The 60,948-nt window shown below is 40.4% G+C and overlaps 2 protein-coding genes and 1 pseudogene across 2 annotated transcripts; 2 read left to right on the plus strand and 1 right to left on the minus strand.

Moving 5' to 3' along the window:
- Positions 1 to 1,806, plus strand: part of LOC148920826 (putative purine permease 10) — a 2,114-nt pseudogene extending 308 nt beyond the window's left edge.
- Positions 1,807 to 30,706: 28,900 nt separating this feature from the next.
- LOC148920827 (crossover junction endonuclease EME1B-like) lies at positions 30,707 to 45,617 on the plus strand. Its single transcript, XM_008246411.3, is given in 14 exon segments — positions 30,707 to 31,118; positions 32,938 to 33,093; positions 33,246 to 33,269; positions 33,272 to 33,315; positions 35,212 to 35,382; positions 35,457 to 35,610; positions 35,714 to 35,823; positions 36,369 to 36,544; positions 40,516 to 40,579; positions 40,700 to 40,818; positions 41,099 to 41,188; positions 42,199 to 42,313; positions 43,527 to 43,722; positions 45,141 to 45,617. Coding segments are annotated over 13 exon segments (1,677 nt in total). The 5' UTR covers positions 30,707 to 30,835; the 3' UTR covers positions 43,698 to 43,722; positions 45,141 to 45,617.
- A 1,721-nt stretch (positions 45,618 to 47,338) lies between these two features.
- Positions 47,339 to 52,346, minus strand: LOC103342786 (putative serine/threonine-protein kinase At1g54610). Its single transcript, XM_089053413.1, has 7 exons — positions 51,898 to 52,346; positions 51,037 to 51,321; positions 50,249 to 50,563; positions 49,625 to 49,846; positions 48,870 to 48,964; positions 48,235 to 48,331; positions 47,339 to 48,109 (listed from the first exon to the last, which is right to left on the minus strand). Exons 1-7 carry the CDS (start codon positions 52,309 to 52,311, stop codon positions 47,690 to 47,692), a joined length of 1,848 nt encoding a protein of 615 aa, XP_088909539.1. The 5' UTR covers positions 52,312 to 52,346; the 3' UTR covers positions 47,339 to 47,689.
- Positions 52,347 to 60,948: the final 8,602 nt, after the last annotated feature.

The raw sequence follows: 60,948 nt of genomic DNA on the forward strand, positions 1-60,948 counted from the left end.
GGAATAAATGCTCTTAACCACTTGAGCTACAAGCCCCTTGCTTAGATATGTTTCTTATTCTTTGTTTACTAGGGGGACATAAAATCGTTCGGTCAAATCAAATTGATCTAAAGGATTTTTAAAACAAAACGTTCATGATCGAGGTTTACAAAACCATAAAGTTGCGTACATTTTGTTTTGTTTGTGTCAATCGTGGTCCTCAAGATTAATATGTATGTGTTTGCAAATAGTCCATCTCATGAGTTTCGATAAAAAAATCTTTTAATTTTATTTTTATTCCACATGGCACTACATTATTAGATATGTTGGCTCCACATCAGCAAATTAACAAGTTTTTTGACGGAAACTCACATACCAAGTTTCAGTACTTACTACCTAAAATTTATTTCATGACGTTCTCAGACACAAATTCTCATTGTATCATTTTCGTACATTCGCCAATCTGTCTATTAAGTAATGATATGGCGGTAGATGGATCCATCATTTTCGTATGATGTGGCTTAATGAGAAACAAAAATTGGGCGAGAAGGTGAATACAAAGGTGCTAAATTAGATGGAACACCTTTAAACAGTGATGTGGCAATTCACAATTGATTATGAATTTAATTGAAACTTTTTTGTTTTCTGTTCCTCAGACCACCCAAGAAGGATTTGAAGAAAGAGATTGAGATGCACAAATTAGGGAGGGTACGTATCCTATGCTATAAATTTGGTATGGACAGCTATGACATGGTAGTTCTTTTCTATTGGCGCAATAGGCTTGATTTTGGAGGTCTCTTCCCTCTTCTCCAGTGCCATAAGTGCTATGGGTTTGCCTGTTGTTCCCGTTCTAGCTGCATAAAAGCTCTCTCTCCTGGGAAAGGCAGATTTCTATATTTGCACAAAGATTTTCTGGTTCTCATTTTCTTTTATAGCTTCTCTACATAAATTCGGAAAAGCATTTTCATGGATTGTTTTCCTTTTAATTTATTAACTCTCTAAAACTATAGAACTCTGTAGCCCATACTCTTCTTACTGTGTGTTTGAGTGCATGCAATAGAAACCTGTAGACGACACTAACTCATATGCTGAAAAGAAATGAAGAAAAAACCTTGACATTTCATATGCTGCTAAAGGAAATGGTGAATTTATATAGTAATTCAAATATGTGTTTCATAGACCAGTTAAAGAAGCTGAAGAAGATAATACACTCGGGTTTAAGCAAATCACCCACCAAGCAACAATTTCTCATTTCAGAGATTTTACACTCTTTGTCCTCTCTGGGCAATCAGCAGCTATATTCTTGGGACGACTGAACTGTAACAGAGGTGGAAAAGGCATATGGATGGCAACTCTAGTGCAATTCATAGGGTTCCCAATCTTAATTCCTTACCACTGTATCTTATCATCCAAAAATATTGATACAGATAGCAATGTGAACCAGCCAGATGCCTCAGCACTTGCACTGAGGTATCGCTCTTTTGGTGTGTCACTAGCAGCAGACAGCTTGTTGTATTCTATTGGTCTCTTGTACCTTCCATTTTCTACCTTCTCACTCGTTTGTGCATCCCAGTTGGCGCCTTCAAAGCTTTCTTCTCCATATGCTTTAATTCACTAAAGTTCACTCCTTCCATAGACTCTTTAGTCCTTCTCACCATCTCCTTCAACCTGCTACTGTTCCACCCCAACTCGGTAAACCTCGCTGGAATCTTCCAGCATAAGTATACAGTCAGAGTCACTTGCACGGTTGCCGCATCTGCTGGGTACAGTTCGGTGTTTTCCCTCACACAGTTCTTGTTATGTTTCCTATTAAGATCGGTGCACTAGATACTAAGTTATATAAGGTTTTGATAAGAGTTTAAATTAAATTATACCTTGAGGCCCAAAACCTTGTGGAATAAGGAAAGGTTTTGAAGCCTATTAAGGGGTCCTATTTATTCCTTTTTGGCGTGAACCGTGCTTTGGTGGGCTTTGGAAGATTAGTCAAGTCAGCCATCAGTGATGAGTAGAGACGACTTGACCTAGCCTTATATAAGCTTGAGGCCCTACTCTCATCATACATGTTCTCTAACCCTAATCTCATCATAAAGAGAGATGAAACAAATTCTGAGAGAGTGCAGAAGTCTTGAGCCATTCCTGTTCTTGCTGGGATATTGCTGTTGCGGTTGAATGAGTTCAGAGGTCGTGTACTCAAGGAAGATGGCTCCAGGTATGTCTTTACGTATTTCAGATTGTGTGAAAGATCTTGAACACGCATATTAAAGAAATCTAACAGTTGGTATCAGAGCACATGGTTATTCGCACACACTAAAATCGTTGTTCAAGCATGCCTATTATGTTTTCTTGCCATTATGAGTTTTTTTATTATGTTTAAAGTTTGAAGATGGATTAAACATATTTTTCTAAATATCAAGAATATTAAAGAATCTAGAAAAGCATGTTTTAATTTGATTTTTCATATCTTCAAAACTTTAAACACGTTTTTTACCTACTAGATGACCTTAAAACCCTAAAAATGCCCATATGTCACAGTAAATTTGTGGGTTGTGTCAATTAGGTCATTCCCTATTCGGAAAGGTATTTTGCGTCAAAAACAGACACCAAGAACTCCTAAAACACTGTTCATGGTAGAAACACTATTCACTGCAATTTTATGGTTTTTCTCTTGAACTGTGTTTTGGTTGGTTATATTTTGTGCTAGATAGGTGCTTGTTTTTGTTATGAGAATCAACAAATTTTTCATAACAAAACCAAACCTATATACTCAAACTCTAAAGAAATAACCAAAATTGCATCATACCTAAATTACTTGAAAAGTTTCTTCAACAAATAGAATCTATCATCTAATTTGTTTATGATGGCACAAGATAACACATAATTTATGTAAGCTATAAGTAGTCTCTTGCCATAAAGGTGTAATACTTAATTAAAGAAGCTTGTATTAGTTTTGTGAATAAAGTTAAATGGAAAAACTGTTTTCTCTTAACAAATTGAGAATCGGTTTCGTGGAAAGTATTTATACTTTCTTTTGCAAATCCTTACAGCTTTCCCTCAATCAATTTCTCGCAAATTGAAAGATCGCTGGATCAAACATCAAAATATGGACGTTTAATTTTGAAGTTATTCTCAGAATGAATGAGATCGTTTATGATCGCACTCATGATTATATTGAATTCAAGCTAGCCATTTCGCTTATGTATCTTGTAGTACAACTCCTAGAGCTTAGGGAAAAGAAAAAGCATCTGGCGGTTAATAGGAGCTACTCATGTCAACTAATCACGAATGGAATTCTAGTAAGAATATAGTGGAGCTAATTAAAAAGCGGAACGAAGATGAGTTGGAGCCAAAAAAAAAAAGGGTTATGCGCAGCGACGCTGTCGAAGTCTCAGACTTCTCAGGATCGCTGTAAAGCTCAGTGGATGCGCTTATGGGAGAGGACTAAACATCAATAAGCTACTTCGGTACAAGAATCTCCTAGTGCAGTCTGTGAAACCTACACCCCAACCTGAATCACCTGTTGAGATTTTCGACACCACCACTAATAGGGAGATAGTGGTACTTGACCCGTTCCCTACTAGGGAGAACAACACTTTCATTGCAACATGTTATAACAATGAGGATTAGATAGCTACCTATTGTTTTCATTGAATATTATTGAAGTAGTTGATTTTAAGTTGGATTCATGATTTATTTTAGAGTTGGATGATGTAGTTTCAGTACCCTAAATAAAGAGAAATTTAATTTATATTTCAAGATTATTAAGACTTGGTTTTATTTTGGATTCAATAAAGATGTTTTTGTATCTCAGAATTCAAAGACAATAAAGATGGATTATATTGTCTCAATTACAATAAAGATGGTGAAGTTTTAATAGTTGAATCGAGTGAGAAAAAGATTAGAAGTGAAGGAACATCCACTAGGTTATGCTATAGACGTTTAGGGCACATTTCAAAAGAAAAAATGAAAATTCTTATTAAGGAACAAATCTTGCCATTACTAAATTTGTATTGAATGTGTTAAAGGAAACCTCACTAAGACTAAAAGGAAAGGTGCAATTCACAATAGTGATCTTTTAGAAATCATCCACACAGATATTTGTGGACCATTCCCTTATCAAACAATTGATGGAAATCGCTATTTCATCACCTGTATAGATGACCATTCTCATTTTGGTTATCTATATCTCATAGCAGAAAAGTCTCAAGCTTTTGAAATGTTCAAAAAATTTCAAACTGAAGTAGAAAGACAACTTGAGAAAAAGATCAAAATTGTGAGGTCAGACATAGGAGGTGAATATTATGGATGTTTGATAAAGGAGGAAGACGTGCTAGACCTTTTTACTAGGTATCTACAAGAAAATGGAATAGCTGCTTAGTACAGAATGCCAGGAATTCAGCAACAAAATGATGTGTCTAAGAGAAGAAATTGAACTTTGAAAGACATGGTTCTTAGCAAGATTTTCAAAACTGATTTGCCTACACTTTTGAGAGAGACGATCAAAACAACAAATTATAGAGTGCCTAGTAACTTCGTACCTAAGACATTGTTCAAAATTTGGACTTCTAGAAAGCCTAGCTTGCGACAACTTCATGTATGGGGTTGCAAAGCTAAAGTTAGAATCTATAACCCTTGAGAGAAGAATATAATCCTTAAGAGAAGAAGCTTGATCCTAAGATGATTTACTGTCATTTTATTGGTTATCCTGCAAGGTCAAAGGATTGTAGATTTTACTATCCAAATTATAGTACTCAAATTGTTGAGATTGGTTGTTCAATATGAAGAACTAGTTGATCAACAACAACAAGAAGAATAAACTACAGAAAACCCACAACAAGAAAATTCTCCCGAACCAATACTGTTAAGGAGATCTGACAGACCAAGAAGGTCCACAACAATTTCAGATTATGTGTACTTACAAAAAGCAGATTTTGACATCATAGATGAGTCTGATCCAACAAGTTTTAAAGAAGCTATGGAGAGTTAGAATGCAGACAAATGGAGGGAAGCAATGTTGAATGAACTTGAAAGCATGAAAAACAATAAAGTATGGGAATTAGTTGAACCTCACAAGAGCTAGAAATTGGTAGGCTCGAAATGGGTATTTAAAACAAAGAAGGATAAGGATGGAAGAATCGAAAGATTTAAGGCTAGATTGGTAGGAAAAGGATTCACTCAAAGGGAGGGAATTGACTACATGGAGACGTTTTCTCCAGTTCCCACCAAGGATTCTTTTCGCATCATTATGATTTTGGTAGCGCATTATGACCTACTTTTACATCAAATGGATGTAAAAACTGCCTTCCTGAATGGAGAACTTGAAAATAAAATTTTATGAGGCAACCTGATAGTTTGCAAATGAGGGAAAAAAGCATATGGTTTGCAAACTTGGCAAGGCAATTTATGGACTAAAGCAAGCAAGCAGGATGTGGTATTTCAAATTCCATCAAACTATTTCATCTTATGGTTTTGAAGAGAACATAGCCGATCAATGCATTTATCTAAAGAAGTGTGGGAGCCGATTTATTTTTTCTGGTACTGTATGTCAACGATATACTTTTGGCTACAAATGAGAATCGAAATTGTGCGCCTCTGTTAAGCGAAGATGCGTTGAAAAGCCAACTCCACTACAAAAGCATATGGTTTGCAAACTTGGTAAGGCAATTTATGGACTGAAGCAAGCAAGCAAGCAGGATGTGGTATTTCAAATTCCATCAAACTATATCATCTTATGTTTTTGAAGAGAACATAGCCGATCAATGCATTTATCTGAAGAAGTGTGGGAGCTGATTTATTTTTTCTGGTACTGTATGTCGATTATATACTTTTGGCTACAAATGACCACAATTTACTAAAGGACACCAAGGAGCTACTTTCAAATAATTTTGAGAGAAAGGATTTGGGAGAAGCTGCTTTTGTGTTAGGCATTGAAATTCAGAGAGACCAAGCTCGAGGCCTCCTAGGCCTATCATAGAAAACATACATTGAGAGGATACTGAAGAGTTTTGACATGAGTATATGTTCTGGACAGAAAGATCTATTAGCCAAAGGAGATTTAAAGAAGGAACATTGCCCCAAAAATAAAGAAGAAGATGAAGAAGATGAGATGAGGAACAAGCCGTTGTTTGTCTGTCGCGAATCTCACGGCCTGGTGCTCCGGGCTGAGGGGATGTGCATCAACACGTGACGCCCTTCTTTTGGATGCGTGCGGTTGTGCGTGGCATACCAGCACGGTCACCGTGCATCGAGATGATGATGAGGTTCGGGTACAAGATGGTTTAAATGTTGCGCCTGTTTTGCGTTCGACTCCTAATCAAACGATCGTGGTAGAGAAAGGAACCTGATCTCGGCCGTTAGGTTCACGGCCCGAGCTACAAGGCCGTTTAGTGGTAGTGTTGGTGGCGGGTTTTAGGCGGTGCTCCGGCACGTTACTCAGAGAGCGACGGTCATATGACATATGAGGTGAGTGAGGCGATAACAGAGATGGTGCTCCGGCGCCTTAAAAATCAAGAGTCGTATGATATATTGATGAATGGATTTTCCTTACAATCTACCACTACTCCTAAGAAAACAAATAAAGGTATTGAAAGTGTATTACAGGAAAATATAATTTGCTCCGTGGGAGGCTTTTAGTTTGGTGTTTGAACCCTTTGAATGTAGTCCTAAGCTTAGTATTTATAAGAGTCCTGGAGGGACATTCGAGGCTGACAAAACCTGCGCGGTGGAGCTGACCGGGGCAAGTAGGTAGTCAAATCGGTATTTGGGATCGTGAAGCATGGCGGTTTGGGGTTGAGAAGCATGGTGGTGTGAACCCTATAAATCTCGGTAAATCTCGGCCACCGCCTTGATTGTGGGTTCGCCGGCCGTGGGAACGATTTAATGCCCCGTCCGTGGTTGGTGATCCGACCTTAAGTCGTAAGATTACTTGTGAGAATGTCTGCGCCTAACCACCCCGCGCTGATTTTCATCACCAAATCCCGACTTCACCACTTCTTGTGCATTAAATGCTTCTTGTGACTAGTGGGTTTGCTGCGCGAGTCGAGGCATTACTTCATTAAATGGAGTGTGGGGTCCCGAGGCCACGCGGGTGATTCAACCACAGCCTTTTTAAGCCGTGTCTTTACGGCCGCCTTGGCCTTCAATAACGTGGTCGGGAGGCCGAGAGGATTCTGCCTTTGCGCTTTTTCTTTTGTTCTTAGGAAGGCGAAATGCTTGACAAAACAAGAGGCGCCAGGGTCGAAGGGAAGTCCCTTCAATCGTTCATGACCGTGATTTATTAGGCACAAACATTGCCCCCACATCCTCGGATTCTTCGATCTCGCCCCGGGCAGAGGTCGAATGATTCCAAGGATAGACCCTTGGCCTTCCCTAAGTGATTGACACTGGTGCTTTAAATGCGAGGTCAATCGGCGCCTTAAATGCGCAAGCAAATCTAGACCATTATTGCGCAAAACGCCATTTTGTCTTGTTAAATGAAACGACGGCTTCTCGAGCTTCCACGCTATCGCAAGCATTAACGCATATCGACCGCTCGTCTCTCTCGAGAGCCACACCCTTTCATTTCAAACTCTAGCCAATATAAAAGCCTGGCCTTCTTCATTTTTCTCCACTCCTTCCCCTCCATTCCAACCTGCTCCAGGTGGCCTCCCCTTGTAGCTTCTCCAAAACCAAGGTTGAGCCATATCCACGGATCCCCGCCGTGGCTCGATCCAGATGGTTTTCTCCTCCTGCTGTCCATCAACTATCCTTCGTCCTGGAACGTCGACGGGGCCAAGGCCATGGTGTGGCCGAGATTCCTTCCCAACCCTGGGAGAATGACTTCCTTCAGTATGAGGCCGCGGAGAAACCGCAATGCAATTGATGAAGATGGAAGGGCCTGGTATGACGATTCCAACTTAGCCATGTCCGTTTGGCCTAGCACCTTGGTTGCACCCATGGCCTGGAGTGATGGCCCTGGCTTTACCCAGCCACGTTGTGCCCGAATGATGGCCCTGGCCATGGCCGAGCGACGGCCTTGATTGCGACTGCTTTCGCCCATGACCAGAGTGACGTCCCACACCCATGGTTTGTAATGAAGGCCCGAATTTAGCCGGCCGCACCGGTGTCAGAGTGACGGCCCGCCATGTTCCGAGTGACGGCCTTAATTGCACCCGGTTTCACCCATGTCAGAGTGACGCCCACACCATGGTTGGAATGACGGCCCGATTTTAGTCGGTGCACTCATGTCCGAGGACGGCCCCGCCATGTCCCGAGTGACGGCCTTTGATTGCGACTCGCCGCCATGTCCAGAGTGACGGGCTTCCCTATGGCCGTGGGCTGGAACCGTGGGTAGTGGAGGGACCGCTAGGGAAGAATCATCTACATGTTCAAGCAAGGGGATCAAGAAGCGGTCGTTCATAGATTTAGGATGTATTCTATTTTTCACACATGTATGCTTATATGTTTCATTCGGCCATTACCGGCTGTTCTTTTGTAACCATGACTCCTTTCTTTTAATCTAAATGAAGTATAACCCCCTTTTCTTCTGACCGAATGTATGCTTTTTCTTTTATCTTTGCCGATTGCAAACCTCATAACCCATTCTTGGCCATCTCCCATAATGACGGGGTATATTTCTTCAAATATTGGCCGTTTATTGGCAAGTTGTGTCATTCCCCATCCCTATCTCTTAACCGAAATGCACCTCGGCCAAGGATTCGTTCGATAATAAACGGCCCGTCCCCAATTGGGTGAGAATTTACCAACCGAGGGTCTTTAGTCTCGATAGGAAGCACGCACGCTATACCAAGCGCCGCGAAAGTCCTTTGCTTCACCTTTTGTTGTAGGACCTCGCTGCGATCTGCTTGTGTGCTTGCATTAGGTTATAGGCGTCGAGCCTGGATTGCTCCAAATCTTCTAACTCCTGAGCCATGGCTCGCATAGTCCTTTTCTTCCTCGCTTGTGTTGTTCGGTCACACAGAGACCGAACCTTTAGCTCCATCGTAACGATGGCATCATGACCGTAGGTTAAGGCATAAGGATGTGCCAGGTGCCGATCGTTCAAGACTCGGTGAAGCCCGCAGGGCCTTAGGGAGGTTGTGCCACGCCCCAAGTTTTTCCTCAATCATTTTCGAGGATACCCTTGATTACCTTGTTGCTCGCCTTGGCCTTCCGCTTGACTGTGGGTAGTAGGGTGTCGAGTGGACCAATTTGATCCCCATCCTTTCTGGCCAGATTCTCAAGTCTCGCCGATGCGAATACTGGCCGCTATTGGCCGTGATGGTTACTGTATACCAACTGTGGGACGATGTGATTTTTGAAGAATCGACCACTGTGGTGCTAGAAATGGACCGATAGGGACTCGCGACCCATTTAGTAAAATAGTCCGGGCCCACCAAAATCCAGCTTGCCGCTTGGACGCGCCAATAGATTTTGCCTATGATATTCACGCCCATCCCGAATGGCCATGGTTTAGTAATCGGGTGGAGGGCGCCACCGGTACCCTTTGTATGGGGCCGAGATTTGACACTTGATGCACCCTTCGCATATTCTATATGCTTTAAAATGGTCGGCCAAATAGTCATGCCTCCTGACCAACCATCTCATCTTAACGCTGATTGGTAAGCTCCGCAAATCTTTGTGGGATTCGCCATGATAACCTTGATATCTTCGGCGCTGCATAGGAGCAATAAACCGTCTGTCCTTTCGGTACAGCTTGTTTTGATAAATCAAATAACACCGAGCTCGGAAGATAGTAGTCCTTTCATGGTTACGAAAGGATCGCGCAGATACATTACTATATGGTAGCGCCACGGCTTCGCCGCTTCGACCTCTGGTAATCTCTACGATGATACTTGCACCGCTATTCCTCGCCGCCAAAGCCAGCAGGTGCGCCTCCGATCCTTATTACGCAGCCGTGGTTGCTATCCGAATGTTCACACTGACGCTACCGGCCATCTCATTGGCCTCATGGTTTTTGGCGCGCGGTACATAAACGGCGAGATCCTAGAAAATTCGTCGGCCGTATTGAGGGCCGCATAATACAAGGTTAAATTCTCGCTAATGCACGATATTCCCTGGCCAATTGGTTAATTACCTGCCTAAGAATCACCGTGAGACCAGACACGGGTCGCTTCATTTCTTTTAGAATTTCAAGACCGGCGATGAGTGCTTCATATTCGCTCTGATTATTGGTGCATTTGAAATCAAGCCGAACGCAAATTGTCACTTTGTCCTTGGGGATTCGATCAAGACCCCGCCCCGACTGGTTTAGATCGAGCCATCGAAGCATATGGTCCGTAGTTTTTTCTCCATATGGGCCATGCCAATCTCAACCTCCAACTCCCCCTCTTGACCCCGAGCCGTGGTGGGCTAAGAAATCGCCAATGCCCGACCTTTGACTGACTTCTGAGCCACATATTGAAGGTGAATTCGGACAATGCCATCGTCCCACTTCCTGATCCGGCCGCATATGATCGGCCGAGTAAGCATGTATTTGATGAGATCGGTCTTGGAGATGATCTGAACGACTAAAGAAAGCATATAATGGCGCAACTTGGTGGCCGCAAAATAAAGTGCCAAGCATAATTTCTCGATCGGTGAATAGTTTAGTTCGCCATGTTAAGGGTGTGGCTCAGATAATGCACCGCTTGCTCTCGCCGCACTCGTGTTCGGGCTAGCAGCACAATCGATAAAGCCTTCTCGCCGAAATGTAAAGCCTCAAGGGCTTTCTTTCGGTGGCATAAGGACCGGCGGTTGAGATAAATATTGCTTGATGTCGCTGAGGGCCGCTTGATGTTCTCGCTTCTCCACATGAACTGCCTGTGTCTTTCAGCTTGAGTAGAAGAGTCAATGGCCGGATTTTTCCCGCCAATTTGGATATGAACCGCCTTAAAAAGTTAACCTACCGAGGAAAGACCGAGTTCCTTTTGGTCCTCGGCGGGGGTGCCATAATGGCTGTGGCTTTATTCTTATCTACCTCAATCCGCCGTTGGTGGACTAAGAAACCGAGAAAGTTCCAGCGGTGACGCATGCGATTGAAAGCCCCCGTTGGTGTGCCCGCATGCGATTGAAAGCCTATCGGAGATGCCCCACATGGTCGGCTTTGGATGGGGACTTTACAACAACGTCGTGCAATGTGGACTTCGACGGTTCGGCCAATTAGGTCGTGAAAAATAAGGTTCATAGCTCGTTGGTACGTTGCGCCGGCGTTCTTTAGGTCGAATGGCATGACTACCCATTCATAAGTCCTAATTGCGCCCGGACATCTGAACGCCGTCTTGTGGATATCTTCCTCGGCTAAGAAGATCTGGTTGTAACCAGCGTGGCCGTCCATGAAAGACAAGAGCTCGTGCTTCAAGGCGGCCGTCCACCAGGAGGTCGGATATAGACATGGGATACTGGCGTCCTTAAGGGTCGCGAGGTTTAGATTCCTGTAGTCGGTGCAAATCTCAAAGCCCCGGTCTTTTTCAACACCGGTACAATGTTAGCCAACCACTCAACGTACCGAGCCGTGTGGATGAAGCTGGCTTTAAGGAGCCGTTCAATTTCCTCTTTGACCTTAAGTCAGACTTCGGTCGAGAATCGCCTCGCGATCGTTGGAAAGGCCTAAACCCCTCCCTAATTTTTGGCTCGTGCTCGACCAAACTTCTTGGCAATCCAAGCATCTCATGATAATCCCAAGCAAAAAAATCCTTATATTCATGAAGCAGGCCAACAATCTCGGCTGCTAATTCAGGGCTCAAAAGTGGCTTACAAAAAGAGGTTGTGGTTCGGGGTCGATCCCTACATTTATCTCTAGTAACGGGTCCTGGACCTCGGGGTAGTCATCCTCCATCTCGGTAGGCGCCGTTCCCAAGTTGTTAAAGGCCAAAGTGTCCACCTCATCCGACTCGTGGAGGAATTCGATTAGGTTGATCGCGAGTTTGGTCAGTAAGGATTCTTCCGCCCAATGTTCCAGCAGCCTTTCCAGAAGTCGGTCACCACCGCCTCCTCTCTAGTGGCTTTGTCATCATCTATGGTCAAAGAGGTCGATCAATACTCGCGCATCAATCTCGCCGAACATTCTCGCGCCTAACTCCAGCACTTCTCGGGCTATTGTCCTCGGTTGGCTGGCCGCTTGCATCGTGGCCATTGAGGACAACTCATCCAACGTTGTCGTTGTAAATTCGCGGCTTGCACCAAGTGTTGAATTTCAAAGGGTTTTTGCTCGCCAGGTGTATGGACACCTCCGCCGCCCCGTCGAAGAACAACATTGGAAGAGGGACGACGGTATGCATCCGGATCGATGGATCCACCACGATCGAGCAATATATTGTAGTCCATGCTGAATTCGACCACGTAGAAGGCGCGACTCGTGCTCGTCTCGCCACGGTGATTTTTAACGACAACACCCCGATAGTCTTAGATTTATCGTCGACAAAGCTGCTCATGACCACATCGGGGGATGAGGTCTTCCTTTGACTTATCCAAACTTCTCATCGTGGAATAGGAAGGATGTTGACCGTCGCCCCATAGTCAACGAAGACCTTGGACACGGGCACACCCTCCACATGAGCCGAGATGTATAACGGCATGAGGCGCCGGTATTTGTTTGGCCTGCCTCGGTATTACTCGTTAAAGCCACGCCAACAATTCTTCCTTTGTCTTTGGCCTCTGATCGTCGCTCTTCGGGCCACGCCATTATCCAGCCGCTGGTCCGCCTCTCGGGTCGAAACTCGACGGTAGCACCAAAACCATGTTCATGTCGACCTCCTTTAGCTTCGCTGGTTTCCCTACTAGCCTCTTTGTTGACCTTGCGGTCACATCGGGCGAGGGTTTTTCCTCGATCATCCCGAGATCCCATCGCAGCCTCATCGAGAGTCCCAACGCTAAGTCATCCTCTCGCCTCGTGACCAAAGAGAAGGTCGTCCGGGCTCACGGCCATAGGCCTTGCGTCCTGTGGTATCGCCTGTGGTCGCTTGGTCTTAGGGGGTCCAAGGTCTCGACTTCCTCCTCGAGGGCTTGCCTAGCCTTAGCTAATGCATCCCGGCCGCTGGCCCGTCGTCAACCGGCCATCTGCCTTTCTCGGCCGCCGACCAAGATGGTGTCGGCCGGTCATAGTAAAATATCGCGAGGTATTCCAAAACGCTCACGCCGGGGGGCCTTGGCTTCTAATTTTCCTTACTTGTCCAGGTAACCGGCATCCCTCTTGCCCCGCCTCTCGATTCGCTATACGGCCTTAATGGCCGAGATTCGCTTAGTAATGAGGAGCCTTTCGCTTTGGCGCTTTGAGAGCCAATTCCACGATTTCACCGCTGTGGGTCATGCCGATAGGTCGATGGCCGAGTGGTCCTTGTGGAATTCCATGAGAAAGGACAAACCATTGGCCGAAAAGGGGGTCCTTCCGCGGTAGACATCGATGATGCCTTTATCCGTTCCCTCTAGGGCCGCAGCCTTTACCTCGGCAAACGGGCCGTCATTTCAAGGGGATAACCGCTTGCCTAGGGCGCCACGCCTTAGAGGCTTGACATCGAGACCTACGCCGCAGGGCAACGATTGCGTGGATGGTGGTTCGTCCGCACCGCCATCTTCTTTGGCGCTTTAACCCCTCGACCGGGCCGCTCAGATCCTCGCTCGCGAACTTGCCTCGTGATCCTTCTCACCGGTCTTTGTCACGGGTTCGGTGCTGCCCCTCAAGTCGAGCATGATACCAACGGTCATCCCGTCACGATCGGGTGGTTTGAAAGTCTTCACCGCCTAAGAGCGGCTCCGTCTTTGTGGCTGCCGAGGTATTGGGCCCTCCGCCCTAGTCGATCGAAAACAACTCTTCGCTGGCCGAAGGTCGACCGCCGCCGAATTTCCTCATAGTCGATCGAGATGGCTCGATGGCCTTCCTTTGTTTTCTCGCACCGAGCCGACTAACCTCATGCTTGCACCGCACGCAGACGGCCTGGTTTGGCTAACTTTTTTCCTTTGCAGGCGACAAACTTCCCTATATTCGCCCGAGCTGAGCGCTGACCATGTTGATGACAAAGTGAGGGAATGGCTTAGAGTCGACTTGCATGGCCGCTTTTCGGAAATTAAAGCTTCTTTTCGTCTATCAACCGGATGACGCTCGCAGAACAACGCAGCTTGTTGGTGCTGTGAGACCAAGAACCGTGGTATTTGCGTAACATCTTTCCTTGAGCTCTTCGGTTTTAGAATTTTATGGCGAAGGACAATTTGATCTTTTCTCGGTGATAGGTCAAAGATAGCTTCACTCGTCAAATCAAAAGTGTAGGCCTTCGTTTCTCGAGTTACTGAACTTGGCATCGGAATCTTTGTGCAGCTATTGTCACCTTGACAAGTCCTTTGCATTGAATGGCTTGTCTATGCTAACCTCGGCCGAGCTCATCTCAACTTCGCTCGCCTCACGTGGGGTTGTCCGCCGCATAGCCGACTATGGGATTCGATAGTAAGTCCCTTTTGAAGCCGCCTCTTCTACACCTCTTCTTTCAACAAAGATGCGTATCGTCCACCTTGTTGATCAAGTCATGCATGTCCCGGAATTCAATCCCCTCGAATTTCTTCCGGTATTCGAATTCCAACCCTTCTTCGCCATCTTGACAAATTCCCTCTCCTGTAGGTTCGTGCGACTAGCTCGTGACGCTTTTGAACCGCATTGCAGTAAGTCGCGTGGTGATTCGTCCGACGCCCGCTCATCCTTACTAGCTCAGCGACCGCTATTTCGGTGCTGGTTTGATAGAAATGTTCGTGGAATATCCTCTCCATGTCGACCAATCCTCACCAATTCAAGGTTTATGAACCAAGAGAACGCCATACCGGCCGAGAGTGAATGAATAAACGGAGCTTCGGTATCCGAATTGGCCTTCGCGACCGGGCCGTAAACGGCCTATGTGTTCGGCAGGAGGTCCGCCCATCCCCGCAGAATAGAATGAATTCCGCAACGATAGTTCCGGGAAGAGGGGTTCGGCCACTTCTCGGGTATGGTTTGGTATACCTTGGCGCCCCGGCACCTCTCGAGCCAGGTGTCTCGATCATTCGCCAACATCTTCGAATCGATCCCCGAGGGGGCGCTTTCCGGGCCGCGACCGCCGTGGAACTTGTTGCCCTCATTCGCGCCTTACTCGCCAGGCCACTTGAATGGGGGTTCGGCCGCGCACCGAGCCGGGTGGTACCGATATGCGCCGAGGTTTGACCGGTTCATATGGGTTGTAGTTGGAACGATCGAACTGCATCGAAGATGGGAGCCTAACGCAATGACGACGTATGTAATGGTGAACGGTCCGATTGCTCCAACCGTATTGCCGTGACGGCGGGTCGAGTTGCTTGGGCCGGATGGTCCGACGGCCACAAAGGTGGATCGCCAAGTTGCTGGACCGTGGATCGTGTGGGCTGCTTTGCCTCGTTGATACGGCCAAAGCATGGAGTGGGCCGACGCCGTCTTTGCCGGTAGGTCGGTCCGGATTTACCCATGTTCACCGGGATTGCCCTCAGCCTATTTGTCGTGCGGCCGAGAATGCCGGCCGTAGCTCGACGCTTGGCCGACACGCCGAGGCCACCGCCGCCGTAGGGCTCGAACCTCTCGTGCTCTTGGCTTATCTGTCCCGGTCCGGGAGGCGCGGACAATGTCACCGCATCTTCTCCGAAAAAGCGTCTTTAGCTCGAGGAGAATCGCCCATCACGGTCATAAAGGATGTTTCTATCCTCGTAGGCCTCGCTTTGCCATCAGATCTTCCACGATCGCTTGTTTCCCATGGACTCGGCCGCAATCCGCGTCATTGGACCGCGATCGAGATTTTGACCGCGTGTTCGGTCTCTGGTGTGATGATTGATGAGGTGGACTCAGGGAGCCTCGAAAGTCATTTTGACTGCTTTGTTTTTGAGTTTTGCCTGTGTCATAGTTTCCACCATAAGTTTTTGACAAGTCCCACCGGGCGTGCCAAAAGTGTTTGTCTGTCGCGAATCTCACGGCCTGGTGCTCCGGCCGAGGGGATGTGCATCAACACGTGACGCCTTTCTTTGGATGCGTGTGATTGTGCGCTGGCGTGCAAAGACGGTCTACCGTAGCGCCGAGATGATGATGAGGTTCGAGTAGAAGATGGTTTAAATGTTGCGCCTGTTTTGCGTTCGACTCCTAATCAAACGATCATGGTGAGAGAGGAACCGATATCGGCCGTCGGTTTACGGCCTGAGCTACAAGGCCGTTTAGTGGTGGTGTTGGTGGCGGGTTTTAGGCGGTACTCCGCCGCTTACTCGAGAGCGACGGTCGTATAATATATGGGATGAGTGAGGCGATAACAGAGATGGTGCTCCGGCGCCTTAAAAATCAAGAGTCGTATGATATATTGATGAATGGATTTTCCTTACAATCTACCACTACTCCTAAGAAAACAAATAAAGGTATTGAAAGTGCATTACAGGAAAATATAATTTACTCCTTGGGAGGCTTTTGGTTTGGTGTTTGAACCCTTTGAATGTAGTCCTGAGCTTAGTATTTATAGGAGTCCTGGAGGGACATTCGAGGCTGACAAAACCTGCACGGTGGAGCCTGACCGGAGCAAGTGGGTAGTCAAATTGGCATTTGGGATCGTGAAGCATGGCGGTTTGTGGTTGAGAAGCATGGTGGTGTGACCCCTATAAATCTCGGTAAATCTCGGCCACTGCCTGATCGTGGGTTCTGCCCCCTTGGCAGTGGAAACGCATTTAATGCCCTGGTCTGGTGGTTGGTGATCTGACCTTAAGTCGTAAGATTACTTGTGAGAATGTCTGCGCTACTAACCACCCCGATTTCCATCACCAAATCCTGAGTTCAGCCACTTCCCTTGTGCATTAAATGCTTATTGTGACTAGTGGGTTTGCTGCGAAGTCAGAGGCATTACTTCATTAAATGGAGCGTGGGGCCCCGAGGCCACGTGGTGATTCAACCACAGCCTTTTTAAGCCGTGTCTTTACGGCCTTCACCTCGCCTTCAATACTGCGGTCGGGAGGCCGAGAGGATTCTCGCCTTTGCAGCCTTTCTTTTGTTCTTAGGAAGGCGAAATGCTTGACGAAACGGTAGGCGCCAGGGCCGAAGGGAAGTCCTTCAATCAGTTCATGACCGTGATTTATTAGGCACAAACAGCCGTACGCTTCTCTAGTTGGAAGCATTACGTATGCACAAGTGTGTACAAGGCCAGACCTAGCCTTGTGCATCAGCAAGATGGGGAGATTTAGTCAAATCCGGGAATGCAACATTGGACAGCTGGAAATAAGATTCTAAGGTACCTACAGAGAAGAAAGGCTTATATGCTGATTTACAAACGCACAAAGAATTTAGAGCTCATTGATTATGCTGATGCAAATCTTGGAAAAGTAGAGGATGATTACATCTCTACTTCAGGTTTTCTTTTCAAGATGGCAGGAGTAGCTGTTGATTGGAAGAGTGCTAAACAATCTGGTGTTTCGAGTTCAACCATGTTTTCAGAATACATAGCCTGCTATGAAGCCACTTCTCATGCAGTATGGCTCAGGAATTTTATTAAAGACATTAAGGTGAACTTGATTTCTAGACCAATATAGATATATAATGACAACACTGCGGCTGTTTTTCACTGCATGACCAACAAGATGTCGTCTGGACTTCAACATATTGACAGAAAATATTTAATAGTGAGGGAGAAGGTAGCAGACAAACTAGTCAGATTTGATCATATCATAACTCAAGATATGATTGCAGATCCGTTCACAAAGTTTTTGCCTTCAGAAGCTTTTTTGAGACATGTTGAGAGCATGAGATTATTTCCTAGCTTTGATGGTGCAATCTAGTGGGAGTCTTGTTCCCACTATGATATTTTACTAGTTTGTTTATTTTCTGGATTGAGGGATTTGCATTTAAGGATGTTAATTTGGTTGACAATTTTATTCATTATTGAATACATTCTACCATTTTGACTATTTAGCTGTTTAAACTTGTTATGCAATTTTGTTTATGCATGAGAGTTTATGGTCTCTTTTGAGATACTATTGTTTTAATAACATTGCGCATTGACTCTTGCTAAGTCATAAATGGGCACTTGTACTGAAAAGCATAAAGATTCACATTAAGGATCAGTAAATATTAAGATTCGCGTTGTAGGTGCTTCATGTGTTTTGAGATTGCATTATGTGATTATAGATGGCTTGTTTTTAACAAAGAGAGCAGTGCTTGCCTATAGTTCGTTTTGTCTAAGCCCTTTTCACTATAGCTTGAGAGGAAGGACTTTACTGTTTAAACTCATGGCCAATAAAGATTATCAAACCATTCGAAATACAGAAGATTACCAAAAAGTTTCTTGATTCGCCATTACCACTCATCCAAATTCCTGAAGGTGCAAGTACGCATTAGTCCCAACAGTATAAAAAACTCCAGTCGAATGAGATTCATGTGGATCCTTATTGTTATAGTTATTTTGATACTTTGTAGGATCAATTAAACTACTTCTGCCTGCGATGCGATGTTCGTTTCTCAAGGACTCAAGTCGTACTTTAAGAGTGGAAAGATGACTGCTCAAAGGAGGAATCAAAGATCCGCTTCCTTGCCTCGCCTAGCAACATCGTTCCCTGCTCCTATCCCTATAGCATCGATTATGAAGAAATCATCCTCGCCGATCAAGCCTCAAGCAAAAGAAAGAATCATGTTACCGAGCATGACAACCAAATGCCGAACTAACCCACATCGTTCCCACTCAAAAGCTCGACCTTAGGGAGACAATGAAGGCTATGATCAAAAGAGAAATAGAGAGTGTGTGGGATAGGCTCGGCAAGGTCGAAAAGACCCATAACCCACTTGTCCGAGCACGAAATCCATCTTTCTTCTACCAAAGAACTCCTCGAGGCTACTGTCGTCGGCGACACGAAGGCTTCAAAAATTTCCCTCTACGAAGGACTCATCGCTCCATATGACCATCTTGACAGTTTTTGCTATGCCATAGAGGGCCGAGGGGAGAATTAGGTGACCAAGTGTAACTAGTTCAAACGGCTAAATCTCGAATCCATTGGCTCATTCACTGAGTTACGTTGGGGATTCCTGGACAGGTATATGATCATATCCAGCCGGCTATACACCGCTAATGACCTCTCAACAGTACGATAGAGAATAGACGAATCCCTACGAGACTATGTCACCCACTTCAACAACGAATATGCTCGCTACGAGCTGTGATGAGGCGACAGCCCACAATGCTCTCATGGGAGGCTTTTAGGGCGAGGACTATTTCTTCCACCTCACTAGAAACCCCCCCAGAAACGTATAAAGACCTCTTCTGAGGCCACATGCTATAGTAGAGCCGAGCAACTAAACACGGCCAACACAAGCACCTCGAGCACTCAGATTGCAAGCACGGAACCCTCTCGGCATATCCCAGAGCCTTGCCGAGGGAATCCCAAAGGAAGTAGTACCGTTCGCAGAAAAACACCGATAGATGAAATAATGCCCAGGAAGGCTATTCAAATTACACGCCCTTGAATACCAATAAAGGGGGCCATTCCAGCGACCACAAGGAAGGAATTGCCCGCTCTGCGCCCTGGTCAAAGTGAATACTAGGGAAAGCGAGATGAAGAAATCGTATGGACACTCGACAAAGGACTTCTACCAATTAGAGGAAGAAATCGAGGCATTGGTGGAAACTCCGAGAGTACGTGGCCCGTCCTGATGCAACCACCAACCCATCCGGAGGATCAACCCAAGCTTCGGTCTCTAGGAAACTAATAGCCACTATCAGAGAAGGCCCTTCATTAAGCGACTACACCAACAGATCTAGGAAGTAGTACACCTGATCGCTAGGCCAGTCGGCCGGCCACACCCTCTCTATTGGAATACTACCCAGCCCTGCAAACGAGCCAAGATGTGTGACGAAGAGCCCATCATTTTTAGCCCAAATGACGGACATACCTCACAGTCTCATAACGATCCTCTGGTTATCTCTGTCAACATCTCAAATTGTGACATAAACCAAGTTCTCATGGAAGACGGAAGTTCCTATAATATTATCTTCGTGCCTATGTTCGACCAGCTCAGAATAAATTGAGCACTCCTAGACAAAAGAATTCCCCCGCTTTATGCCTTCGAAGGAACTCAAGTGCAACCCCCAAGCAATATCTATCTCACCCTAACCATAGGAGAATGTCCACACTAGGTGACCACAGTCACCAACTTTGTCATAGTGGATTGTCGGACGGCTTACAACATAATCTTGGGTCGACTAGCGCTCACGGAGATCGATGTTACCATCAGTTACCGCATCCTCAAGCTAAAGTTCAGGAGCCCCCACGGAATAGGAACCATTCAAGGAGACCAGATCTCAGCATGAAATTGTTACGTCACAACCATAAGGCTGAGAACCTCCCCGAGTGATACCCCCGTTACTAGCACTAGTCACCCAAGAATAGAGTTTTGCCCTTACCCGAGTGGCTACCAGCCACATATTCACGAGCATCCAAATCAATCGATCCTGATCGGGACGAACTTGAAGCTAGCCAAAAGGGAGGGCCTCATCACCTTCCTAGGCAACAACACAACGTCATCGACCCCTAGATCGTCACTTGCCGCTTAGGGATCAAGCCCGAGTGCCGATGATAGGCTAGAAGCGTCCACCCTACTACAATGCCCGGTATTCAACCATGAAAGAGGAGGTCCAAAATCTCAGCAAGGTCGGCTTCATCTGTGAAGTGGACTACCCAAAATGGGTGTAGAATGTAGTCATTTTCAAGAAGACACCTGAGAAATGGAGGATGTGCGTAGACTTCACGGATCTCAACAAATCCTGTCCCAAAGATGCTTTCCCTTCCCAGAATCGATTAGCTGGTCTATGCCACCACGAGCTTCACCCCCCTCTATTTTATGGACCCTTATTCAGGGTACAATCAAATTCGCATGAACCCCACCGACAAGGAAGACACCTCGTTCATCACCTACCGAGGGCTAAATTGTTACAAACGTAGGCCCTTCTGACTTAAAAATACAGGCACCACATACCAGCGATTGGTAAATCAGATGTTCACCAAATACATCGGTTAGTCCATTGAAATGTATGTAGATGACATGCTCATTAAGAGCCTCACCACTGACCAACATGTTAATCGTCTCTTCAAGATGTTCGTGATCCTCCGACAATACAAAATGCAGTTGAACCCCATGAAATGTGTGTTTGGTGTCGAGTTAGGAAAGTTCTTGGGATTCATGGTTAGCCAGCAAGGGATCGAAGGTAACCCCAAAAAGATCCGGGCATTAGTAGAGATGACCCCCCTCCCAAAAAACAAAAAACAAATACAAAGTCTAACCGATTGAATGGTTGCCCTCAACCGCTTTATCTCGCAATCCACCAATCAATGCTTACTGCTCTTTAGAGCTATATGAGGCGCACAGTGACACATCCATTGGACAGAACAATGCGATGATTCCTTTCAAAGCCTAAAACGAACATGGAAGCTGCACCCATCGCACTCACAGAGGTTGAGACGCGCTATCCCATTATCGAGAAATTGACTCTAACCTTGGTGGTATTGGGTCGGCGTCTACGTCAGTATTTCCAGGCCCACCCCATCTCGATTCTCACCAACCAACCCTTCCAACATCCAGGACCATGGCCATCAAGGCTATTCACCGAGGCTACTTTTGGCCTTCCTTAAAGATCAACGCCCAACACCTCGGCTGAACTCTTGCCTAAGGTCATGTTGGCCTACAGAACTACACAACGCACCTCAATGGCCGAAACTCCTTTTCCCCTGACATGTTGGATATAAGAGGTCATAGTATTCCTATGTTTTTACATCATTGCCACTAAACTTCATATTTTATTTATAATTTATTTCAAGCATTTTATTAACTATCATAATTGCAATTAATACTCCCTATTCATTTGGTGAGGTAAGTTGAATTTGAAGAGTGTAAGCCAAATTTACTATATTTTTTATTACTGTTTTGATTGTTTTATGTCTAATTCTATTGTAATAATATTTCTTTTCTAGTATTGTCTATTTTGCTAATGAATAGAAATGGTGGCTATAGCAAGAAAGGGAAGGAGTCGCAATACATCATCAACCAATGAACATAGAGAGTTACTTAGATCCTCTGCACTCCAAGTCCAATATGCCTCAGTTGAACCATCTCATGATAATGAAGTACAAGAAACTCAAGAGACATGCTCTGAGACTCAACCTTCAAATACCCAAGGTATAGCTTATATTATTTCAAAACTATAAATAATATTATGTTATTAATTGTTGTTCTTAATTAGGATTAAGTGCTGGAAAAAAAAAAGGCAAAGGGAAGGCCAAGGGAGGAAAAGGAAAGGGTATGCTAATTGAAATATATAACAAACGGTAAATATATACACTACTTATTGTTACCAATAGTTATTCTAGTTATTTCTTAGACTTCGACAAGTGTAGCTTAATTAATTATCACTTATTAGTTTATTTGATGGCATATAAAGTACTTTAATGATTTCAATTTCCTCCAGCATTGTAACCAAAGAAGCTGCTCGGAATATAGGTGTACTTTTCAAGCAAGAGATTAAAGGAGCTTGGGTAAAATTTTCAGATTATCCGAAGAAGTAAGGAAATCTATTATTTAAGCGTTTCATCGAAGCTGGATATACTTACACATGTTCTGAGGAAGAATTGAAGGTTGCATTCAGTGGACATATTAAAAAAAAATTTGCTGACTAGATATGGAAGTGAGAAGGCCAATTTTCCAAAAGTACAAAAGTGTAACATCCCACATCGACCAACGGAGAGGGGGTGATGTGCCTTATATATACATGCCCGTCTCCATCTAGCACGAGGCATTTTGGGAGCTCACCGGCTTCAAGTCATGTGAACTCCGGTTAAGCGAGTTGGGGCTAGAGCAATCCTGTGATGAGTGACCCACTGGGAAGTTGCTCGTGAACTCCCAGAAATAAAACCGTGAGGGTAGAGAGGAGGGCCCAAAGCGGACAATATCATTCTACGGCGAAGTTGATCCCGGGATGTGACAATTTAGTATCGAGCCACTCGCCGCAGTGGTGCGAGTGTGCTGACGAGGACGTCGGGCCTCTAAGGGGGGTGGATTGTAACATCCCACATCAACCAACGGAGAGGGAATGATGTGCCTTATATGTACATGTAACAACCCGGTCCTTAATTAATATTTAATTCTTAATTTATTCCAATAAAAAATCACTATATCCCTAGAATATTTTAATGGTATAAAAGTTGACTTTTTGACTGGGAAGGAATTTTGGGATTTCAGTTATACCGTTGCATAGAGCGCAGCGAGATGAATCCGTAGACACGTAGTAGACTCAAATCGGAGTTGTAACGAAGGAGTTATGATTAAAAAAAGTTCAGTGGCATAACCGTAAATATTTCGAAGTTCAGATTTTATAAACCCAAAAATTTCTGGATTCGGGGGGGCTGGAGCAGCTGACTTTGGGAGCCATTTTCTCTCAATTCCGACCCCCGATTCAGGCAAGACCAGTGCCAAACGAACCACCAAACTTCCCTCTTCCAGCCACAACCTTTCACCGCCTCGATCCGCCGTTATAGTCGCCGGAATCCGCCACGAAACAGCGGTGCTAGACAATTTTGATGAACTTCCAACCTTTCGTTCTCTATTGTCCGGCCACCAAATCGGACGAGTGAGGTATGGTTTTCTAGCTATTTTTCATGCTCTAGTTGCTGGTTAGGTAGGATTTCAGAAATTCTGAGCGTAGATAGCTCGATTTACGAGTTATGTTTCAGGCGGTTTTGAGAGCACAGTTTCGGCCAGTTTAAGCCACTTTTTAGGGTATGTCCAAGAACAAAAGTTGTTCCAAATGGGGTGTTTTACCAAAGTTAGGAGTTTGTGCCGGCGTTTCGGAGTTTTTCCGGTCGCCAAAAATTGATCAAGCCACCCACACGGAACGTGGGCGATTGGTGGAGACCACATTCAGTTTTAGAATGATCCTTGTGTCATCACGAGCACGTAAGATTTCGCGGATCTCAATTTGGTTAACTTTTGAACCCCTAACGGATCTCGCATCTTGTGTGATTTCCGGGTTCAATAGTTTTGCACCGTTGGATCGTAACCATTTTCAGATAGGTTAATCTAAACGTTCCCAGGATCGTATAGTATTTGACGGATCGTAAAACGGAGTCCCGAATACTCGGAATGCCAACCCTAGAACCAAATTTACAGAAACGAACTAGTTGCAGATCAGAACAAAAGAAAAAGCTACGTGTGGCTTGATCCTCAAGAAGGGTACGGAGGTAGCCTATTATCGGCGCAACCACGAGTTAGGCTCGGGTTTATGTTATCGCTTTGTGGCATTTTATCATTTACGACCCACTTACCATGTGTCGCTTTTAAACAAGTTTCGACCCGGATTCCAAAGTGGAAATTGGGTCAGGTCGTTTCAATTGGTATCAGAGCATTAGGTTAACTCCATGTAGACATTGCATTACTTGTGCATCCTTATTTCAGAATTGCTGGACATTTCTTATGGTTGAAAAACTTGTTGAGGTTTTCATTTGAAAAACCTGTTATGCATGTTTAAGATTAGTTGAGAACCAATTTATTGAAAGTTTATATAAATGATGGGTTATGGTTTTCAAACCCACCGCGAGGGTACCCCCCCAGTTGCCTTGAGACAGTTTGTTATTCATGATAATGCCCCACGAGTATCGGGGACGCCTGAACTGTGTGGTGCGAGGATTGCGGCTCAAAGTTGACTAATGGTCCCGAGACTGCGAGGAATGCGGCTCGGATGGACTTGGTGTCTCCGGACCTGCTAGGATTGCGGCCTATATTGAAATTTTACCTTTGAGACCTGCGAGGAATGCGGCTCGGTTAACTTTGTGTTTCCGAGACCTACGAGGATGGAATTGACGGATATATGGAATTGACGGTATTAAAGGAATTGATAGATATCAGGAATTGACGAAATATCAGGAATTGACGGATCATATATGGGGGTACACCTAGGTGGAGAGGATTTAAGTTTTGAGATGCTTTTAAACTAAATTAAGGATTTTATACAGTTACCATTATTTATTTAAACATCACAGTTTTTTTACAAGTAATAGATGGAGTATATATATGCATATATATATATACATATTTACTTATGGACTTTATTTATTTTAGTTTAGTTTGCTTTAATTTATCTTAGTTTATTTTATTTAAGTTGTTTTATTTTATTTCATGTAAGTTGTTGGCTTTCATATTTTACTATTGGATATGGTATTAAACAGTTCCAGTAATACTAACATATTTTGCCCCACGAGTCTTACAGCTTATCCAGATCATGGAGCTTGCACTGGGATCAGGTTGACTAGATGTCTCCGAGTCCAAAGAAGGATTACAGAGCAGGATGAACTATATATTCAATATTTTTCAGCAGGATTACTGCTTAGTAAGTTGTGTATAGCAGGAATGCATGAGTTCAGTACCTTACTATATGCTTTTAAACATTTTAAATTTCATGCTGCTAAGCTAGATTACCAGAGTATTATTGCTGAGCTGAAAGTTGAGATTGATTAGCAGATTGATTTATTTGGTTTGTTACGACCTAAGATCTGAATATTATGATGTTTGATTGCTTGGATATGATTTAATGCATGCTGGCAGATGAGTTATATAAATATACATGCTTGTTTTACAGGTAGAATGTTTTGGGAATGTTCAGTTTACGGGAGATTCTATCGAATTTTGTAGAAGTCGACTTGAATTTCGATTAATTTCTTTAAAAGGACAAATTAGTCTTTGTGCCCAGATTAGCCGTGTCGACACTCAGAGGGAAAAGGATTTTAGCTAAATATTAGATTCATGGCAGCAGAGTTTTAAATTTATCAGAAATTCAGTTACTTATAAGATCTTTTCAGAGTTTTATATTTTCTTAAGCCACCTCAGGTATCCAAATATAAATAGGTTGCTTTCAGATTTTATTGATTGTCTTATAGATACAGTTATTGAGATGCAAGTGGTGAGTGCAGTACTAGAAGATTGTACTTCAACACCCGAGTAGCGGTCGTAGGCCCAGCACCTTTACCCCATCCAGTGAAGGATAAGTAAATTTCAAAGGAGTCCGTAGACACGTAGTGGACTCAAATCAAAGTTGTAACGAAGGAGTTACGATTAAAAGAAGTTCAGTGGCATAAACGTAAATATTTCAAAATTCAGATTTTATGAACCCAGAAATTTCTGGTTTCGAGGGGGATGGAGCAGCTGACTTTGGGAGCTGTTTTCTCGATTCGACCCGATTCAGTGCAAGACCAATGCCATAGTCGCCAAATCGCCACGAAACAGCGGTCTTTGGGCTTTTGTGAACTTCCAACCTGTTCTCTATCGTCCGCCATCAAATCGGACGAGTGAGGTATTGTTTTCTAGCTATTTTTCATGCTCTAACTGCTGGTTGGGTAGGATTTCAGAAATTTCGAGCGTAGATAGCTCGATTTACGAGTTAGGTTCCAGCTTTTTGAGAGTTACGCGCCGCCCGCCACTTTTTGGCGTATGTCCAAGAACAAAAGTTGTTCCAAATGGGTGTTTTACCTAAGTTAGGAGTTTGGGCCGGTCGTCGAAAATTGATCAAGTCACCCACGCGCTTTCGCACGTGGGCAGATTGGTGGAGACCACATTCGCTTTTAGAATGATCCTTGTGTCGTCACGAGCGCGTAGGATTTCGCGGATCTCAATTTGGTTAACGTTTGAACCCCTAATGGATCTCGCATCTTGTGTGATTTATGGGTTCAATAGTTTTGGACCGTTGGATCGTAAGCATTTTCAGATATGTTAATCTAAATGTTCCCAGGATAGTGTAGTATCCGACGGATCGTAAACGGAGTCCGGATACTTCGGAATGCCAACCCTAGAACCAGATTTACTGATAAGCGAACCATTGCAGATCAGAATGTAAGAAAGAACTACGTGTGGCTTGATCCTCAAGAAGGGTACGGAGGCAGCCTACGCTTATCAAACGCAGCCACAAGTTAGGGCCTGTGGTTTATGTTATCGCTGTGGCATTTTGGTTATTTATGACCCACGGTTACAGTGTCGATTTAAATGTGTTTCACCCGATTCCAAAGTGGAAATTGGGTCAGTCGTTTCAAGACATGCCCGCCTCCATCTAGCACGAGGCCTTTTGGGAGCTCACCGCTTCGGAATCATGGAAACTCTGAAGTTAAGCGAGTTGGGGCTAAAGTAATCTCGGGATGGATGACCTCTGGGAAGTTGCTCGTGAGCTCCTAGAAACAAAACCGTGAGGGCAGAAAGGAGGGCTCAAATCAGACAATATTGTGCTACGGTGGAGCCGATCCCGGGATGTGACAAAAAACACTAGTCAGAGATATGAAAATCGCCCAGAGAATGTACCTGATCCTGCAATATGATGGTTTTGTGAAAACAAACTGAAACCTTAGGGGGTGTTGGTATAATTTTTGAGACTTGAAAAAACCTTAGTGGGTGTTAGTGTAAATAACTCTTCAAATTTTTCATTGTCTTCATCATCTCGATGTTATTGATATTATAGCAATATTTTGGTCAAATGTTGCTGAAGTGTGAGAGAAATTATCGACATCGATATTTTCCGATATTATCGTTGAAATTATCGATACTTATACGATATGTGTATGGAGATGGTCACAGTCGGCAAAAAAAACTTACCTATAACAGAATAACACTGTTTTGTTATCCCCCTCCAATAACACAATGACACGTGGAAAAGTTATCTTATGTATCATTGCGTTATTGGTCAGGGATGGCAAAAAGTGCTATCCCCTGTTACATATGAGTTTATCTCCACCGTTGGAGATGCTCCTACCTTGGAGAATTATAGAATGATAGCGTACCACCACGTCAGCCGGCGATACTCTCACTCAAAATTTGACATGTATACAACTTTTTAAAGAAAAATTTAAAATCTATGCAGCTAGATTTAAAATCCCTTTTTAAATTTAAATTTAAATGAACAAAAATGGAAATATATAAAATAAATAAATAAAATTTCCTTCTTTGAACTTGCCCCCACCCCACCTTTCTCGCCATGGCTGCAGCTAGTCTTTCTTTTTTTAGAAATTTAGTTATATACCCAATCTTATACATAGTTTTATAAAAAAACTCTATACCATTTAAAAACTATAAACACACCCAGCTGTCAATTTTTTTAATTTAATAGTTGTTTTTTAGTTTATTTGTGTGTGTTAAATACCTATATTGTCCTTATAATATGGATTTAAGAGAGGAAAATTAGATCTGCCAAAAACCCAGATCTGCCATAAAACCAAATATTTCCAGATCTACCAAAAACCAAATCTGCCAAAAAAATCAAATCTGCCAAAAAACCAAATCATATTTATTTTCTCCTTTCTCACTGGTGTTTTCTCCGTGTTGAGCAAGAGGAGCTTCCATTGAAGCTCAGTCTCAGGTCCAACTATATTCTTCATCTTTAATCTACATTTTTCAATATTTCACCTTTGATTTCTTGTTCTAAAATCGTGCTTCTATTGATTTTTTCTTTTTTCGGATTGTTCAAGACCTGGAACAAACCTCGATCAGATGCTCTTAGCTATACTCCTCATATTCAAGCTCTGCTCATCTTTCACCACATCGTCGTTGTTGTTATCGTCGTCGTCGTCGTCGTTTGGTTTGGACTTGACAGTTTTGATCTTTTGCTTCAATTATGTGTTTATCTTCATATTTTAGTTGATTTTCAAAATGTATTTTAAGCTTTGATGATCGATTCAACTTTTGTTACTATTTCAATTATGAATGTAATTTTTGTTTAACAATGTACTTCTGTGATAGAGTATTAACAATGTACTTCTATGACAGAGTATTAACAATATACTTTTATGACATAATAGTATTAACAATCTTGACTCAGCTTGTTTTGAATTGGTCTGGTTTGTTCTTTCTTCATCTTTTCTTTGGTGGACATGTATTAGAAATAGCAACATGACAAACATTAATCAACATGACAGTAAACTAGCAGTGTTATTACCCTAAACTAAAACATTACAGGGGTAAACATGCATTAGAAATAGGATGTCATAGGAAATAACAATGTTATTACCCTATACTAGAACATTACATGGGTAGGTATGCATTAAAAATAGAATATCATAGGAAACTAGCAGTGTTATTACCTTATACTGGAACATTACATGGGTAGACATGCATTAAAAATAGGATATCATAGGAAACTAGCAATGTTTTACCCTACACTGGAACATTACATGGATAGACATGCATTAGAAATATGATATCATAGGAAACTAGCAGTATTATTACCATACACTGGAACATTATAACCATTAATCAACATGACAATAAACTAGCAGTATTATTATCCTAGATTGGTACATTACAACCATTAATCAACATGACAGTAAACTAGTAATGTTATTACCCTATATTGGAACATTACATAGGTAGACATGCATTAGAAATAGGATATCATAGGAAACTCGCAGTGTTATTATCCTACACTGGAATATTACAGGGGTAAACATGCATTAGAAATAGGATGTTATAGGAAACTCGCAGTGTTATTACCTTACACTGGAACATTACAGCCATTAATCAACATGAGAGAGCAGTGTTATTACCCTAAACTGGAATATTACAACAATTAATCAACATGACAATAAAGGTGTAGAACATTACAATCATTAATTAACATGACACGTTAATGAAACTACAGTTTTCAAGACTTTTTGTTTGTAATAAATTGTTTGGGTTTTTTTATAAAATTGGGTTGGGCTTGTTTTGGGTGCTATTTGAGTTTTTTTTTGTTGGTCTTTTTTTTTAAATTGATCAATGACAGTCATGTAATTTATAAGAACTTAAACACTAATTTCTTATGTAGTAAATGAGTTTTGGGTGTGTTTTTAAAGTGCATTTCATGTGGGGTTTTTTTTATAATTTCAACCCCTATTTTGGGTATATTAGTGAAACTCCCTTCTTTTTTTATGTTTTTGTGCTTTTCTCCCTTCCCCTCCCTCTTCCTCACTCCTCTCTATTACGGGTAGGGTTCAAGGAATTTAGATTGAAACTTTCTTGGGGGTGAGTTTATGGTCTTTGAGGAATCCAAGCTTTCAACATATATCAAGAGCAAAATCAAAGTTTTTCTCTTGATTGTGAAACTCGAAGGATTCATTTGCCATGGGCTATCATCATATTCACATATAGAGAGTCAGATAGTCATGACAGGGGCTTCGTTGTCGTCAATGAGGCAAATGATATTTGGGTTTTTATTTTTCTTTCTTTTTTATTTGTAAGTTTTTAAAACTCTTTTAAATTTATTTTTAAGGGTAAAAATGAGTACTAAATCCAGTTGTCAAAAAGTTACACATGTCAAATTTTGAATGAGAGTATCACCAGCTAAGGCCTCGTTCAGTAACGTTTTCAGAGAATGGTTTTTTAGAATATTTTCAGAGAATGAAAGCAAGAAAACGAATTTTCATTTCCTAAAAATGCGTCTGGTAGATTAATTAGAAAACATCTTCAGAAAATAAAAACAATGAAAACGTGTCTGGTAGTAAAATTTGAAATAATAATATGTGAGTTATTTTTATGAAAACGTTTCCATGAGAATGAAAATAACTTTTTTCTGTTTTCTACAAGTATACATGAATTTGTTTTCATTTTATGAAAACATTCACAGTATTTTCTGTTTATGGGCCACCGAACGTGTTTTTGCCTTAGTTTTGTTATCTGAAAATGAAAACAACCCCTTAAAACGTTACCGAATGGCCTAATAATAAATAATAAAACAAAAGTAGACAAAAGCCTTCTTGCTAGATCCATCAACACCATCCCGCGCTTATTCAAAGCGGAAGCAACATAACCAAACGGACTTCACTATCCGAGTGGAGTGGGTGGGTTCCCATACTCTGTTCGTTTCCAGTTCCTCCCATTTCCCAAATGTCGGAGCCAATCATTCTCTCCGATGAAGAAGACCAGAATGGCCTCTCAACCCCATTCCAACCATTCCACTGTAAGAAACGCCGAACCCAACTGGACCCAAACCCAATCCCTACGGTTCTGGTCCTCGACGACGACCCGACCCCACAGAAGCAGCCCGGCCCCACCTCCACTCCTGACTTCGTCCCGGAGACCCCCATGTCTGATCTCGCAATTGTGAAATGCACCAAAGCCCCTTCCCACTTCCAAGCTAGGGTTTCAGACTCCGAGCACAAGTTCCCTGGTTGGTTGATTTGTGTTATTTCACCGATTTGAGTGCTTTTGGAAATTCTTATTTGCTATATTTTGTTTTTGTTTCAATTAATTATTTATGCATTGCTTGTTATATTATGATAATTTTTACCTCTTTTTGGTTAAACTTGATTCAATTCAAAGTTTTGTTTGTTTGTCTTTATCATCAATACTGTTCTTCTGTATATTGAATCAGTTGTTTAGTGTTTTGCGTCAAGTTATTTGTGTGTGCGTATTAAGTGTTTTGGCATTACAGTTCTGTTACGGTCAATTGGAATATAGGTTCGACGATCACTTGGCATTATAGTTTTGGGTTCCATTTATCTGTTCTTCAAAATTTTAGTATTAAGCCCTAATGCTCAACTGTGAAATCCCTAAATTTGAGTAGACGGGAATTGGGAGATTGGTCAGTCACTGAAGATGGGAAAAATTGAGGAAGAAGTAATCAGCTTTTATAAAGAAGAAAACACAACTTGGTTAGAGAGACCTTTTCAGGACGATGAGATGATGAAGGCAATTTTGGACTGCTGCGAGGATAGTCACTCGGTCCCGATGGTATTTCTACAGCAGTTTATCCAGTGTTGCGCTGTGTTGATGGTGGACTTGATGAAGTTTTTGAGAATTTAATAGAAGTGGGGTTGTCAATGAGATCACTAATGAAACGTACATTTGCCTTATTCCAAAGAAAACGGATGCATGCAAGTTTGGAAAGGTTTTGCATCAAGCTTGTACAAGATTATCTTGAAGGTTTTGGCTCTGAGATTGAACCAAGTATTAGGGGATACAATTTCGTTCTGGTCAAGAAGCTTTTGTTAATGGAAATTTTGTTAAGGGAAGGCAGATATCAGAGGTGGTCCTGCTGAATATGTAATGGTGGAGGAAGTGAGAAAGTAGAAAGAAGGGCTAGTCTTTAAATTAATTTCCAAAAGGGGGATGTACGCAAGTTTTGAAAGGTTTGGCATCAAGCTTGTACAAGATCATCTCGAAGGTTTGGCTCTGAGATTGAAGGAAGTCTTAAAGGATGCAATTTCCTTATGTTCAAGGAACTTTGGTTAAAGAAAGGCAGATATCAGAGGTGGTCCTAATGAATATGTAGTGGTGGAGGAAGTGAGAAAGTAGAAAGAAGGGCAAGTCTTTAGGTTGATTTCAAAAAAGCTTACGACCAAGTGGATTTGAATTTTTTTGGATTTTGTGTTGGGGAAGAAGGGTTTTGGGAGTTTGGAGGAAGTGAATGAGGACTGTATGAAATTTGTTAATTTTTCTGTAATTATTTTCCTTTAGTTGCTGACATTTTGAGCGTTAATGTTGAAATCTTTGTTTAGAAAAGATACGGCAGTCAGAACAGCCTCAGCCCAAAATAAACTAGGGTCAGAAGCTGAGTTTGCTTTTTTATTTTTTTTCCGACTGGAAGAGCTGCCGGAGCTTCCCTCCCAAGGCGACTCTTTGTAGGATCCTTTTATAAAGGGATCCAAAGGCGGGTGAGCCTAGACGAAAAATAACCCGATGGAATTAGCAGTATTTGGGATCTCCTACTCGTCCCACCTCATCTGGTCTCTTAAGTTCGGGAAACTCGATCAACCCTTGCTAATCCAATCCAGTAAGAAACGAAGTGGCTCGATCAAAGGTTTTGAGATTTCTCTTCTCTTGTTTGTCTCTTAGGTATACCTTTAGCGAAGCGTTCAACAATACCATCGCCATCGGCTGACCCCAATGAAACCATTTCTACAGCAACTTATATATATATAATTTTTTTTCACAGCCATACTGCTCGGTGTTAACTTTGACCTTACTGGCCTTTTGTTTACATTCAGGTGTTAATGGACTGATATGTTTGGAATCTGATAATGAGCCTGAAAGTGGTCATGCAAGGAAAAAGGGGAAGGAGATTGAATCCATCGCTAGTGGGTGTGATGTGGTGAAGGACTTAGATTGGAGGTTTAGTTTTGTCGAGTCCACATGTTCTCTTGGTATGTTTATGTTGTATCTGGCATTCCTTTGGTTAAGGTTGGGTGTTTGCCTTTATTTATTTTTTTTGAATTTGAGAATATTTAACAAAATGATCCACTCCCTGGAATATGTTATCCTTTTAAAATGGACTCATTAAATACATGTTTATCAGGAGATGCTGAGTTAGCACATATGTCTGGGGGAATTTTTCACAATCTACTTTGCAAGATGATATTGATCAGGTATTTTGTCCCAATGCATTGTGGTAATTTCCTGTTTTTACTTTTATTTAAATATTATCTATTTTATGGCTGTGGACAAGAAACACCTATGGCTTCTATTCCCAGTTAGGGTCAGAGGTTATAATTTCTATATGTGCAATTGACATTCTGGTCTTTCATGTTTAATAATTATGCTTGATAATTCAGAGACATGCTTCTAATTACAAGTGTGTTTTATTTTGTTAATTTCTATAGGAGGCTGATGTAGAACGGCCCGTAGGTATTAGATTAAGCACTCAAACAATAGAACATAGAAGAATATAAGAGATCGAGGAGATGAAAATATAGATCGAGGTGACGAAAGGAAGGGCAGAACAGTAGAACAAGAAGAATATCAGAGGTTGAGGAGACGAAAATATAGATCGAAGGGACGAAAGAAAGGATCGAAATCAGAGAACCGAGAAGGAAGGACAGAAATCACATAGTTTTAAGAGAAGGTGTACTCAATATCCAAATCTGAATTTTGAAGAGCTACATGGGGGTATTTATAGCAAACTAAAACCTAGACATAATAGGATAAAAATTCCTTGCTTAAACAGAAATCCTAACTCAAATAAAATAGAAAACTTAAAACTAGAAATCTGGAAAAGTAGAAATCCTACTAGAAATTGGAAAACTAGAGAATCTAGGAAACTAACAAATATATTAGGAAACTAATAAATTTAGGTCCTATGCGTCCTGCATCAGAGGCATTGCATTTTCTAGAATTTAGGCATTACATGGTTCCAAACGGTACTGACTTGAAACATTACTCAAGTACTTAGTTATCTTTTACTCATCCAAAACTTGACGAGTTTTAAATTATTCTGATTTGGATGTGAAGACTACTTGAGGAAGACATTTCAGATAGGACTAATGAAAATTTAGTTCAACAAAATGTGGATTGCAATGGATGTTATGGAAGTCTTAACCATTTATAAAAAACATGGAACTTAAAGTATATTTTCCTTTGGTAGTTTTTGTATATAAATGAGTACAGAATTTTTTTAAAAATAAGTAAAAAAATATTAATAACCTTCTAAAAACACCAACTTGTGGACACGTACCAGCGAAGAAAAAAGGTTGTGGACACGTTGTCCACTGCATACAAGATAATAAGCACAGCCCGCCAATCTGCAAGGATAACAGCGAGCTAAATCCCAAAACTCCAATGCACCATAGTGAAGTTGAAAATCTTACTCTATCCAAAGAATCTCTTTCACCTAATCTCTATATATTTTAAAACATTCTATTGCTTCTTTCCAACCAAATCACCCATAGCTTCCAACACCTCACAGTTTTAGATCATCTTTGCTCTTTTCCTCCCTCAATCTGGTGGAATAACTCAGCTCAGTTATGCCTCCTTAAACAATCTCCTCCACAAATTTACAGCATCATGAGAGAAAGTTTCTAGATCCTCTGCATTTCTGTTTACCAATCAAGAAAAATGTTCTCTGTACTTTATGATTTCGTCAACTGTAGCTGAAGTTTTTCTATAAGCTGTTTTGCTTATAACATATTGACATTAACAGTCCAACTGTAGTACCAGTCTTGCAGTATAACAATCATCTGGTTATGTCTAATTTCCCTTCTTCCACTTTTTCTTGCACTCGATTGTCTAAACTTAAAATGCATAATAGTTGGGAAAATCAAGCTATTTGTGGACAGTTTTCTGTTGTTTGTCATTCTTTTTTTGCGGGCATGTGCTCTCTGAATTCAATTATTATTATTGTGTATTCATGAGACCCCGTAATGTTTCACTTCTTAATGTGCTCATTTTTAAGGAAGGTGTGGTGTGGTGTTGACGAGGAAATCACTTTTTAATTTCTGCTATTTCACACATCCAAATCCTCAAATGTAATGTCATGATGAGATTAGGTACTTGATTATCCAGAAAATAGAATGGATCAGATGGGAAACATCATGAAGCAGAGAAGCACTACAGCTGTTACTGATAAAGAAAACATTACAAAAGAGGCAACAGGAAGAAGGAAGCTGACAAAAGAGGAAAGAACGCGCTTAATGGAAGAAAAGAAGCTAAAGAAGATAGTAAGTTGTTCTTATGATCTGTACTGCATTTTTTCTAACAGAACAATAAGCTGATTGATATCCATGAAAAACAGCAAGAGAAATTGCAAAGAGAAGCTCTGAAAGCTGAAGCAGCAGAGATGAAAAAAATACAGAAAGAAAAGCAAAAGTGGGAAAAAGGGAAGTTTGCCCTAAAATCCATCGTGGCCGAGATTGATTCTAAAGTAGTGGAGTTGGGGTCAGTTGGAGGTGTGGTGTCATTTCTCTTTTTCTCTTGAAGTACTTCACATGTGTATGTATCTCATTTCCGTTTATATCTGGTAGCTGAGAACTTATTTAAACTTTATTGTAGGAAATTTGCTTACAAGGTTTGCTGAAAAGGGGCTAACATACCGTATAACATCAAATCCAATTGAAAGATCAATTGTCTGGACCATGACTGTCCCAGAACATATTTCACAGGTAATAGGTGTATGGAATGGATGATTTTCTGTATGCATCATCATGTCATCTCAGACTCTAGTAGTTTTCACAATAGGAAAATTAGTTGGAATTTAAAAATAAAAATAAATTCTGTATGGTTGAACATTATCAGCCTTTGTGCCCTAGTGGATTATAAGATTAGGTCAATTAATTTATTTTATAAAAATAGAAACCATAAAGTTAAAGGTTTATTGTGGGTGTATGCGTGGCTGGAAGGCTCACTATCAAAGGACCATGATGTAAAATGATTGATTACTATTGTGTTGCATCTTCATGGTTTATTTGAAGATCTTTCTTTAAGGATTTCATGAACGTCAGCCTCACAGATACTTTACATCTCACTATCTCAGAGGCATGCCCGGCATAACCACTAACCATTAGTGTCTCTTGTTGGAATATATGACAAAAATATTAATTTCTCTGCTAAGTAAATGAATTAGAATTTATTTTTTTGTGCATATATTGCTTCTGTGTATCTGTTATAATTTTTTTTCACATACATTAACCGTAATATCTAATTGCAGCTTTCCCCTGAAGAAATAGAGATTCAATATATATTGCTCGTGTATGAAGCTGAAGAGTTTTGTAACCTTGTCATCAATGAATCTCTTTTGGATCATGTTTTTAGTGTTCGAAGTCGTTATCCATCGTATACAGTGTGTTATCTTACAAATAGGTTGATGGCATACATTAATAAAAGGTGAGGTTGCTGAAGATCCAAAGTTACCATTGTGCATCTGTAGCTCATTTACTTAGCTAAAGATATGCATTATAACTTGTATTGAATTTTTTTGCTGCCATTTGACTCATTTCATCTTCTGAGAGTGTTATGTGTTAAATCTTTGAGGTATGCTGCGTAATGGTTAACACGATTTAGATAAACATAGTTGATTACTTAGCTAAAAGCTTGAATGTTATTTTTCCTTTGAGTAAGTAATTAGAATTTTATTGAAATAGGAGCATGATGTAGTACAGCCCATAGGTATTAGATTAAGCACTCAAACAATAGAACAGAGAAGAATATAAGAGACCGAGGAGAAGAAATAGAGATCGAAAAGACGAGATAAAGGACAGAAACAGTAGAACAAATAAGAATATCGGAGGTCGAGGAGACGAAAATATAGATCGAAGGGACGAAAGAAAGGACCAAAATGAGAGAACCAAGAAGGAAGAACAGAAATCACATAGTTTTAAGAGAAGGTTTACTCAATATCCAAATCTCAATTTTAAAGAACTACATGGGGGTATTTATAGCAAACTAAAACCTAGACATAATAGGATAAAAATCCCTTGCTTAAACAGAAATCCTAACCCAAGTAAAATAGGAAACTTAAAACTAGAAATCTGGAAAAGTAGAAATCCTACTAGAATTTGGAAAACCAGAGAATCTAGGAAACTAACAAATATATTAGGAAACTAATAAATTTAGGTCCTATGCTTCCTTCATCAGAGCAAGTGATAAGTAATTGGAACAGATTAATATAAAAGTCAAGCTTTGTTATCTCCCTGTTAAACAGATGGAGCTTATGCAATGTTCAATAAAATGTATATGCTGCTTGAGTATTATTGATTGATTATGATGTAGTATATGGGTGAATCGAGTATTTGGGTAGTTTAGCGGAAGCAAAAACAATGAAAAAACCAAAAAATAGGTGGTAAAACACGCCTTGGCTTCACACCAAAAGAGTTTGGCTTCACACCAAGGAGTCTCCAATCTCTGGAAAGTAAGCTTTTCTTAATATCTCAAAACTCAACTTTAAAGAATTACATGGGGGGTATATATAGCAAAAAACCTTGAGACAATAGGATAAAAATCCCTTACTAAAACAGAAATCCTAGTCCACCAAGGAACTAATTCAAATGAACTAGGAAACTTAAATCAAATCCTACTAAAAATCTGGAAACTAAAATCCTAGTGAAATCTGGAAAACTAGAGAATCTAGGAAAGTAATAAATCAAGAAACTAACTAATGATGTCCGCATCAATTCCCCCTGGCTGAAAAGATCTTGACTCCAGCGAGATAAAGCTGTAATAACATTCCAAAATGTCGGGATCAATGTGTGGCAGGTCCTCCTTTGTAATCCGAGTACTACGAGAATCTGGTTTAACTTCCACTTGACTAGGAACTTCTGCATCTTCCTTACATTATTTAAGCGTAATGATATGTAGAGCTTTGGCTTTACCTACTTTGTCTTGCTTCTCTTTGTTTGGTATGGATTGATTCATGAGCTTGGGTTGAAGTGGGTTCATTGTGATCTTCTTTCCTTTATAGATGAACGAACATATATTTTCTTGACCCAAGATGGTAACATTGTAATCTTAGATCCATGGTCTTCCCAAGAGAATATGACTCACATCCATATCCACCACATCACACCAAACATGATCTTTGTAAGATGAAAACTGTATAGGAATGTGACACCGTTGGGTAACAGGGATAGAAGATGTATTGTCAATCCATGCTACTCTGTATGGCACAGGATGCTTCTCAGGCTAAAACCAAGATGCGAAACGCGTTGACACCACATTGATACAACTCCCATTATCTATGACCACCTTACAATCTTTATCTCCAGACTTGACATAAGTGTGGAAAATGGAAGTCCTACGCCAATCCTCAGTATCCTTCCTAGGATGACCCAAAGTACACCTTACTACTGCTAATGTTGGATGAGGGACTTCAAAGTCGATTCCACAATCTTCATCAGGTTGTTGGGGTTCATAAATATCTTCCTCGCCTTGATTGTCAGCTTGTTCGTTAATGTGTGCACACAGATTTCTTGTTGCCTCCTTCATTGGGCATTGGACAGCAAAGTGTCCAAAACCTTGGCATCTGTAACATCTTTGCGTTCCACCACCATGTGTATCAACTAGTACTCTTTTTCACTTGGGAGTTTTTACTAAATTAGTTGTAGATGTTGGAGTCGTAGAACTTGGAGTCACAGATGTGCAAACTTGAAAATTAGATCTTTGAGAATCAATTTGCTTGACTACATTGGACGACTTTAAATACTTCTCTAATTCTTGTACCATCTGAAAACTCTCTAAATTATTCACAGTATGAGGAATTAATTCCCTTTGAAGCTTTGGACGAAGTCCTGATCTAAACCGAGAAATAGTCATCCTTTGATCTTCCCTTATGTCACATCGCAACATGAATTCCTCAAATTTTGCAATATATTCAGCAATTGGCATGTTGTCTTGACGAAGAGTTTGCCACTTTTCCAACAAGCTCTATTGATAGGATAATGGTAGATATTTCTGCTTCAACCTTTCTTTCATCTCACCCCAATGGATGATTGGTTCTTCACCAGCTCTCTCTAGCTGTGTTTCAACATTGGTCCAAAACAATCCAGCTTGACCCATCAATTTTATCTTAGCAAATCTCACCCTTCGAGCTTCAGGCATGTCATGCCACTCAAAATAGCGATCCATGGTAGCTAACCAGTCGAGGAGTGCTTTAGGATTTAGCTCACCATCAAAATTAGGAGCGTCAACTTTCACTGATCTCATCACCTTTCATTAGGGTCTTGCTCATAGCCATGATGAAAATTGTGTCTCTCTACGTCTCGATCATTCCTTCTATCATGACGTTGTCGATCATGATTCCTCTCTTCTCCATTCACACTTGCTTCATCATGTTGGTTAGCTGCTTCTAATTCTGCAAGGCGACACTCCACGAGTCTGGATCTAGTGTCCGAATCTAGCACTTGCTTTGATAGGTTTTCCATCATCTGAACAAGACGTTCAAAGTCCGTCTCTGGTTCGTCTGTCTTTCCAGGCTTAGTTGGAGCCATCACTTGACACACGGCGTGAAGAACAAGAAATACTCGAAAATTTTGAACCCAAGGAAAACGAAAACCACGTTCTGATGCCAAATTTGATGTAGGATATGGGTGAATCAAGAATTTAGGTAGTTTAGAGGAAGCAAAAACAATGGAAAACAGAAAATAGAACAAAGGGGATAGGTCTGGAATCACTCCAGGGGTTTGGCTTCACACCAAGTAGTCTCCAATGGATGGAAAGTAAACTTTTCTTAATATCTTAAAACTCAACTTTAAAGAACTACATGGGGGGGTATATATAGCAAAAAACCTAGAGACAATAGGATAAAAATCCCTTGCTAAAACAGAAATCCTAATCCACCAAGGAACTAATTCAAATAAACTAGGAAACTTAAATCAAATCCTACTAAAAATCTGGAAACTATAATCCTAGTGAAATCTGGAAAACTAGAGAACCTAGGAAACTAATAAATCAGGAAACTAACTAATGATGTCCGCATCAGATTATAAATACCTGTTGTGTTTTGTTATATTGTAGAACATCACATGAAGAAAACTACTGCATGATGTAAAAAAAAATAAAAATTTGCCAGTCAGTTCAGTGTACTTTTGATATGAACGATAGAATGTTTAGCTTTATTAGTGACATATACCTAACATTTCCTCATTTGTGTTATACGTAGAAAATCTTGAATGTGTTTTTGACATGCAATGGTATTTTCTTAGATTTTGTTGGAAATAAGTTTGTCTTTTTTATCTTTCATTGTATAAAATTTACAGTTTGTGTGCCAGTAGCTATCTTTATTTTCTGCTCTACTATAATATGCTAGTATGGGTTTGTGCATACTGAAGATCTGCATCACATTGAATTTTTTACAATGTTAGGGAAAAAGAGCTGTACAAGAACCCGACAAATCAAAGTGGCCGGAGACTCCCACCTGTTGAGGAGGTTGAACTACTGACATTAAAAGGATTGCAAGACATTAATGCTTTTTGGCCGTTCATATATGTCTTGCAGAACAGTGGATCTTTAATGGTTTAGTGTCCTGACTTCTTCCCCTTTTAACAGGCGCTCGCAAAATTGACCACTAATTTTTTTAAAGTACACTCCAGGCAGTGCATGGATGAGGCTGAACTTGCGGAACATGTTGTTGGTCTAACATGCAGCCTGTCATCCTGCCAATTTAGGTATTTGTTGATTTTACTTTTCTAGGCCTTATATATGTATACACTCTCATTTTCTTTAAAAAGTTCTGTCTGAGGATCACATAGCTTACTCATGTTTCAAACTTCCAAATTAGTTTTTCGTTTTGTTTTATATTACCTAGAAAGTAATAGTCGTGTGGTGTCATTTGGTACAGTTATTTTTTCATTGTAAAACGACAAATGCTCTCTCTCTTTCCATTGGAATTTTCACATTTTAACTGGTCAATATTTTGATTCTACCTTTTGTTTTATAAAATTGCAGAAAGAAGTTAACGAGACTGGATGTAAATGCTAATGGATCCCTTATCCCTAAGGACTGCCTTGACCGAAATTTAATTAAAAAGAGCCCATGGTGAGTAGCATGATGTTAACAGATTGATCATTTTACTAGAATTAGAAGATAGATAGCAGATTCAGAAGGCAGAAGTCTGGATTGTGAATAAAAATTAAAGATGTGACTTCGTATGATGAATGTAGCAACCAGTGATAACATGAAGCCTACTTTTAAGGGTCTGAACTGCTTAGGGCCTGTTTGGGACACTTCTACTTGCTGGAAGCACTTTTGTTAGAAGCAAATCAAATTTTTTATTGAAAATCCAATTGCTTCCTGGAAATGTCTGGAAGTGCTTCCTTTAACTATTCTGTTATGCATGGCCAAAACACTTTTGGTTTTGTGATTTCGCTTTTAGCTCTTCTAAAAGCACTGTCAAATAGACCCTTAAATTATTGTTGCCAGCACCAAAAGTAATGCATCATTTTAGAGTGTACAGATTTTATTCATCTCCTATGGTTGTTATGATAGTGGTTCTACTTATGTCATTTGATATACATTCTTATTTCCTCGAGGGGATATAGTATCTTTGAATTCACTTTCTGGAATGCAGGTCTAGATATAGGCCGGTGAGGTTGCTCTATCTCCTTTTGAGGACGGTTTGATTGGACAGAAAGGAGAAGAGGAACCATGATGAAAGTGAGAGGATAGAGAAACCTGCAAGCCTAATTGTCTAGTTAGTTGGGACTAATCCCCCTTCCTCCGAGCCCTCCAACCATTGCCCCCACAAAATTGGACCATGGCCTTCTGAATTCAAACTGGATTTCTGGAATTCTAGGAATATTGATGACTTTAATTTGAACTAATCTGCCAAACACCAGCATGCAACAGTTTAATTGGTCTTTGTTTTTTTTCTTCCTATTAGTATTCTCAACTAATGATGCCAAAGCAATTTTGGTAGACACTAGGTAAAACATGTTGTTGAACAAGCCTTCTCTGTACAAACTAATATGATTTGTATGTTTTTCGTAAGTTTATCCATTTTATACATGAGTACTTTATTTTTGTTCCTAATTAGTATCTGCATCCAGGTTAAAAGCTTTGGTAGCTATCCCTAAGGTACAGCCACGATTTGCTATTGCTATATGGAAGAAGTACCCTACCATGAAATCTCTTTTGAGTATTTACATGGACCCAAATATATCAGTAAGTATAGTATGCCTTTTTCTCTGAGTGTGTACACGGATCCAAATGTATCAATAAGTATGGGCTTCAATCTCTCCAGATTTTAGGGGCACTCCTTCTTTTGGAACTTTTTTGTTTTTGTTTTTTGTTTTGTTTCTTTACTGGTTCTATGCTATTTTTAAGGTTTTGATGCTGCTTTACAGGTCCCTAGTTCTTTGCTCCTGTGGACATGTTGTCTATTGTTTTGTGCTGTTGCTCTCTTGTTAATGAAGTTTTGTTTCCCATCAACAAAATAAATAAAAATTGTGGACCGATACCTTAGTAAGCAAGTTAGTTTTGAACATAGCCTCACCCATTGGTCTTGTAGGAGCCTTGGGCTTGTTTGGAAGATGGAATCTGTAATTTTGGGTTACATCTGGCTACTAGTCTGTTTTGGGAAATGAAGAGAGATTAAGAAATGCAATGGAACTCCCAAGTTCTGAAAGGAATTAATAGTCACTATCCTCTTGGTTAAAACATTTCAAGGAGGAAGGGGGAGCAATTTGCGATAGAGTTAGACTGCTTGCTTCTCTCTGGGCATCTCAGTCAAAACATTTAAAGAACATTCCTTTCAGAATAATCATTTTTTATCCTGAGGGGGGAGGGGGGAGTTTTGTACTGAGGGCTTACTGGATACGGTTGATTTACTGGGTTAGAGCATTTTAACTGTTGTTTTAAGTGTCTGATGGACCATTCCTCCATGTTTCTTGTTGTTCCTTTTGATTTTTACCCTGTAAAACATGTATTTCTAATAAAGTAAAAAATTGGATGGGTTTTCTGCTTCTTGAATAACCATGTATAGTTTGTGTAATGCATATGACAACTGAATAAAATGTTTTGTTTGTGATATATATCTGCTCGAGAAGTAATTAGAATACAACCATGAAATTCCAATAGAAATGGATTTTGATTAATATGGCCATTGTTCTATGCCATTTTGAACATAATTGCTTTAGTTGTCTCTTAAAAACAGAAGAAAAAAAAGATGGAAATTGCTTTGATTGAGTTCATTGAGAAAACAATTTGGAGGTTTGAGTCGCTATGTATAGTTGGTTGAAATATGCCGACTCGCATGCTTATAGCTTATGCAATATATATTGATATTGTTACAAGATGAGCAGCATGCACATGCCTTTCAGTCTGCTTCATCAGTGTAAAACAATGAATTTTTTGTTCTATTTGCTTTTCTCTGCAGGTTCATGAAAAGGAATTTCTGCTGAAGGACTTGACAACCGAAGGTTTACTTGGTGATGATAGAAGATTAGGTGAAGTTTGTTCCAAGAGAGTGTACAGAATACTTATGGCACAAAGTGGATGCATCAAAACTGATGATGTAGAGGATGGTGCTGATTTCTTCAGGCGTTAAATTTCACTTATATGGGCAAAATCAGGTGCGCATATGCTTGTTCCTCTTCATCTAAAAATTTATTCTGCAATAGAACCATTTCTTTTTGTTCTTTGTGTGTCAAATACGACTCTTCAATTAATTTCCTCTTTTGTCCTTTTTTGTTAGTAAAGCAGCAAATATTTTACATGGATGATGAGTTAAGTTTTATAAAGGGTCAATTACAAAATGCAGACCTGATTTATAGGTCGATTTCAATTTAGCACCCAATCTATAAATTCATTCAATCTACACCCTCCATCACTTTGTGCAGATATTGCTATTTTACTCTGTTCTTGTTATTGCTTCTGCTTCATCAAGATCGTATTGCTCATAGAAGTTTGGAACTGTGTCTAGAGTGTAAGGTCACTTTTCCTACCATGTTTTTCTTACTGTGCTGCAAATTGGAATCCATGTGAGATTTGAGTGTTTTTTTTAACCCTCTAAGTGAATGATTATTCTAAAATGCCAATACTGTCTAGCCAAGTGGAAAAGGCTCAGGTTCAAACCCCCGTGACACCTTGGCAATGTGTGCATAAGAAAACCCCCTTTCCTCTTCCTAAATTTGATAAATAAAAAATAATAATATAAAAGATAAAGTAAAAAAAAAGAAGATAAATTTTAAAATTCTAAAATGAAATCGGGCCTTGTGGGCTTCACAACCTTATGAAATTATGGTGGGACATTCAACTCCTTTCCACACCCATATTGGTGGGTTCACTCCTCCACTAAGCCAACCCCACACACGTTGGGCCCCTACCACTAGTAATTGATACCCAAATGACACATCAGTAGTGGGTTATCCTATTGAACAGTAAAACAGGTCCGCCACCATCTTGGTCCACGTGTACTCTCTCTCTCTCTCTCATGATTCCATTTCATATAACGAGGAAAGCACAGTACCTACTCCAGCTATGGTGTCACCAAACTTCTCCACTAAGAAAAAAATGTTTACTTTGTTGTGTATAATTATTTGCCTCCTGATTGCACCTTGTATACTGCTTGCTTATTATGATAATTTTGTTTTAAATTTCAGTATTTAGTACTTGTATTGGACGCTATAAAAGACATCATTTATATTAGAAAGATAATTAAATACTAATATACAAAAACTTAGTTTTGAGTATAAGCACAATTGGGAAAATTTAGAGCATCCGAGTTTAATTAATTTTGTGGGTGTCAAATGCTCATTGCTCATAAATTACTTAGCATATTCCATATATAATTATCTAAGCAACTACCCTGAGTAATATTATTAATTGTCCGCCACCATATCCTAACGCAGATTTTGTCCTGCGCACAATTCCCAATAATTCAGTTCTTTAATCATCAAGTAAGGCATGTCATGGCCCATGCATACCGCACTTGGTTATTTGGGTTGCTATTCTGAGTTTCTCACACCGCATATATATTTGGAACTGAAAGGTACTCTTGTAAGGCCTCCCTCTCCCTGAGCAAGTTCTGTAATGGAGAAGAGCAAATCATTTTCCGGCTACTACTCGACCGGCTACACGGAGGCCCAGTTTGGGTTTGAGGACCGGTCGAAATCATACAGCTTCAATGGTCCGGTCAGCTGCAGCAAGGTAGATGAGTTGTCTTCAACATCTGGCAATCCAGAGCTGGAGAGAAGGAAGAGGGTGGCAAGCTACAACATGTATGCTGTGGAAGGTAAGTTCAAGTCTTCGTTGCGCAACAGTTTCAAATGGATTAAGGGCAAGTTTGTTGACAACTTCTACGATGAGTAGTGAACTAAACCGAATCCTCTTACTTTTTTATTTTCTTGTCAAAGTCAAGTAAGGTTCCAATTACTGTATAGTTTGTCAAGACCTGGTTAATTTGTAATGAATTTCTTGGGATTGAATCCAATGATTGATATATAAAATGGTTTTGACTACTCTTGAATTAAGCTGCTCTTGCAAAGGAACATGCTTCTTTTCCTTTGCTATCGGTTTCTTTTTCTGTATTTTAAGCCTAGCCTTTTATTTATTTATTTATTTATCCAGATGTATAATTGTTTGTCTTCTATGGTTGTTGATGCTTTAGGTTATCATATCACAATATCACACAAACCTAATCATTTGTGATATTAGCTTCTACTTTACGGTACTATATCTAAAATTACAACAATTACCAGCAGTTGTATTGGAGATGTGTGGGATTCAGTCCTTTAGGATTGGATGGTGATCAAATCAGACAACTTACTTTCAATCCCCTTTAGTCTTACTTCATTCTTCATCAACTAGAACATCGCTACATTAGGGTATAGGTTTTCAATTCCTTTCGTCTGAATTTCTTATAACTTCTACGCCAAGCAAAAGAAGAAAAACAGTTCTTACCTTCTCTTGATTTAGCAAATAGTCCTTCATTAAATCTACAAATGAAAGAGCACTATAGGGGGCATGCACATAGCCGAAGGCATGACAAATAGTTTTGTCCTTTTAAAGTACGAACGATTATTATTCAATCTAAGATAGCTTGAGTACAATCACGAAGTAAACCCTGTGCAAGACAACAATCAGATGATCTGAGGCAAATCGGTATGCTACCAGTCAAAAACCTTGTGGCGCTAAAATCATATCAGAATTTTAACAGTGAATTCAACAGAGTTTTCTTTGTATAAGGACAAGTGTCAATCCATGTGAAGGGAGAAGGTGACCTATTTGTAAGGTTTCTTGGGGTCCAAGGTAACATGAAACATAGGGCATGCAGAGAACCAAGTCCACCAACGCGTTGGTGGTGGTGGCCCCAGGAAAATTGGGGTTTCCTGTTAATTTAGAGGATTGAGAAGAAACAAAAAGTATGCTTATATTGATATTTTAAAGGAAGCGATTAATGAAGGTGATTTGGGTCATGATTGAGGATGAATGAGGTTGGGTTGGAGCTAATTAAGGCTTGATGGAGAGACTTAAGGCATGACGGAGGCATGAATCTACTGGCTGCCTTCAAAATTCTTCAGCAGCTCCTATGTCGGATTCTTTGTGGACCTTTCTGATGCAAGCATTGGCATAAGATCCTCTGCCAATTATTTTGGAATGTGTTTTGGGTTTACGGGTTAAGCATTTTGGCCCCTCCCATGATTCTTGTCTTCATTTGTTGAGATTTATTGAAATTTTCTCCTTCACCAAGGATTTTTTTGGTCTACCAGAGATACCAGCCTAACTTTCTCTCTTGTATTTTTATATATATTTTTAGCTTGGGTTAGCATGCCGTACCTTCTTTAGTACCTCGGATTGTACCCAGTTGAAGCTTCCGATACATTTGGCGCCTAATTTCGACTTACTGCAGTCAAATCCCGGCCACATTGTTCAAACTCCCAGTTGAAGCTTCCGATACATTTGGCACCTAATGGTCTTTCGACTTACTGCAGTCAAATCCCGGCCACATTGTTCAAACTCAGACCGAAGTCTCACATCAAATTCGACCACTGCTTCCAAATTTAACTTGCCCCTCTGGCTTACCCCTGATGGTATGGCATCCGGGACAAATCTAGAACAAACACATGTAAAATACTGGTACAAATTTGTTAGCAAATCATGTCTATGGTCCAATCCAACACAATTGTTTCTTGGACAAGTTTAGAATAAAAGATCATTGATATATTACTACTTTTCTGTAATCATTAGTTCAGTGCAAAACTAACTTCCCTTAATGTTCCCTAGAGAATTTTGCATAAGTGATTTAGTAAAGCAAGGGTCCCAGATACAGATTTATTTATGAGTGGTGATTTCCCCACTCCTTTTTCTCCTATTTTATCCACTTACACTCCTTTTTTATAACTAAAAAAGGAGTGTAAGTGGATAAAATAGGAGTGGGGAAATCATTACCCTTATTTATAGCATAAAATCATACAAGGGGAAAACTGAGACCGAAAAAAAGTGGGGAAAAGAATTATAAGCTTCTAGGCCAGGACTAGAACAGCTTGAGGTGATAAGATTTGTTCCAATTGTCTACTCTTTGTCCAGTCCCAACAATTATCACATCTTCTCCGGATCAAGATTTCGGAAGTCCAATGTAGAATGAGATCTGCGATAATAGGACAGTGCACTGCCTTCAGTATGGTTGATGATATCTGTTATAGAGGCATGCAAGAGGGGAAAGTCCTTGATGTTTTTAAGAACATCAGGGTTGATGTTCTTGAGAGCAGTAGGATGACCCTCAGTGGTCGGGAATCGTTTTTTATGAGAACGGATTATTGGAGAAAGAGATGCATGCAAGTTCTCATATATGCTTGGTTTAAAACTGGAGGAAGTGATGCTGCTTGCACTGTTGCTCCCCATCTCTTGGCTATGCATGCTTCCCATCTCTTGGCTATGCATGCTTTCCATATCCTGGCTGTGCGAACTTCCCGTAGCTTGGCGGTAGATGTTCGGTTCTGCATTCTTTTCCAGCAGAAACTAAAGAAAGAGAAAAGGATTTACACCATGAGCTATATGTCATATACCATGTAACTTCATAAATAGGAAAAGTAATCCAAAATTGAGTCTGATTAATCAAACAAAAATGCAAAACTAAGGATTACCTTATTAGAAGATTCCAACTCTCCTCTGACCTCTTGGACCTTGCTTTGATGACGTTCACGATTTTTTTGAGACAATTGTTTTGGTTTGGAAGCCCTCCTTATATCAGATGGAAAAGCACAATTAAAGTAACTCATATGTTGCGTGTGTTGACAGCACATAACATCCATTTTATATCTAAACAAGATAATTTAAATCCATTGTGGTTTTGTAGCATTTAATTGAAAGTCCTTGCCACTTTCAGATTTTCTTTTGTTTTAGATTCAGGGAAAGCTTTCGTTCATTGCGTCTTTTCCTAGTCTTTTTTTGTGAGGCTTGTTTCTGCAACGTCTCCATTACTGAAAATGAAAGTTTTTCCTCTACACGGGACTAGAACATAATGGACAAATTTGTACTCAATTGAACACCACTGAAAAAACCTAAAAGAGCAGATTCTAAGTTTCTAACATCTTACGTAGGAAGGAAAAGGTAATTCAAAATGCTAATGAATTGGAAATTTTAAAGATATATATCTTAATTTTTCATCCAATCAAATTCAAATGTTATCTTGTGCTATCTTTCTTCTTTCGGCCTATTATTTATTAAATAAATCAAAATAATGACAGTAAATTGCATATTATCAATTTAAATAACGTACTTCCTCCGATCCCTGGTGTGAATCCACTCATCCTCCCCTTTATGCATCACCGGTAGAGCTGAAAGGTCACATGCCAACGGACTTGAACTAAAGAACTGAAAGCAGATAGAATTTAGTATTTATAAATACATGTTGAGCAGAAGTACATCAAACAATCAAAAGGAAAATACTAAAATATATCACTAAGACATCTTTCCTTTCTCATTGCTATTTCTTCACTCATTCTGCTCTTAGAGCGACCAAATTTTTTCTTAAAGGTCAAGTTGTCCGCATAGACGCAGTTCATACTTGAAATTGTACTCATAAACTTTCATCCAACTCGTAAAGTAAAAGAGTAACAGCATGGCATCTTAATTTTATCTCCCACAAAGAAAAATAAATTATGTATCTGGTTGCTGAAACAAATCAAAGATGACATACAACTGATAATGCTAATCCTTTTCGCCAAAAGAGAGAGAGAAGAGAGAGAGGAGAAATTATGCTATGAATTCATCATTATACAAAGCAATGATGACCTGCTAGACATTGACCATAAACTCTTAGTCAATTCAGAACAAATTCATGATTATGTTAATCTAACAAAACAGAGAGATTCAACATTTCATGTAGCACTAACTATTCAAACTCCTGATAATTTCACTGCATGAACTTCTTCAGTTGCAGAGAATGGGCAAGCAAACTAAAAGAGAGGGGACTAAAAAGAAGGTATGGAAAATATTGATTACACAAAGAAAGAGCTTCCTGTTTGTACTCACGTCACTTTGGAGAGCAGAAGCAGCAGTGCCACGAGATGCCGGGTACAGAGCAAGAAGTGTTGTCAAGAGACCAAATGATGATGTTGAGAAGTCCCTAAAGAATTCTTCAAAACTAGGTTTGTAATGTTGTGGTGGTCGGAAGCTTGTTGGTAGCTTCATTTTCTTCCAGTAATCATCTCCGGGTGAACCACAAAGCTTGAAGATCCTATGAAGTTGCTCAACCTGAATACAAAAATGCTCAATAGACTAAAAAGTGCCACAAATGAGATGGTTACATGCATAGGCTTACAGAAAAAGCGTATTTCAGTAATGCATAAAATAAAACCAAAATCCAATAAGATTTATTTCCAGCATAGAAATTAAAATATAAAATAAAACTTATGTTGAATGTACAGAAATAAACAAAAACGAAAGTGCTTATGTGAAGAAGAATACATGAAAGATGCAATTGTTTCATTTTGCAGATGCCTCCCTAATTGCTCAAGATTTTTGTAATGGAGCGATGATTCATTTGTATTACTAACTCATGTGAGAAGGCAATAGAGCTCATTTAGTTTTCCTGGAAAGTCAGAATGCACAGATAATGAAGTTTAAAGAGAATAACTCACTGTCAAAGCATTTTACCTCTGTTCTCCCAGGCATAACCGGTCTCCCAACAAACATTTCTGCCAATAGACATCCTGCACTCCAAAGATCAATACCAACTCCATAATCTGTAGAACCTAACAACAGCTCTGGTGCTCTGTACCACAGTGTCACAACTCGGCTCGTAAGAGGACGTTTTTTGGGAGGGAAAAAATTTGCAAGCCCAAAATCTGCAATTTTGAGCATCCCACTTTTGTCTATTAGCAAGTTAGAAGGTTTAATGTCTCTGTGTAGAATCCCATTCTCATGGCAGTGCTGGAGACCAGCAAGCAGCTGCTGCATATAGCACTTCACCTGTACAGAAAGCACCCAAATCAGTCTGATTATGTTCACAGACACCTAAAATAGAAATAAGCTACAAAAGAACCTCTCTTTTCTCCCTTTAATAAAAGAACCTCGCCCCGCTTCCTATTCATTTATGTGTGAGGACGGGAAGGCCCTGTTTCTTTTCTTAAGAGCTGATTCCGAGAATTGAGTTTGCAACAATTAGGAATTGAGTTACAAAGTACAAATAAGTGCTTAAAGAATTTTGCAAAGTTTCCAATGACACAGGAGTATTATTTATCATTTGCAACCTTCATTGTTTCCCACTCCAAAGTTAATTATAGGACTTTCCTTGCCTTATCATGGCCTATTCCTGATTAGTTCACTAATTCCACACCTTTTCAGCAGAATATTACACAAAATTTGAATTCATACTTATATTCCCAATACCTACATTTAAGAGTTTTTAATTAGCTCTAAGGATGACGAAGAAAAATGCCAACCTGCGGTTCAGTGAGCCTCTGTCCAGGACGTGAGACTACTCTGGTCAAGTCCGACTGCATGAAATCAAAGACCAGATATAGACTGTACTGCATCCTTGATGTAGCTATCCCTTCAAGCTTTATGATATTGGGATGATCTAGCTTCTGTAGTATTGTTATCTCCCTTGCCATAAACTTGACACTCTCTGGCTCTGATGTGTCAAAGCGGACCTTTTTCAAAGCTACAATCTTTTTGGTGTCCCTGTCACGAGCTTTGTACACATTGCTGTAGGTTCCCTGGCCAATCTGCAAAAACCAAATATCGAAACCCAATTCAGGTATTGTGATACCCTTGTCCTCCAAGAAAGGCAAACAACCTTATGGCACCACTTATTTACCCACCCAATCCCCTCTTTGTCATCTAACACCTGAAGCCGCAGTTTGAATCTTTGGGCAAAACAGGGATAGAGAAAGGGTGATGATAGAAAACGTTAAAAAATTGAGCAAAACAAGGGTAGAGGAAGGAAGATGACAGAAATGATAAATAAAGGAAGTTATTCTAGCATGTCAAGTTCCTTCCATTCATACACTCCAGGATACAAAGAACCTTCAAGTAAAAGGTTTAGGAATTCAAAGAGCACCCCACAAACTCAAAGTACAGGCTTTGAATGTATCAAAATTACAAGGCCACAATGAAGAAGCAATTAAACATAAAATGTGCCAGAAGTTAGAACAATGAAAACTAATTTAACCTTTTTCATGTCTATCCATCCAGGGAGCAAGGATAACAAGGGTGCTCAGCATATACCAAACACTAAGAGAAATGTAAGACATTGGATAATGTCATCGCGCATAATTAAAGAGTACTTGGTAAGTAATTACCTTAGCAAGTTTGTCATAGGAATCAGCAGTCTTAGGAACCAAGCCAGCTAAGACATCTTCAGGCACATTCTCAACAAGCCATTTTGGCCAGCCACCCACAGTATCATCATCTCCTCCAATCTGCTTCAATGTAATCCTTCCTGAAACATTCCCACCATTTTTACCTTTCTCTGTCTCCCTTCCAATCACACCCTCTCCTCCTCCTCCTCCTCCACCAGGAACACCAACACCACCATCATCAACAACCTTCTCCTCCCTATTAAACCTCACCACCTTAATATCCTTTCTGGAGTGTTTTTGGCTAATGGGTTTTCCTTCCTTACCTCCCTTGACATACCCATGATCCAACTTCAACTTGTGAAGGCCTTGAAGGCCATGAGTTGGGGAGTTAGTTTTGGTCTGAACACAACCCATTAAGGCTCCTGGAAGCAAAAAGTCTCCGGCTGAGTTTGGAGTAGACGGTAGCACCTAGAAGGTGACATAGCAATGGTGAAAATCAATGAAGGAGGGCATTGGGAATGTAGCGAATCTGGTGATGATGCAGATGGTGAAAAGAAATGTGGAAACAAGAGTGATACTGCCGTCCCTCGGCCGGCATTGCCTTGGAATTATGGTAAGGGAGAAGGGGAAGAGTGTCATTTCACCACTGTCTTTGTCTGGCTCCGCATTCTCCGCCTTGTGAATATTGGGGGAGCGAACATCGAACAGAGTTTCTTTTTTATTATTTTTTCCTTCCTCCATTATCAACGACTTACTTGGACTGTGTTCTGAAGAAGAATGAAGGTAGAATTAATACCCAAATTTCCAGCGGTCCACAGCTGCCTGCCACCTGCCTCTGCCAGCACACTACATCCCTAAATCATACTATATTTTGGGCATTTCTTCATTAACAAGGATTGGTTTTCCTTCTACGTATGTATATCATTTAGTAAATTTTGGGCTTTTAAATTTTGGTCTTTCACCTCGAATATTAGGTTTGATAATCCTCAACTTCACTTTCTCTCACACCATTTGCCAGGTTGTCATAATATTGTTACATTTTCCGTCAAATATAAGGAAAAAATGATCATTTTATTTAGTTTTTATTTCCCCTAACTTCCCTCCCAAACTTGTTACAATCACGGAAAAATTGAACTTTCACATGTTAGGCGTAGCTGGTGTATTCGGCGGCTCCCTATTCAGTGCTATGCATGGGTCCTTGGTAACCTCTAAGTCGTTTTACCAAGTCCAATTGTGATAATAAGCAGCAACAATGAACTACCAGCACCCACCAAACCCAACGGCAAGCCACCCTCCCCTCCATATTGCTAACGAAGCCAATTTTTCAGAGGGAAAAAAGGGATCTTTAAATGAAGTTTGAGGACAAGGGAAAAGGGGGAGTAGTTGGTGCATTGGGGATTTGGACCTTCGCTTTGTTCTCCATTGATGCTGGTGTTACTTATGGTACGAGAGATGGGACGAGAGGATGAAGCAGACTACGAAGCGAATATTCGAGTTGGAGAACTAAAATGTAAATCAAGATAAGTTTAGGATCCATTGCTCCTAAAAATCCCAAAAAGGGAAAACTACCTAAAATGACCATTTTGACATAAAATGTAATAGATTATGATAGCATGACCAATGGTGCTAACGAAAGTGAGTTGAGGGACTACATCAGCCACTTTGCAAATTTAAGGACAAAATGTGAATTGAGTTGAAGTTCAGGGATAAAATAATAAGTGACAAATATGAATAAAATGTGTGAATCATATGTGTATTATTGCAAACTATTTGAAACGTGTATTATTCATGAAATTATGTGAGTACATACAATACACAAACAATACATATTTTTTTTTTCAAACAAAAATACGTTATAAGTTGCATTCCCTTGGGATTTTAATACCACATGATAGAATTCATACTGAGAAGGAAAAAGGTCTATAAGTATTGAGAAAAGCAATGTCTAAATTTCTATTAATATTGATAATGGGTTACAATCAATGTATCAAACAATGAAAGGCTACGACTCTTGTCATTTACAATTGAGGTAAAAGGTGTATATATATACACAAGAGACTATACAGAAAACTCTAGAGAAAGGACCCTTGAGGATGACTCAGCAGATAAGAACAAGGAATATGCTTGTCCTTGTGTTGCTTATGCCTTTGTGACCGTTGGAGCATAGCAGCTGGCATAGCATGGGTGTGTTGACCATTTTTTTATTTTTGCTGGGTGTGATGATAATTTTGATCAACCCTAGAGTTATGGCTAATATCCCTACAAGTTCAACTGCGGGTTTGGAGCAGTGAGCTTGGACTGAAAGTTGGTGAAGATGGCTTAGGAAGGCTCTTTGTGAAGAGGTCTGCTAATTGAGGTTGGGCGGAGATATGAGAGATAGAGATAATGTTGTTGGTAACAAGGTCACAGATGTAATGATAATCAATTTTGATGTGTTTGGTTCTTGCATGAAAGATGGGGTTCGAGGCTAGGGCAATGGCACTGGTATTGTCACTGAGGATGAGAGGATGTTTATCAAGGTAAAAATGAATTTCTTTGAGGAGAGAGCAAATCTAGAAAATTTCAGTGGTTGTGTAAGCTAAGGAACGATATTCATTTTTAGTTGAAGATCTAGCGACAAAGGCTTGTTTCTCTGAGCTCCAAGACACCAAGTTTTGTCCAAAAAAAATACAATAGCCGGTGGTAGAGCACCGGTCAATGGGACAACCAGCCTAGTCTGTGTCAGAATAGGCTGTGAGGTTCAGATTTCCGTTGCGAAGGAGCAAGCCATGAGCTGGTGTGCCTTTTAGATATCTCAAGATTCTCTTCACGGCTAACAAATGCGGAGTACAAGGAGTGTGCATATGCTGGCACACTTGATTGACTGAGAACGTAATTTCTGGCCTGGTCCATGTAAGAATTTCTGGCCTGGTCCATGTAAGATACTGTAAGGCGCCAAAGAGAGATTTATATGCGAAAGGATCAGAGACTATTTGACCACTTGTATTGTCTAATTTTTGAGAGGAAGAAGGTGTTGAGCATGGTTTACAGTCCAACATGGAGAATCGAGTAAGGAGATCGCATCTATACTTCTGCTAGGAGACAAACATTGTATTGGCAGTGTGCTGTGTTAGAATTCGCCGTTAGTATATGTATTTTCCGATTAGGAAGAGATGTATTTTCTGGAGATTTTAGCTAGAGAGAATGAAGAGAAAAATGAGGAAGGCACTGTTCTATTGAATTCTTACAATCTGCCGCTTACATAGTGTGACTGACGTAGAGAGAAATGTGATTCTCTTCTAACAGAATTACAACTGTCACCCTATTAGGTGCTTACACGTGTCATACCAAATCTAAGCTAGAGAATCCACCTAGACTATGATCTAATGGTTCTCATTACATCATTTAAAATAGACAGAACAGAAAATAGAAAATTACTTCTGCTCTAAGAAATCAGGCACAGAACAAATCAGTAATGTAACAAATCAAAGAATCGAGAAATCAGTGAATCGGATTATATTTCAACACTCCCTTCTAATCCTTTAGCTGATTTCACTCCAAGCAAGCTTCTCAACCTCACAAACCGATCCTTAGGCAGAGCCTTAGTCAAAATGTCTGCTATCTGATCTTCTGTCTTGCAGTACACCAGTTCGATTTCTTTTGCTTGAATGGCTTCCCTTATAAAATGAAATTTCCTGCTGATGTGTCTTGTCTTTTGGTGATGAACTGGATTCCTTGCCATTGCAATTGCAGAGGTGTTGTCACATAGAATTGGAGTCCCTTCTACCTGTTCTTCACCAAAATCTTCAAGCACAAATCTGAGCCACTTAGCTTGTGAAGTTGCTTCTGCAGCGCTCACATACTCAGCTTCGGCTGTAGATAAAGCAACTGTGTTTTGCTTGATGGAAGCCCAAGAGAACATGCCTGAGCCTAGTGTGAAGGCATATCCTGAGGTGCTCCTCATATCATCCTCACTCCCAGCCAGTCACAATACCCAATTAGAGTAGCTGTTTTCCCCTTTGCAAACTCAATTCCAAAATCTAATGTGCCTTGTATGTATCTCAGCACCCTTTTAGCAGTTCCCATGTGTTTCTTTGAGGGATTGTGCATAAACCTAGCAAGCAAGCTAGATGCAAACATGACATCTGGTCTTGTAGGCAGTCAGATAAAGCAGACTCCCTACAATCTGCTCAATTCATTTTCATCTGCTGCTTCACTTCCATCTTCTCTACACAATTTCTCATTCACCACTAATGGAATTGCCACTGACTTGCAGTCTCTCATTCCAAACTTCTCAAGAATTTTCATGGCATATTTCTTTTGATGAATGAAAATATGCTTATCAGTTTGTTCCACTCCCATGCCAAGAAAATGGTGCAACATACCCAAGTCTGTCATCTCATAGTGTTGCATCATATCTTGTTTAAACTCTTCAAGCATTTTAGGACAGCTTCCAGTATATATAATGTCATCTACATAGAGTGAGACAATGATAATACCTGAGGTGTCACTTGTTTTGATATAGAGAGTAGCTTCACTTAAGCTCTTCTTAAAACCTGCAGTGTTGAAATAGGCATCTATTTCATCATACCAGGCCCTTGGGGCTTGTTTCAGTCCATATAGAGCCTTGTTCAACCTGTACACCTTGGTTTCCTTGCTCTCTTGTACATATCCTTGAGGTTTGATAGATTTTTAGTACCTGCGTAAACAGGGTTAAAATCACTGAAAATACTTGCAAGAATACAAGGTAATTGTAGTATAAATGCTCATGCAAGGTCGTTGTCCCCAAAGATTGTTTGACTAATCTGTAATTAACTAACTCTTAATTAATAACTAATATAGATTTTATCAAAGATTTGAAGTTTATGAATTTGAAAAGATTAAACTAACAGTAAAAGAAATCTGAAAGTTGGGAAATAATAACAGCAAAGAAGAAAAATGATTTCTTTTTAAAGACTAACAATTTAGAGAAAACTAGGGTTTAGCCAACACCGTCGCAATCCTATGCAATTCTATCAATTACTTATGAATTTCCACATATATGCTTTGAAGGTTAGGTTTTCCTAATGCATGTTTTCCTTGTGATGTTCAAGCAAAACGTATATCTAACATGCAATCCGTCTGTGATGTTCAGATCAAATATAAACATGCAAGACTCATTAAGCTTTGTGAAAACCCTTTGAAAAACCATGCAACCCTTAAGAGCGTGATGTTCGCCTTAAGTGAACTTACAATTACTAATCACAAGAAGCCCTCCTCAATTTCAGGGTGATGTTCCAACAGAAATTGCATCAAATTACTTGTCTACATATCCTAATGGTGATCAATCATTAAAATAGATAGATAGTTTTAAACACAGTGATTAATAATTCAAAGCAAACATGCATCCATTCATAAGCAAATTAATAAAACTACATATTCATGCTAAGGCTTACGGCCTCGCCCTAGCAAAGGGAATTAGTTACACATAATCATAATTGAAATCCAAGAAAATATCATTCGAATGAGTAAGAATGAAAACACCTGAAAGTAGCGAAAATCCAAAACCCTAGCAATTGCTCCAAAAGCCAAAAAGAAGTTCTAAAAGGAGATCTCTAAATTGCTGTGAAAAGAAGCTTAAATACCTCCTAAAACCTAGCTACCCAATCCCCACAAGGAAACTAAGTTAAAATAAAATAAGACTAGGAAATAAAGTCCAAATTGGATTAGGAGAATCTGCCCAAATCTGTCCAGCCACGTTTTGGTCTCAAATCTCCTCCAAATCTGGCCCAAGATAGCTCGTTTTAAAGATAAAAATATTCCGAACACTTCTCCAGAAGGCCACGAACCCATCCGAGGTCATCTTGGGCTCTAAAATCGCAATAAAAGCCCAAAACGTCACTATTCCAGCATAGCGCACTGCTCCTTTATTTATTCGCCAGGAAATCATCGCTTGGTGGAAAAGTCTGAAATTCTGACACGATCAAGCTAAGTGACTCACGAAAGTCCTCCAACTGGAATTACTCCAAAATTCGTCCATTTGATTATGTTTTGCTCCAGAGGAAGTTGGAAGACCTATATTAGAAATATAATTCAAAGTATCAAAATTCTTCCAAAATATTAACCAAAATATACTAAGAATGGGGTTAAATATATAATATAAAATCGACTCATCAAGGTTGTTCAACATAAACTTCCTCCTTTAGAATGCCATTGAGAAAGGCAGACTTCACATCCAGTTGAAATAGGTTCCATTCCTTTTGTGCTGCAAGAGCAATCAAAGTCCTAATGGTGTCTAGCCTTGCCACAGGGGCAAAAGTCTCATTGTAATCAATACCGGGCTTTTGTGAGTAGCCTTTAGCCACTAAACGAGCCTTGTTTTTCTGCACAGTACCATCTAGGTTCAGTTTAGTCTTGTAGACCCACTTAACACCAATCACGGGTTTAGCAAATGGTCTCTCGACAAGTTCCCAAGTGTCATTTTTTTCTATCATTTCCAGTTCAGCTTCCATTGCCTTTCTCCATGACTCATCTTGAGTTGCATCTTCATAATTTTCAGGTTCCACAATACACACATTACATTCAGCCATGATTTCACTTACACTTCTCCATTTCTTTGGTGTGTGATCAAAGAAATGAGAACTTTCACCTATGCCTTCATCTTGCAGAGTGGTATCTTCAACTATTTGAGTTTGTGTATCCAAGCTTTGACTTGGTTCAGCTCGTAATGTGACTTCTTCATTCATTTGCAGTGATGTATCCAAGCTTTGACTTGGTTCACAGCTTTGATTCTCAGTAGGCAAAGGGACTACCATCTCTTCTTCATTTGTATTTTCCCACTTCCATAAGCCATTTTCATCAAATTGCACATCTCTGGACAGAATTATCTTCCTAGTACTTGGATCAAACAGCCTATATCCCTTTTCACAGAGACCATAGCCTACAAAAATACACTTGTGACTGTTTTCTTCAAACTTATGCCTCAATGCTGAAGGAATAAGCACATGACAAGGTGATCCAAATATTTTTAAATGGGCAATTCCTGGTTTTCTGCCAGTATAAGCTTCAAATGGTGTTATCTTGTTAAGAGCCTTGGTAGGACATCTATTTAGCAAATAGACTGCTGTATTTACAGCTTCTGCCCAAAACTCATAGGGAACACCTTTCTCATGCAACATGGACTTGGCCATTTCCACTACTGTCCTGTTCTTCCTCTCGGCCACTCCATTTTGCTGTGGAGAATATGCCATAGTTAGCTGCCTTTGAATACCAGATTCCTCACAAAACTTGTTGAATTCTCCAGATAGAAACTCTCCACCCCTGTCACTTCTCAAGCCTTTTATCTTATACCCACTTTGCAGCTCAGTCATAGCTTTGAATTTTCTAAAACATTCCAATGCACTTGACTTATTTCTGATGAAGTACACCCATGACATTCTAGTAAAATCATCTGTAAATGAGAAAGTACCTGCTTTCCAGATAATGATTCTGTTTTCATTGGTCCACAGATGTCTGTGTGAACCAATTCCAAAGGGTTTGAAGCTCTCCAAGTGGATTCCAAAGGGAAAGAATCCCTATGCTGTTTTCCAAGCATACAACCATCACATACAACTGACTTCTGCTCCAAGTGAGGTAAGCCATGAACCATCCCTTGATTCTCAAGCAATTTTATACTTCTTTCATTTAAATGCCCTAGCCTTTTATGCCATGTCTGCAAGCAATGGGTGACACTTGCTTTTAGAACCAACTCACTCGCAGGCATCATTGTCAATGGAAAGCATCTGTTATTTGTCATCTGCACCTTCACAATCAGATTTTCTAGTGACTGATTGTCATAAACACTCACCTCATTTCCTCCAAACACAAGGTGATAGCCATGTTCCATCATTTGCCCAACACTAAGCAGATTTTCTTCAAGGCCAGGTACAAGCATTACTTCATGAATGTGCTTCTTGCATAACTTAGTTTTTATCACCAAACTCCTTTTCCAGAACTGGGACCACTTCTCCAGTTCCCATCTTCACCTTAGAGCTCAAATTCCTTTGAATATTGACCAAAAGTCCCTCATCTCCTGTCATGTGGTTACTACAACCACTGTCAATATACCAAGAGTGATTTACCTTCACATCAGTTGCAGCATTACACACATAAAACAAAGTGCCACAATCTTCCTCCTGATTTGCATAATTCACTCTCTGCACATTCTTGTGTCCATAGCAATCTCTGATCATATGTCCAGGCTTCCCACAACCATGGCATTTAGGTTTTCCTTCATACCAACATTTTCCATAATGAAATCTGTCACAATGTTTGCAGGCCATTTTGTTTCCATCGTTGGATTTCCAATTTTTCTGAGATATTTGATCTGCAGAAGCAATTCCATTTTCAAGGTTTTTCTACCAACATTCAGACTAGGGTCAAGGTTTTTTCTACCAACATTGACTAGTGAAGGCCTTTTCAGAAATTCTCAGTGTGTCTATCCAATCTGAGCTCAAAGCTCTTCGCTGAAGCAACAACCTCTTGAACCTCAAGTGTTTCAAGGTCCTTAGAGTGTTCAATTACAGAGCAGATAGAATCATAAGATTTAGGTAAACTAAACAATAGTTTCTGGACAATTCTCTCTCTAGATAGTTCCTCACCATAACTCTTCATATGATTTACTATATCAAACAACCTAACCAGATATACAGATAAAGATTCACTATCCTTCATGCGGGTATATTCAAATTCCCTACGTAGCCCTTGCAATTTGACATTTCGTACTTGTTTATCTCCTCCAATTCCAGCTGAATATCCCACGCCCCTTCAAGTTTCTCATTCACAATCCTTGGAAATAGTTGATCCAAACAGCGCTTTGGATCAGTCCAAGTGCACGAGCATCCTTCATCATCACCATCATAGACTTCTCAGTGTCTACAGCCTCCTCTTTCTCCTTCTTCAGATCTAGGTCACTTAACCCATTCTCAACCAGATCCCATAAACCATGAGATTTCAGAATAGTTTTCATTCTGATACTCCAGAACTCATAATTTTCTCCATTGAAAATTGGAGTTCGCAGCTCAGAGGTACTCGATCCTGCCATATTAGACATTG

This window comes from Prunus mume, linkage group LG1 (genome assembly GCF_029339155.1).
Source record: "Prunus mume cultivar Tortuosa linkage group LG1, ASM2933915v1, whole genome shotgun sequence".
Lineage (NCBI taxonomy): Eukaryota > Viridiplantae > Streptophyta > Magnoliopsida > Rosales > Rosaceae > Prunus > Prunus mume.

Coding starts and splice junctions, on each gene's coding strand:
- LOC103342786 (XM_089053413.1), bottom strand. CDS start 52,311: ATGGGTTGTGTTCAGACCAAAACTAACTCCCCAACTCATGGCCTTCAA. Junction 51,322..51,897: donor CCTATGACAAACTTGCTAAG/GTAATTACTTAC, acceptor TGGTTTTTGCAG/ATTGGCCAGGGAACCTACAG. Junction 49,847..50,248: donor TTATGCCTGGGAGAACAGAG/GTAAAATGCTTT, acceptor TTTTGTATTCAG/GTTGAGCAACTTCATAGGAT.